The 72,089-nt window shown below is 48.5% G+C and overlaps 2 protein-coding genes and 1 long non-coding RNA gene across 5 annotated transcripts in view; 1 reads left to right on the plus strand and 2 right to left on the minus strand.

Moving 5' to 3' along the window:
* Window positions 1-1,134, minus strand: part of LOC119959413 (E3 ubiquitin-protein ligase CCNB1IP1-like) — a gene marked incomplete at its 3' end in the record, with an annotated part of 12,106 nt that extends 10,972 nt beyond the window's left edge. Inside the window, exon 1 of the mRNA XM_038787697.1 lies at window positions 838-1,134. Coding sequence (XP_038643625.1) covers window positions 838-1,134 — 297 coding nt within the window. The remainder of the gene's footprint in view (window positions 1-837) is intronic.
* Window positions 1,135-22,994: 21,860 nt separating this feature from the next.
* LOC119959414 (leucine-rich repeat and immunoglobulin-like domain-containing nogo receptor-interacting protein 1) lies at window positions 22,995-44,981 on the minus strand. Of its 2 annotated transcripts, XM_038787699.1 has the most exons (5): window positions 44,873-44,981; window positions 42,677-44,069; window positions 40,174-40,322; window positions 27,047-27,267; window positions 22,995-25,524 (listed from the first exon to the last, which is right to left on the minus strand). In XM_038787699.1, exons 4-5 carry the CDS (start codon window positions 27,058-27,060, stop codon window positions 23,592-23,594), a joined length of 1,947 nt encoding a protein of 648 aa, XP_038643627.1. In that variant the 5' UTR covers window positions 27,061-27,267; window positions 40,174-40,322; window positions 42,677-44,069; window positions 44,873-44,981; the 3' UTR covers window positions 22,995-23,591. The 2 variants fall into 2 exon arrangements, with proteins under 2 accessions (XP_038643627.1, XP_038643628.1); XM_038787700.1 differs by lacking the exons at window positions 40,174-40,322; window positions 42,677-44,069; window positions 44,873-44,981 and adding an exon at window positions 29,999-30,651.
* A 19,781-nt stretch (window positions 44,982-64,762) lies between these two features.
* LOC119959415 lies at window positions 64,763-69,999 on the plus strand. Of its 2 annotated transcripts, XR_005459201.1 has the most exons (3): window positions 64,763-64,964; window positions 66,353-66,433; window positions 69,217-69,999. It is a non-coding gene; the product is annotated as an uncharacterized LOC119959415 (long non-coding RNA). The 2 variants fall into 2 exon arrangements; XR_005459200.1 differs by lacking the exon at window positions 64,763-64,964 and having other exon boundaries at window positions 66,119-66,433.
* The last annotated feature ends 2,090 nt before the right edge of the window (window positions 70,000-72,089 follow it).

The raw sequence follows: 72,089 nt of genomic DNA on the forward strand, positions 1-72,089 counted from the left end.
CCCTGCGGTAACGCAAACAGAATCGAATCGCGCTCTCCCCGTTATTGGGTGATCGGGGGCGGGAGCGGAGGGGCTTGGGGAGGAAGGGGTTCAGTAGCCTGGGAGGGGGGCACGAGGGGAGTTGTTGGGTGGGGCGGGAGGTATTGACTCCCAAGGACGGGGAGACGTCAGCACCCTGCGATGGGCAGACGGGGTAGGGGTCCCTGGGGTGTTGGGTGTGGTGCACCCCGGGGTGCTGGGTGGGAGGGGCACCCCGGGGTGCTGATGGGGTGGGGCACCCCGGGGTGCTGACCTGTTAGCCCCAGAAGGCCAGTGCCCGGTTGGCGATCTCCAGCACGGTGTGTGGCCGGAGGCCGGACAGCACCCCGGGGTGCTGGGTGGGGAGCACCCCGGGGTGCTGACCTGGTAGCCCCAGAAGGCCAGTGCCCGGCCAGCGATCTCCAGCATGGTGTGTGGCCGGAGGAAGGACAGCACCCCGGGGTGCTGGGTGGGTGGGGCGGCACCCTGGGGTGCTGGGTGTGGCCACTCCGGGGTGCTGACCTGGTAGCCCCAGAAGGCCAGTGCCCGGCCGGCGATCTCCAGCACGGTGTGTGGCCAGAGGCCGGACAGCACCCCGGGGTGCTGGATGGGTGCTGGGCACCCCAGGGTGCTGGGTGGGGTACCCCGGGGTGCTGGGTGGGTGCTGGGTGCTGACCTGGTATCCCCAGAAGGCCAGTGCCCGGCCGGCGATCTCCAGCACGGTGTGTGGCCGGAGGCCGGACAGCACCCCGGGGTGCTGGATGGGTGCTGGGCACCCCAGGGTGCTGGGTGGGGTACCCCGGGGTGCTGGGTGCTGACCTGGTAGCCCCAGAAGGCCAGTGCCCGGCCGGCGATCTCCAGCACGGTGTGTGGCCGGAGGCCGGACAGCACCATGCCTTTGTAGTCCTCGGGCGGGTCGAGGTCGGTTCGGACAATGTTCCGTTTGCCGGACAGGGCGGTGCCACAGGCCGAGCACAGGGCCGGGGAGCGGCTGAACTGCCCGCTGCCGTGCTGGTCACAGAACACGTGCGAACAGGCGGTGACCCAGGCGAAGCCGGACAGGCGGCAGCGGCAGCCGGGCAGGTTACAGAGGAGGGAGTCCTCGCACAGAGCCATGGCGGGAACCAGGCCCCGCCCCCTGGGCTGGCCCCGCCCACTGATCCCGGCCCCGCCCCCCGGCAGCCGGGCAGGTCACAGAGGAGAGAGTCCTCACAGCGCCATGGCGGGAACCAGGCCCCGCCACAGCGCCACCGCAGCCCCACCCCGCTCGCTGTGACTGGCCCCACCCACTGAGCCCGGCCCCGCCCCCAGTCCCGCTCCCCGGCAGCGGGGCAGGCTGAAGAGAAGGGAGTCCTCTCACAGCGCCATGGCGTGTGCAGGCCCCGCCCCCTGGGGCTGGCGCCGCCCACTGAGCCCGGCCCCGCCCCCTGTAACCTCAGGCCCGCCCCCAGAGCCCGCCCCAGCCCCGCCCATTGAGCCCACGCCCGCCTACTGGGGCTGGCTCCTGCCCCGCCCCTAATACCCCCAGCCCCGCCCCCTGTATCCCCAGCCCCGCCCCTTGTACCCTCAGCCCCGCCTCCTGTAGCCCAGCCACCCTGGCCCCACTCCCCGGCCCCGCCCCTTCTACCCCCAGGCCCCTGTACCCCAGCCCCGCCCCCAATAACCCAAGCCAGGAATCGAGTCTTGTGGCTGAGGTAGCAGTGTTAACCCATTGTATGTGGGACATTCCCCAGGCCTGTCCTGTACTCAAGAAACAGGACAATTATCTCTCTTCCCCTGGACACAGTACACGAGCACGGTGACCATCCACTTCTTGTCCCTGTTAACAAAATAAAGCATAGTATTTATTTTCAATCTAGTTATCGGACGTTTTTCATTTTTTACCTGACACACTTATCTCCATGGTAACACAGATACTGTACTTCCTTCCCTCATTTGTGAATCGCCAATAAAAGATTTGTTCCTCCCAATTCATCCAGATCATCATGTTGAACATCCCAATTAGTCTTCCTATCACGCAGCCGAATTAGTTGGGATACAGGTTCAGGTGCTGATGAACATCCTGGCGTTTCCTCAGCCACCAGTAGTAATTATGAACATATGGGGACAGGAAAGAGAAACACTCCCCAAATCTGATCCCGAAACAAAATTAATTATTTTGCAAGACATTAAGGTGTGATGCAAGTCAAATTAGAACCATTTTGTAATAGAAACCCCCATCATGTAGGATAGGTGAGACCTTACTTGCTGAGGGAAAGCCTTTGCGATGGTGTACCACTGCTTTCCCATACTCACTCCAGAGTCTGGGTCCTGACAAGTTTAAAAATTCAGGTTTAACTGGAGTCTGTCAGACCTGTGCCAACAATTGTGTTTTATATTTTGGGTGGATCCCATGAATCTCCTCTAGAGCAGCTTTCCGGGTGAGTCAGTCATCCTGTTTGTTACAATCACCCTCTTCACTAACTTCACTAATAGGTTTTAGGTGCGAGGGGCAAGGTTTAGAGGAGATGCACGAGGCAAGTTTTTTACACAGAGAGTAGTGGATGCCTGGAACACGCTGCCGGAGGAGATGGCGGAAGCAGGGATGATAGTGACATTCAAGGGGCATCTGGACAAATACATGAATAGGATGGGAATAGAGGGATACGGACCCAGAAAACGTAGAAGATTTTAGATTAGACGGGCAGCATGGTCGGCATGGGCTTGGTGAGCCGAAGGGCCTGTTCCTGTGCTGTTCTTTTCTTTGTTCTTTGTGACCCCTGCTGCTAATGTACATTCGCCTTACAAATAGCAATTCTCTCTTATCAGCAACATCCCAAATTATTCAGAGTTTGGAGTGGAGGGTGAGTGGTTTCCTTTCTGCCATGGATAAGCTGCGTGTTTTCTTTTTTTGCCAGAGATATATGTTTTCAATAAGGGTCTAACAGTGAATGAAGCTTTCAGAATCGTTGGTAATTTTATCAGGAACAATTTCAAGGGCTTTGATTATGATGTACGTCCTGCGATTTATGGGCTAAATATTGTGGTGTGTATTTAATGAGGATACTACAGCTGTTATTGGGAATCAAAGACACAGCAACCAGACTGATACGGACCTTGTTCATAAAACCGAGATTCATTCACAAACTCCAGTACAGTCGAACAGTGATGTGGCTTTAATAAGTCTATTGGACTTGGCCTGTTTCCTCTGACCGGTATGTGGGGCCCTTTCAGACGACAACATTCCAGCCAAGTGGGAATTGTGAAATTGCAGGATAGAATTAGAATTAGAACAGTACAGCACAGAACAGGCCCTTCGGCCCTCGATGTTGTGCCGAGCAATGATCACCCTACTCAAGCCCACATATACCTATACCAGTAACCCAACAACCCCCATTAACCTTATTTTTTTAGGACACTAAGGGCAATTTAGCCTGGCCAATCCACCTAACCCGCACATCTTTGGACTGTGGGTGGAAACCGGAGCACCCAGAGGAAACCCACGCACACACGGGGAGGATGTGCAGACTCCACACAGACAGTGACCCAGCCGGGAATCGAACCTGGGACCCTGGAGCTTTGAAGCATTTATGCTAACCACCATGCTACCGTGCTGCCCTTAAATGCCTTTATTTTGTAACCCCATAATTCATCTACTCTATCACATGAAGATACTGCCTTGACTAGACCCTTAATGAATAATGTCACTGTGGTTTGTGCGGACTGTAAATTGTTGAATTCACTCAATTAGATGCTCTGTGTGCATAACTAACAGCGAGGACCTGATATCTGCTCAACAAATTAGGCAATCAATTTTTCCACAGGGGTGAATGTGACTGAACTATCCAACTGCAAAACCTTTTCAATTAAGCACTGGATTACATCAGCAGATCTACATTGTTCTGACTCTGCCAGCAAGGCTGTGGGATTAATTGGATAGATCTTCCAAAGAGCCAGCACAGATAAGGCCAAACGACTTTTATTTGTGCAGTAATATAGAACATAGAACATAGAACGATACAGCGCAGTACAGGCCCTTCGGCCCACGATGTTGCACCGACATGGGAAGTCAAAAACTAAAGGCCATCTAACCTACACTATGCCATTATCATCCATATGCTTATCCAATAAACTTTTAAATGCCCTCAATGTTGGCGAGTTCACTACTGTTGCAGGTAGGGCATTCCACGGCCTCACCACTCTTTGCGTAAAAAACCTACCTCTGACGTCTGTCCTATATCTATTACCCCTCAATTTAAGGCTATGTCCCCTCGTGCTAGCCACCTCCATCCGCGGGAGAAGGCTCTCACTGTCCACCCTATCTAACCCTCTGATCATTTTGTATGCCTCTATTAAGTCACCTCTTAACCTGCTTCTCTCTAACGAGAACAACCTTAAGTCCATCAGCCTTTCCTCATAAGATTTTCCCTCCATACCAGGCAACATCCTGGTAAATCTCCTCTGCACCCGTTCCAAAGCTTCCACGTCCTTCCTATAATGAGGCGACCAGAACTGTACGCAATACTCCAAATGCGGCCGTACCAGAGTTTTGTACAGCTGCAACATGACCTCATGGCTCCGGAACTCAATCCCTCTACCAATAAAGGCCAACACACCATAGGCCTTCTTCACAACCCTATCAACCTGGGTGGCAAATTTCAGGGATCTATGTACATGGACACCGAGATCCCTCTGCTCATCCACACTGCCAAGAATTTTACCATTAGCCAAATATTCCGCATTCCTGTTTTTCTTTCCAAAGTGAATCACCTCACACTTCTCTACATTAAACTCCATTTGCCACCTCTCAGCCCAGCTCTGCAGCTTATCTATGTCCCGCTGTAACCTGCAGCATCCTTCCACACTGTCTACAACTCCACCGACTTTAGTGTCGTCTGCAAATTTACTCACCCAACCTTCTGTGCCCTCCTCTAGGTCATTTATAAAAATGACAAACAGCAACGGCCCCAGAACAGATCCTTGTGGTACGCCACTCGTAACTGAACTCCATTCTGAACATTTGCCATCAACTACCACCCTCTGTCTTCTTTCAACTAGCCAATTTCTGATCCGTATCTCTAAATCACCCTCAATCCCCAGCCTCCGTATTTTCTGCAATAGCCGACCGTGGGGAACCTTATCAAACGCTTTACTGAAATCCATATACACCACATCAACTGCTCTACCCTCGTCTACCTGTTCAGTCACCTTCTCAAAGAACTCGATAAGGTTTGTGAGGCATGACCTACCCTTCACAAAACCATGCTGACTATGCCTAATCATATTATTCCTATCTAGATGATTATAAATCGTATCTTTTATAATCCTCTCCAAGACTTTACCCACAACAGACGTGAGGCTCACCGGCCTATAGTTACCGGGGTTATCTCTACTCCCCTTCTTGAACAAAGGGACCACATTTGCTACCCTCCAATCTTCTGGCACTATTCCTGTAGCCAATGATGACATAAAAATCAAAGCCAAAGGCTCAGCAATCTCTTCCCTGGCTTCCCAGAGAATCCTAGGATAAATCCCATCAGGCCCCGGGACTTATCTATTTTCACCTTGTCCAGAATTGCCAACACTTCTTCCCTACGCACCTCAATGCCATCTATTCTAATAGCCTGGGTCTCAGCATTCTCCTCCACAACATTATCTTTTTCCTGAGTGAATACTGACGAAAAGTATTCATTTAGTATCTCGCTTATCCCCTCAGCCTCCACACACAACTTCCCACCACTGTCCTTGACTGGCCCTACTCTTACCCTAGTCATTCTTTTATTCCTGACATACCTATAGAAAGCTTTTGGGTTTTCCTTGATCCTACCTGCCAAAGACTTCTCATGTCCCCTCCTTGCTCGTCTTAGCTCTCTCTTTAGATTCTTCCTCGCTTCCTTGTAACTATCAAGCGCCCCAACTGAAACTTCATGCCTCATCTTCACATAGGCCTCCTTCTTCCTCTTAACAAGAGATTCCTCTTCTTTGGTAAACCACGGTTCCCTCGCTCGACCCCTTCCTCCCTGCCTGACTGGTACATACTTATCAAGAACACGCAATAGCTGTTCCTTGAACAAGCTCCACATATCCAGTGTGCCCAACCCTTGCAGCCTACTTCTCCAACCTACACATCCTAAGTCATGTCTAATGGCATCATAATTGCCCTTCCCCCAGCTATAACTCTTGCCCTCTGGGGTATACTTATCCCTTTCCATCACTAACGTAAAGGTCACCGAATTGTGGTCACTGTTTCCAAAGTGCTCACCTACCTCCAGATCTAATACCTGGCCTGGTTCATTACCCAAAACCAAATCCAATGTGGCCTCGCCTCTTGTTGGCCTGTCAACATATTGTGTCAGGAAACCCTCCTGCACACATTGTACAAAGAACGACCCATCTAATGTACTCGAACTATATCTTTTCCAGTCAATATTTGGAAAGTTAAAGTCTCCCATAACAACTACCCTGTTACTTTCGCTCTTTTTCAGAATCATCTTCGCCATCCTTTCCTCTACATCCCTAGAACTATTAGGTGGCCTATAGAAAACTCCCAACAGGGTGACGTCTCCTTTCCTGTTTCTAACCTCAGCCCATACTACCTCGGAAGAAGAGTCTCCATCTAGCATCCTTTCCGCCACCGTAATACTGTCCTTGACTAGCAGCGCCACACCACCCCCTCTTTTGCCCCCTTCTCTGAGCTTACTAAAACACCTAAACCCCGGAACCTGCAACAACCATTCCTGTCTCTGCTCTATCCATGTCTCTGAAATGGCCACAACATCGAAGTCCCAGGTACCAACCCATGCTGCCAGTTCCCCTATCTTATTTCGTATACTCCTGGCATTGAAGTAGACACACTTCAAACCACCTACCTGAACACTGGCACCCTCCTGCGAAGTCAAATCTGTGCTCCTGACCTCTATACGCTCAATCTCCCGTACCCCAAAACTACAATCCAGGTTCCCATGCCCCTGCTGAATTAGTTTAAACCCCCCCAAAGAGCACTAACAAATCTCCCCCCCCAGGATATTGGAGCCCCTCAGGTTCAGATGTAGACCATCCTGTCTATAGAGGTCCCACCTTCCCCAGAAAAAGCCCCAATATTATGTAAAACAGTGAATATTCAGAATTAACGATGGAGAGGGAAGACAGAGGAACCAGTGACTGTGATTGAACCCAGCCAGAGTCAGAAACATCAGAGGAGGGATGAGAGAGGAAAATATAAAAGCTTTAAAAACCTCTGCATGGTCGCACAGGAGAATTTTGAGATATAGAGCATAGCAGATCACCAATTCACAATTTGAGATTTTAAAAATTAATTTATCTCCAATGGTAACAAAGTTATTTTGTATGAACTGATTGAGCTTTCAATGGTGTGGTTTTTACCCAACATTCCGGGCGGCTGTGAATGTGCCCTACTCACACCATAGGAGCTGGTGCGCAGGCGCAGTACTGTATCTGGAGCATGCGCAGTGTCACTTTTCCCGGAGCCTTACGAATGCGGGAGCTGTTTTTTGGGCGGGTGAGTAGGTGGAGCGGAGAGAGGAATGGAGCCGGGAGTCAGGGTGGGGAGGGAGCAGAGACTTTATAAACACCCGGTGAAGGCCACAGAGTCTGAATAAGAGCCTGCAGGTCCCGTGTTTGCAGCTGCGCGGCTTTTATCTGGGATCAGGCCCAATTCCACGGCCGCCATCTTTTGTTCAGCGGGGAGCAGAGCGCATGCGCGGCCATTACCTTTGTGACGTGTGTGTGGGGGCGGGGTCTCTGTGCGGAGGCGGCTTTGGACCGGATGGAGTGGCGCCGCCTGTGGGATTCTGGGAAGGTTTGGCCCCAAGTTTGTGGCATTGGTGCGGCTGTTGTTATGTGGCCCCGGTGGCGAGTGTACAGACAAACGAGATGAGTTCACAGAGTTTTGGTTTGTACAGGGGAACAAGGCAGGGGTATCCGCTGTCACCATATTGTTTGTGCTGCTGATAGAGCCCTTCGCGATGGCCCTTAAGGGGTCAGTACAGTGGCAGGGGATTGGGGGGGGGGGGGAGCAGGGAACACTGGGTGTCGCGATACGCAGACAACCTTCTGCTGTTCGTGTCAGACTCATTGGAGAGTATGGGAATAATTCTGAATATATGAAAGAGGTCAGGGCCTTCTCAGGATACAAGTTGAATGTCGGGAAGAGTGAGGTGTTTCCGGTGAATGCGGCGGGTCGGGGCCAATCTGGGGCGTTGCTATTTAGGGAAGCCAGGGACAGGTTTGGGTATTTGGGAGTTCAGGTGACCGGGGAAGTGGTCAATGATGCACAAATGGAACCTGACAACGTTGGCGGAGGAGGTTAGGGGACTTTAGGAGATGGGATACACCACACCTGACATTGGCGGGAAGGGTCTAGCCGGTTAAAATGTAAATTCTGGCAAGGTTCCTGTTTGTATTCCAGACCCTCCCGGCCTTCATCCCGAAGGCTTTTTTTCAGAATTGACGCAGCAATCTCTGAGTTTATATGGGCGGGGAAGGTACCAAGGGTGAAGAGGGCCCTGTTACAGAGACAGAAAGGGGGGTTGGCACTACCAAGCCTGCTGTATTGCGACTGGGCGGTGAATGAGGAGAAGATGAGGTGGAGGTGGGAAGGAGTGGGGTTAGAGTGGGTTAGGATGGAGGAGGTGGGCAGCACGGTGGCCTAGTAGTTAGCACAACTGCCTCACGGCGCTGAGGTCCCAGGTTCGATCCCGGCTCTGGGTCACTGTCCATGTGGAGTTTGCACATTCTCCCCGTGTCTGCGTGGGTTTCGCCCCCACAACCCAAAAATGTGCAGAGTAGGTGGATTGGCCACGCTAAATTGCCCCTTAATTGGAAAAAATAATTGGGTAATCTAAATTTATAAAATAAATAAAAAGGATGGAGGAGGTGTCCTGTAGAGGGTCCAGCCTGAAGGCCATGGTGACTGCGTCGCTTCTGCAGGCGCCGGGGAGATACGCAGTGAGCCCGGTGGTGGAGTCCACGATTAGGGTGTGAAACCAGTTGAGACAGTTAAGAATGGAGAGGATGTTGGTGCTGACACCGCTGTGTGGGAACTTAAGCTGGGGGAGGCCAACAGCCAGTGGAAGTGGAGGGAGGTGGGGCTGGTGAGGGCCAGCGATCTATATCTGGAGCAGAGGTCTGGTAGAGAGGGTGGAGCCGCCGAAGGGAAGCAAGTTCAGGTATGTGCAAGTGAGGGACTTTGAGCGGTAGGAATGGAGAGGGTTTCCCAGGCTGCCGGAGTATTCCCTGTTGGAGTGGCTGCGGCTCCCGGATGTAGAAGGAGAGGGCAAGATTGAGAATATCTATGGGTGGCTGGTGGAGCACGGGGGAGTGCAGGTGGTGAGGATTAACAATAAATGGGAGGAGGAGCTGGGGGGAAGATAGGATGTGGAGTGAGGCGATGCGCAGAGTAAATTCAACCTCGTGTGCGAGGATGAGTTTGATTCAGTTGAAGATGGTCCACAGGATGCATGTGACTTGGGCGAGGATGAGTCTGTTCTTCCAGGGGGTGGCAGACAAATGTGAGAGTGTGGGTGAGGACTGGCAAATCATGCACATATGTTCTGGGGCTGTGAGAAGTTAGTGAGGGGGCATTCGGGACGCATCCGAAGATTGTGCGGGTAGAGGTCAGGCAGAACCCAATGGTGACTATTTTTCGGGTATCGGAAATGCCGGAGCTGATGAAGGGGAGGACGGCCAATATTGTGGGTCACCTCTCAGATTGCCCAGCGAAGAAATTCTGTTGGATTGGCGATCGGCAACACCATCAGGGGTGGCGGCCTGGCTGGGGTCCTTTACGATTTCCTCCGACTGGAAACAATCAAGTTGGAGTTGACGGGATCAGCGGAGGGCTTTGAGACGCGGTGGGGACTGTTCATGGACAATGTTTGAGGAATTATTTGTTGCGTGGGGTTGGTGGGAGAAGGGGATGAATAGGGGAAAAACTTGCACAAACTGAACTTTGGGGTGTTGACAATGTTTTTTGATTCATGCCTTTGTACTATTGAATAACATACGTTAAATATATATATAAGGCTCAGTTAGATTTTTGATCTTCAAGGGAGTTGAGGGTTATGGGTGACAGGAAGAAAATGAAGTTAAGGTCACAATCAGATCAGCCATGATATTAGCTGGAAGAGCAGGCTTGATGAGCCGAATGGCCTATTCTTATTTCTTAGGATCTTATGATCTCTCGGTTGAGAACTGGAAACGCTGAGTGTTGACCTGTCGATCAGGAGAATAGGGAGGGTGTATATTAGATAATGGAGTGAGATAGGAGAGAGAGTGTGTGTGTTTGTACAGATGCATGAGGTGAAATTTACAGCTTTTGCTGAACGAGAGAGGAAAGCATGTTCCACTAGAATTGTCTTCTGAATTTCTGAGCTGTACCGACAGTGATGATATTTGTAAACCCCTTTGACAGGATATGCAAAGTGGAGGATTTGCAGCAAGAAATCTCAAACCAAACTTCACATCGAGATCTGACAGAATCACTCGATTTGTTAGGACGGGGAAAACCATCGGCTATTTTACCATCAGCGTGACTGGAAAAGCACCGAGTCACGGACACCCATACCATGGGGAATCCGTGGAAATGTGTGGATTGTGGGAAAGGATTCACTTCCCCATCTGAGCTGGAAACTCATCGACGTACTCACACCAGGGAGAGACTGTTCATTTGCTCTCAGTGTGGGAAGGGATTTACTGCTTCATCCAACCTGCTGACACAGCGGCGAGTTCGCACCAGGGAGACGCCATTCACCTGCTCAGTGTGTCGGCAAGGAGTCATAGATTCATCCAACCTGCTGACACACCAGCGAGTTCACACTGAGGAGAAGCTGCTCACCTGCTCAGTGTGTGAGAAGGGATTTACTAATTCATCCAACCTGCTGACACACCAGCGAGTTCACACCGCAGAGAAGCCATTCACCTGCAATGTGTGTGAGAAGGGATTTATTAATTCATCCAACTTGGTAACACACCAGCGAATTCACACTGGGGAGAGACCGTTCACCTGCTCCGTGTGTGAGAAGGGATTTGTTAATTCCTCCAATCTGCTGACACACCAGCGAGTTCACACTGCAATGAGGCCATTCACCTGCAAAGTATGTGGGAAAGGATTCATTAATTCATCCAACTTGGTAACACATCAGCGACTTCACACTGGGGAGAGACCATTCACCTGCTCCGTGTGTGGGAAGGGATTTGTTAATTCATCCAACCTACTGAGACACCAGCGAGTTCACACTAAGGAGAAGCCATTTACCTGCTCCACGTGTGGGAAAGGATTCAGCAGCACATCCTGCCTGCAGAAACACCAGCGAGATCACAAGTAATTAGAGCAGCACGGTAGCATAGTGGTTAGCACAATTGCTTCACCGCTCCAGGGTCCCAGGTTTGATTCCCTGTCTGTGCGGAGTCTGCACGTTCTCCCCGTGTGTGCGTGGGTTTCCTCTGGGTGCTCCGGTTTCCTCCCACAGTCCAAAGATGTGCAGGTTAGGTGGATTGGCTATGCTAAATTGCCCTTAGTGTCCAAAATTGCCCTTTGGGTGGAGTTACTGGGTTATGGGGATAGGGTGGAGGTGTGGGCCTGGATGGGCCTTTCCAGGAGCCGGTGCGCACTCGATGGGCCGAATGGCCTTCTTCTGCACTGTAAATTCTATGAATTACAGGGGTTGGGTTCTGCTGATTTCTGCTGTTCTTGATCACATCCAGGACTGAACCATGTTCATTCTGACAGTGGGTGAAGTTGGGGGTCAGAAGGTTTCTCTGTGGGCTGGCCAGTCTTCCAATGTTCACTCCAGTGGGCTGATACTCTTTTTCAGCGACAGCACATTTCCACTGAAATGGTCCACAGAGGCAGATGTGATACATTAATTTTATTCTGGATAGTGCGCAGGAATATCGGAATTAAGAGCAGAAGTAGGCAATTTGGCCCATCAACTTGCTCTGCTATTCAATCGAACACGGCTGATCTGTTCCTGGTCTCAAATCCACCTCCCCACATGTCCCCATATCCCTTAATCCATTCTTAAAATCAGGAATATATTTTCTTGAAACCATTTAATGACTCCGATTCCACTGCACTATGGGGCAGGAGTTCCACAAATTCACCACCCTCTGCAAGAAGTAGTTCCTCCTCATCTCAGTTCTATATCTACCGCCTCTCGACCTGTATCCCTGATCTCTTATTCTAGATTATCCCACAAGGGGAACATTTGGTCTATGTTTACTTTATCAATCCCATTTAGTATTTTATACACCTCGATCAGTTCCCCTCACATCCTTCTAAACTCCAGCGAGTATAAGTCCAAACTGTTTGATCTCTCCTCGTACGTCAACCCTTTGATTTCTGGAATCAATCTGGTGAACCTCCTCTGAACTGTCTCCAAGGCCACCACATCCTTCCTCAAATCAGGAGAACAAAACTGGATACAATACTCCAGATGTGGTCTCACCAGCACCCTATACAATTGCAACAACACTTCTCTACTTGAAAATGAAATGAAATGAAAATCGCTTATTGTCACGAGTAGGCTTCAATGAAGTTACTGTGAAAAGCCCCTAGTCGCCACATGCCGGCGCTTGTTCGGGGAGGCTTGTACGGGAATCGAACTGTGCTGCTGGCCTGCATGGGCTGCTTTAAAAGCCAGCGATTTAGCCCAGTGAGCTAAACCAGCCCCTACTTTTATACTCCAGTCCTTTTGCAATAAACAGCAAAATTCCATTTGCCTTTTTCATTACATGCTGTACCTGCATACCGACTTTCTGCGATTCATGAACAAAGGCACCCAGATCCCTCTGTCCAACGCATCTTGAATCTGATTTCCATTTAGATAATTTACCTTTCTATTTTTTTCGGCCTAAGTGGATAACCTCACACTTATCTACATTAAACTCCATCTGCCAAATTCTGGCCCAATCTCCTAGACTATCTATATCCGTCTGTAAATCTTTTATCACCTCTTCACTCTCTGCTTTTCCACTTATTCTAGTGTCATCTGCAAATTTTGCTGTGTTACACTCTCTCCCCGCTTGCAGATCATTTATATAGATTGTAAACAGTTGAGGTCTGAGGACTGAACCCTGTGGCACCTCGCTAGTTACAGTTCACCAGCTAGAGAAGGACCCATTTACCCCAACCTCTGCTTTCTGTCAGACAGCCAATCCTCAGTCCAATCAAATACTCTACCCCGAGATAAATAGTCCTTTTCCCACCACAACGGTATCTTGTCTTGTGTTTTATCCATCCTCGATCCGAGTGTTGGTCGCACTCGGGACAATTTTTCTCCACTGATTTCTCCGCTGCTGTTCCTGCCTGTCCCATTGAGAGGTCAGTCCATATTCTGATATTATCCACCATGGCCATCTTGGGCATTCCTTGTACACAGTTTCTAGATGTTTAGCCTGGCATTACCTCTTTTTCCAAACACTCCCTATTCACAACACATGTCCAAAACACGTGAGCTTCCTGATATCACTGCCTCAAACAAATTCCTCTGAACACCAGCTATCTCGAGCATACGTTCATTTGTCCACTTTGCCGTCCGTGACACACGGAATATCCGTCTGAGTCCTTTCATTTCAAACACTTTTATTGGAGCCTCGTCCGGCTTCTTGATGCTGCAGCTTTCACAGCCGCACATTGTCACCGGCCACACAAGGGCTTTCAGAAGATGAACGTTCAATGTAACCGCAGTCACATAGAAAACAGAGAGTTGGAATAAATGGGTCCTTTTCAGAGTGGAAAGATGTAACTGGTGGAGTATCGCAGGGATCAGTTCTTGGTGCAATTGTTCAATATTTCCATTAATGACCTGGACGAAGGAGGTTTCCAAATCTGGACTGCAGTTTAATGTAAAGTGTTAAATTCTTTAATTTAAGATATTCAATTTAATTGGGCTCAAAACCAGGCCCTGTCAGGTTATCACAATGGAAACTGCCTTATCTGATCACAGCGACTGGGTTTCTTCAATAGAAACTAGTCTAGCATCAGTAGTAGAAATTAATAACAGTCTAAGGGTAAAGTTGAGTGACTTTAAAAATCGTTCGCAAAGGCAAAACGGTTATTGTTCAGTTCTATAATTTTAAGAAGGTGGACCAGGTCCTTCACCACTGGGAGCACCGGGAAGGCCTCTCCGTTTGGTTACAGCAGGACCTGAGTGCGGACCTGGCGAAGAAAAGGGCAGCCTTTAACAGGGTGAAATCCGTTTGCTATAAACGTTTCTCCAGTTTGGCTTGATCTATCCAGCCCGCCTCATGTGTGTCCGTCGGGAAAAAGGATCAATTCTTCAACTCTCCTGAAGAGCAAGCTAATTCGTTCAGAATCCCAATTTGAACTCTGTTTGATTCTTCTTCTTATTGGAGTTATTCTGCGTTGCGACGTTCGGGAGTTCTTTCTGTGCTTGTCTGGATATATTAGAGTTAGGGGCTGGTTTAGCACACTGGGCTAAATCACTGGCTTTTAAAGCAGACCAAGGCAGGCCAGCAGCACAGTTCAATTCTCGTACCAGTCTCCCCGAACAGGCGCCGGAATGTGGCGATTAGGGGCTTTTCACAGTAACTTCATTTGATTTTCATTTCATATACTGTGTTTGTCTGTATATATCAGAGTTACTGTGTTTTGAGGTTCAGGAGTTTTGCATTGTATAAAATTTAGGGTATGAAGTTATTGTTGGGTTTTACACGTGTTGTACTTTTTCTTCTTCGCACTCTGGTTGCATTGTAAATTATATCAGTGTAAGAGTTTTTCTTTGAGTCTATGGTTGAGTGGAGGGCCTCCCAGCTCAGGATGAGGTTAGCTGATGGGAGGGACGGCGAGGGGCTGATGGGAGGGACGGCGAGGTGCTGACTGCGAGGTGCTGATGGGAGGGACGGCGAGGTGCTGACTGCGAGGTGCTGATGGGAGGGACGGCGAGGCGCTGATGGGAGGGACGGCGAGGTGCTGACTGCGAGGTGCTGATGGGAGGGACGGCGAGGCGCTGATGGGAGGGAAGGCGAGGCGCTGATGGGAGGGACGGCGAGGTGCTGATGGGAGGGACGGCGAGGCGCTGACGGGAGGGTCGGCGAGGCGCTGACGGGAGGGACGGCGAGGTGCTGACGCCGAGGCACTGATGGGAGGGACGGCGAGGTGCTGATGGGAGGGACGGCGAGGTGCTGATGGGAGGGACGGCGAGGTGCTGATGGGAGGGACGGCGAGGCGCTGAAGGGAGGGACGGCGAGGTGCTGACGGGAGGGACGGCGAGGCGCTGACGGGAGGGACGGCGAGGCGCTGACGGGAGGGACGACGAGGCGCTGACGGGAGGGATGGCGAGGTGCTGATGGGAGGGACGGCGAGGTGCTGATGGTGAGGCGCTGACGGGAGGGACGGCGAGGCGCTGACGGGAGGGACGGCGAGGGGCTGATGGGAGGGACGGCGAGGCGCTGACGGGAGGGATGGCGAGGTGCTGACGGGAGGGACGGCGAGGCGCTGACGGGAGGGATGGCGAGGTGCTGACGGGAGGGACGGCGAGGTGCTGATGGGAGGGACGGCGAGGTGCTGACGGGAGGGACGGCGAGGTGCTGACGGGAGGGATGGCGAGGGGCTGACGGGAGGGATGGCGAGGTGCTGATGGGAGGGACGGCGAGGTGCTGACGGGAGGGACGGCGAGGTGCTGACGGGAGGGACGGCGAGGTGCTGACGGGAGGGACGGCGAGGGGCTGACGGGAGGGACGGCGAGGCGCTGACGGGAGGGACGGCGAGGTGCTGATGGGAGGGACGGCGAGGCGCTGACGGCGAGGGAGGGACGGCGAGGAGCTGATGGGAGGGACGGCGAGGTGCTGCAGCTCCTCGTTCCAAACACCGTGTAAATAGGAGCTCAGAATATTGTTGTGGTCGGATTATGTTATGTAGAGATTTAGAGATAAGGGATTGTTGGGAAATATTACTGATGGGTATTGTTGGGTTAGGGAGGGATGGGGAGGGTGTTAGTTGTTTGATGGTGTCACTACTCTGTCTGTCTGGTCACTGGGCCGGGCTTGGTTAACGTCCTGGATGGATCTCCTCACCTTTGGCTTGTCAAGATCCCTTGCTTGATATTCTTCAGAAGTTGTGGCTGACCCGGGTGTAGGAATTAATGGGAGATCTCCACTTGGCCTTGTAACCTGGAATGTTTGGGGTAAATGGTCCAGTGAAGCAGGCTGGGGTTTCTGCTCATCTCAACGGTCTAAACTCGGGTGTCGTATTCTACAGGAAACCCATCTGTGTGTGAAGGACCAGATAAGGCATCGCAGATATTGGGTGGGACAAGTCTTTCATTCCGTCTATAACGGTCGGGCTGGAAGCACAGCAATACTGATCCATAAATAGGACAATATACCCCCTTTCGGATTATGGACGATCCCAATGGTCGCTATATTATTGTCTGTGGGTCACTGGAAAACACTCCGGTTATTTTCGTAAACATTTCTGCTCCCAACTGGGATGATCCGAATTTTGTAAACTCTTTGGTGAACCTCCTCCCTGACTTATATTCGCATCGGATGATTCTAGGAGGTGACCTGAACTGGGCCTTGGACTCGAAATTGGACCGTTCCATGTCTAAATCTCTGAGCCCATCTGGGATGTCCAGGGCACTGTCCTCATTTATGGGATGGATGGGTGGGGGTTGGGAGGGGTCGGGGCAACCATGGCCTTTTCTGCATCCAAACAGGAAAGAATTTTCCTTCTTTTTCTCATGTTGACCGTGTCTATTCCCGAATTGTTGTTTTGATTGTTAAGTCCCTCCTCCTTGAGTGGTGACAGCCGAATACTCGGCGATTGTCATCTCTGATCATGCCCCTCATTTTGTTGATTTTCGTTTTGATTTTGCTCCTTCCAAACATCCACCTTGGAGACTAGACGCTACTTTGATGTCTGATGATAAATTTTGTGGGCATTTGTCTGCTGCCATAGCAGACTTTATTAACCTCAACAAAACAGAGTCAATATCTCCTTTGACACTCTGGGAAACCCTAAAGGCTGTTATAAGGGGGGAGATTATCTCATATCAGGCTCACATCATGAAAACGGAGAGAGTGGAACGACAAAGGCTGGTGGACTCCATCTTGAAAGTTGACCGTCAATACTCACTTGCCCCAACACCAGATCGACTGATCCACAGACCAAATTTACAGCTCCAATTTGAATTGATATCTACGGATAAGGCCTACATCAGTTACGGCGTTCCAGGGCACCGAGTGTGAACATGGGGAGGAGGCAGGTTGCCTTCCTGCACATCAACTCGAGGCAGACTGCCTCTCAAGAAACCCCTTTGGTTTGGAACAAGGAAGGTAACTTGGTTTCAGCTCCTCTCCAGGTCAATGCGGCTTTCAGCTCGTATTACCATGAGCTGTCTGAGTCAGAGCTTCTCCAAACACTTCAGGTTTGAAGAGTTTTCTAGATGGTCTGCACATCCCGACCATAGACGAAAGCAGGAGTCGGGAATTGGACTCCCCGTTATTCCCAGGAGAAACACTGAAATGTATTGGTGGCTGCAATCTGGCAGAAGGGACCCAGCAGAGTGTGGGTCAAACCGACCCATTTCACTTCTTAACACAGATGTTAACCTGCTGGCTCAGGTCCTGGCTTCCCAAATGGAGCCCAGTGTCCCAGTTGTAGTGTCTGAGGATCGGACAGGCTTTATTAAAGGGTGACGTGTGTCTGCCAATGTCCGACACTTCTCTTAAACATTGTCCTTTTCGCCGCCGCTGCTCTGGAACCTGAAGTCATCGTATCTTTGGATGCAGAGAAAGTATTGGATAGGGTGGAATGGAACTACCTCGGGAATATTTAGTTTTGGCCCTAACTGTACCTCTTGCCCCTAAAGCCAACATCTGTACAAATACGGTATCTTTATAATACTTTCCATGAGGCAGAACAATAGACAGAGCTGTTGCCTTTCCCCGCTGCTCTTTGCATTTGCTATTGAATCTCTGTTGATAGGGTTGAGGTCATCTGGGTATCACTCTATGCCGATGATCTACTTCTGTATATTTCAGTCCCTCTGCAGATAACATAATGAGGATACTTGCAACATTCAGCACCATGCTATCTACTGGGTTTCCTTTTTTTGATAGGATATAATAGATTTTACGGGTGGCCCTAGAACCTGGCCCCCTGGCAGCAATATTTGGAGTCTCGGACTTACCGACTCCATTCGGGGTTGGGGCCGATGTTCTCACCTTTGCTTCTTTGATAGGAGGTGAATATTTCTCAGTTAGAGATCTCCCACTCCACCTAAAGCATCCGCATGGTTGGAGAATATGATATCGTTCTGATATCTGGAGAAGACCAAATATACCATTCGGGGCTCAGAGGGGAGGTTCTACCAGAGGTGGCTGCCATTCATGTCAATCTTTAAAGAACTGGACACGGTTAGGGTAAAATGGGGATAGTTTGATTGTTGTTATAAAGTCCTATGTATATGACTTTTCTGAATCTTTACCTATATATTCTGCATACTTGTCTGTTGATATTGTTGTTATTGTTCATCTTTGGAAATTCAATAAATATATTTTTCAAAAACGAAGTACTTTGCATCTGTGTTCACCAGGGAGAAGGACATGATGGATGTTGAGGTCAGGGATAGGTGTGTGAACTCTCTTGAGAACGTTAATATATCAAAGGAGGAAGTGTTGAGTTTCCTAAATTGCATTAAGGTAGACATCCGGGGCCGGATGGGATCTATCCCAGGTTACTGCGGGAGGCAAGGGGAGAAATAGCTGGGACCTTAACAGATATTTTCACATCCTCTTTGACCACAGGAAAGGTTCCAGAGGACTGGAGAATCGCCACTGTTGTTCCCTTGTTCAAGAAAGGAAGCAGGGATGATCCAGCAAATTATGGGTTGGAGAGCCTGAAATCAGTTGTGGGGAAGCTTTTGGAAAAGATACTCGGGGACAAAATATGTGCACATTTGGAGGAAAATGGACTAATTAGTAACAGGCAGCATGGTTTTGTACGGGGAACATCACGTCTCCCTAATTTGATTAAGTTTATTGAAGAGGTGACGAAGAATATGAATGGAGTGGCTGTGGATGTAGTTTATATGGACTTTAGTAAGGCATTTGACAAGGCTACATGGCAGACTGGTACAAAAACTAAAATCACATGACATTCGGGGTGGGCTGACTGGATGGATACAGAACTGGCTTGGTTATAGAAGACAGAGTCGCAGTGGAAGGGTGTTTTTCAGAATGGAGATCTGTAGCTAGTGGTGTTCCACAGGGATCAGTGCTGGGTCCTCTGTTCTTCGTAGTGTATATAAATGATCTGGAGGAAAATGTGGGTGGTCTGATTAGTAAGTTTGCGGATGGCACAAAGATTGGCGGAGGTGCTGATAGTGCCAAGGATTGTCAGAGGATACAACAGGATATAGATAGATTGGAGACTTGGGCACAGAAATGGCAGATGGAGATTAATCTGGACAAAAGCGAGATGATGAGTTTTGGAGGATCAAATCTAGGTATGAATTATACTGTTCTCTGGCAGAACCCTTAGGAACATTAACATACAGAGGGATCTGGGCGTGCAGGTCCACAGTTCCCTAAAAGTGTCAACACAAGCGGCCAAAGTGATTAAGAAGGCATATGGCATGCTTGCCTCATCAGCCAGGGCATTGAGTACAGGAGTTAGGAAATCATGGTGCAGCTGTATAAAACCTTGGTTAGGCCGCATTTGCAGTATTGCCTGCAGTTCTGGTCACCACATTATCAGAAGGACGTGGAAGCTTTGGAGAGAGTACAAAGATGTTTCACCAGGATGTTGCCTGGTCTCGAGGGTGTTCGCCACGAGGAGAGGTTGAATAAACTAAGATGGTTTTCACTGGAAAGACGGAGGCTGAGGGGTGACCTGATCGAGGTCTACAAAATTATGAGAGGCATAGACGGGGTGGATAGTCAAAGGCTTTTTGCAAGGATGGAAGTGTCAATTACAAGGGGGGCACAGGTTCAAGATGAGAGAGGGAATGTTTAAGGGAGATGTGCGGGATAGGTTTTCACACAAGAGTGGTGGGTGCCTGGAACGCGCTGCCAGAGTATGTGGTGGAAACAGGCACATTAGCAACATTTAAGAGGCATCTGGATGGGTACATGAATGGGGATTAAATCGAGGGATAGGGACTGAATAAGGGCAGAAGGGTTTTGATGCTTTTCCAGTTACGCTGATGTTTTAAATGGTGTCTCACAGGCAGAACACAAACATTTCTCCTTCCGAATCCAAAGACTGATGATATTCGAGCCGTGGGGAACTGAATGACTCTTTCAGATCAGATTATGCTGTGATGTTCCATTTGAGCTTCCTCCCTGTAAATCCACCCATTCTTTCTTTATAGAAATTTAGAGTACCCAATTCTTTTTTTCCAATTAAGGTGCAATTTGGCGTGGCCAATTCGCCTACTTTGCACATCTTTGGGTTGTGCGGTTGAGACCCACATAGACACGAGGAGAAAGTGTCTCCACACGGACAGTGACCCGGGCTAGGATCATAGGGGCTGGTTTAGCACAGGGCTAAATCACTGCCTTTTAAAGCACCAAGGCAGGCCAGCAGCACGGTTCAATTGCCGTACCAGCCTCCCCGAACAGGCACCGGAATGAAAATGAAATGTGGCGACTAGGGGCTTTTCACAGTAACTTCATTGAAGCCTACTCGTGACAATAAGCGATTTTTCATTTCCTTTCCTGTACTTTCCTGTTTGGATATATCTGATTGCGTAAACAATGTCCCAGACTGATCTGTGTTCTGACAGCTCCTGCAGACAGTGTCCATCCACTCAACTCTGGCAGCACCTCATCCACCACTTGCACGGACTCCCAGGGCAGGCTTTTCACCAGGAGAGTTGGTCAGCCCAACAAACCGATTACATTATCTTCATGATTCCTTTCCTTATTCACAATTTCCTCCCTCCCTGCACTCTGACTGGCTTCAGTTCTCAGGCCCCTCTGTGCAGTGTGACAATAACATCAATGAATCAATTATTTTCTCTGCTGGTCACTGGGACCCTGAAGCCCACCCAGTCACTGTCCCTTTACCAAGATGGCCGCACGTGAAGCAAACAAGCTCTGGGAGGTTCTGACCAACCAAGTGACACTGTTGGATCTTAATGTGATATTTGGTTTGTCTTTCCAGTCTGAAAATCCTCTCTTAATGTCCTGTAAAGGAGATTACAAAGGTCACACTATCAGTACAGGATAGATACAGGATAGCAGATGAGGAATATATCAGCTATGATAGAAAGGCGGAGCAGACGCGATGAGCCAAATTGCTTAATTCTGCTCCTGTATCTTATGATCTCATGACTATACACAGAACAATACTCTTCACTGTACCACAGTACATGTGACAAAACAAATACAATACAAACAAGTCTTGTTTACCCATCCCCTGGGCTCACTTTCCTTTTAAGAAGGACCAAAAGGTGAAATTTCCCATTTTCTTTTCCTATAGTTGTGATCCTCCTGATCTCTGCAATCTCCTCCACACACACCCCTTCAAGATCTCAGCACTAAGGGCAGCACAGTGGCGCAGTGGGTTAGCCCTGCTGCCTCACAGCGCCGAGGTCCCAGGTTAGATCCCGGCTCTGGGTCACTGTCCGTGTGGAGTTTGCACATTCTCCCCATGTTTGTGTGGGTTTCACCCCCACAACCCAAAGATGTGCAGGGTAGGTGGATTGGCCACGCTAAATTGCCCCTTAAGTGGAAAAAATTAATTGCATACTCTAAATTTATTAAAAAAAGAAGGTCCCTGCACTCATTTAATTCCGACCATGACACCATTCCTGATTTTATTCGGTCCACCATTACTGACCTTTTATCATTTGATTGGGCCACAAGCTCTTGAATTTCCTCCTTAAAAATCTCTGACTCTCTCACTCACTTTCCTCTATTAAGATTATCCTTAAAATCTAATATCTCCTCTAACTTCATTGAAGCCTACTCGTGACAATAAGCAATTTTCATTTCATTTCATTGTGGCTGTCAATTATTGCCCATTGTGAGGTGTCAGTGTGAGAGGTCAGTGTTGGGGGGAGACCAGGGGGGGAGACACTGACCCAGTGACAATGTCAATGCATTAGTGGAAAAGTCTAATGTAACCCCTCCTGTTCAAAAAGGCAGAAAGTAGGAAACTAGTTAGTTTAAAACCTGTTGTTGGGAGACTGTTGGAATCCATTATTGAGGAAGTAGTAACTGGACATTTGGAAAGTCAAACCGCAATCTATCAGTCAGCGTGGTTTTGTGAAGGGTGGATCGTGTTTGACTCACTTGGAGTTCTTGGAAGATGTAACAAGCCAAATGGATAATGGGGTCCTGTAGATGTATTTGGACTTCCAGAATACATTTGATAAGATGGAATTTAACATGCATAAGTGTGAGTCATTTTGGTCAGAGGAATAAAAAGGCAACTTATTATTTAAATGGAGAGAAACTTCAGAGGATGTTGGTTTGGGTGATGAACAAATATTTCACATCTGTCTCCAGCCAAGAGAATGAGGAGGTAGATATGGAACTCAGGGAGAGAGACTGAAAGGTTCTTGAGTGAATTGACAGAGGGAGTGCCAAGGCATTGGAAGTGTTGGCAGGCTTAAAAGTGGCCAAATCTCCAGGTCTGGATGAATTGTGTCCCAGGATGCTGTGGGATTGCAGGGGCCCTGACCCAATTTTTTAATTCCTCTTTGGCGATGAGGAAGGTGCAAGAGGCCTGGAGAGCAGCTAATATGATCCCACTATTTAAGGAAGATTGTCGAGATAAGCCAGGGAACTGCAAACCAGTGAGTCTCACGTCAGTGGTAGTGGAAACTATCGGAGAAAATTCTGAAGGAGAGAATCTATCTCCACTTGGAGAGGCAAGGTTTGATCAGAAATAGTCAGCATGGCTCAGCGGGAGGTCATGCCTCACACATTTTGATTGATTGATTGACACCAGGTGTGTTGATGATGGTAGTGATGTAGTTTACATAGATTTCAGCAAAGCCTTTGACAAGATCCCACATGGGAGACTTTATAAAGAAGACACATACATGTGATACAGAGTAACATGATAAGGTGGATTCAAAATTGGCTTAGCTGTAGGAGACAGGGTGATGACAGACGGCTGCTTTAGTGTCTGGAAGCCAGTGTCCAGTGGGATACCACAGGGATCTGCGCTGGGTCCCCTGTTGTTTGCCATTTATATAAACGCCATAGATGACTATGTGTGGGGTAGAATCATTACCTTTGTGGATGACACACAGCTTGGCCTGGTGACTAACAGTGAGGTTGAGTGTCTTGGGTTACAGGAAGATATAGACAGGATGATCAAATGGGCAGAAACGGGGCAGATGGAATTTGACCCTGAAAAATGTGAGGTGACGTACTTTGGAAGGAGTAATTTGAAAAGGAAGCATTCAGTGAACGGCCTGACACTGTGACGTCTGAGGAACAAAGGGACCTTGGCCTGTTTGTCCATAGATCTCTAAAGGTGGAAGGGCAGGTTAATAGGATGGTGAAAAAGGCATATTAGGCACTTGTCCTTTAGCAATTGAGGCATAGATGGGGTCGCAGTGACGTCTCAGGAACAGTGACGTCAGCCCTCAGACCATCTTCATGTTGTATTTAGCGTCATCCCCGCTGCTGCCTCCACCACCCCCGCCAGCGTGCGGCACGAAGTCGACATGAATGTTGTGTTTGATGGGCCCGCTGACCCGGCTCCAGATGAAGAGTAAAGTGAAGCAGAGCGACACCACGGTGAAGAAGGAGGTGAAGCCCATGGTGGTGGCCACCAGCAGCGTGTGGGTGTCGAAGGGGTATCCGGGCCGCAGGCCGGCCTTGGCCCGGGAGTCGGAGCGCCCAGCCAGTCCCAGCTCCTGAAGCGAGAGCGGCCGCACCTGTAGCGAGGCTGAGGCCGTGGCGTTGCCGCCGGCGTTGCGGGCCACACAGCGGTAGGTGCCGGAGTCCATGCGACGGACCGAGGTGATCTGCAGGCTGCCGTTCGGCAGGAGGCGGCTGCGGCCCACAGCTGGGCCAGAAAGGAGCGGGGGCGCGGGGGGCAGGCTGGGGTCCGGACGCCCGGGGAGGAGGCCGCGGTCCTCGGGTTTCAGGCCCTGGTCCTCGGCTATTAGACCCAGGCCCCCGGGGAGGCCCATCCCAGCCTCGGGGTGGCCAAGCCGCTGGCGCCGTGGGTTGAGCCACAGGATGAGGGGCAGCGGCTGGCCGTCAGCCGAGCAGTGCAGGGTGACGGTCTGGCCCTCTCGGGCCTGCAGCCGCTGCGGCCTCTTGTCGCGGATGCGGGGCCGGCGGCAGCTGAAGGTGCTGGCAGGGAGGGAGCCGGCGGCCTCGGGCAGGCGGCGGCCGCGGAGGGGCGGCGGGGAGGCACAGGCGGGCGGCTGGGAGCCCAGGAAGCGGAGGCGATGGCGCCGGCGGACGATCCAGAGCAGGCGGCAGTCGCAGGCCAGCGGGTTGAGGCCGAGGCCCAGGCTCTGGAGGGAGGCCAGCGAGCGGAAGGCGTTGGCCGGCAGGCTGGCCAGCTGATTGGCCGTGACGTCCAGCAGCCGGAAGTAGATAAGGCCCCGGAAGGCGGCGTCATGGATGACGCGCAGGCGGCCGCCCACCAATCGCAGCTCCTCCAGGCGGGTCACATGCTGCAGCAGCGCTCCGCGGATGGCAGTGATGGGATTGTGGGAGAGGTTGAGGAAGCGCAGGTAGGCCTGAGTCCTCAGGCTGGCATAGGGAACGTCGCTGAGGTTGCAGCGGGTGACTGAGAGCCAGACCAAATTGAGGCCCAGGAGGCAATCTGGGCCTAGTTGGGCCAGCGAGGCCCAGGAGTCGATTTCCAGCAGGCGGAGACGGGAGAGGCCCTGGAAGGGGCGGCCGGGCAGGGCGGTGCCCTTGGGAAAGGCCAGCAGGCGGAGGGCGGTCAGGTTGAGGAGGGGGGAGAGGACAGGCCCGGGCGGCCAGGCCAGGGCGGCGCCGCGGACGGTGAGTTGGTTGAGGCCGCTGAGGCCGGCCCAGGCCCGCGGGCCGGCCCAGGCCAGCTCGGGGGAGCCCAGGCTGAGGGTGCGCAGGGCGGCCAGGCCGCGGAAGGTGTGATCGCTGAGCAGCAGCAGCGGGTTGCCGGCCAGCTCCAGGCTGCGGAGGGCGGCCAGGCCGCGGAGGGCTCCGGGCTGAAGGTAGCGCAGGAGGTTGTGGCCTAGGCCCAGGCGCCATAGCCGCTCCAGGCCGCCCAGGGCGCCGGCTTCCAGCTCCCGCAGCCGGTTATGGCCCAATTCCAGCTCCTCCAGCCGATGGCTCAGGCCTCGCGCCGGGCCCCAGTCCAGCCGCTCCAGCCGGTTGCCGCTCAGGTCCAGCACCCGTGTGCCAGCCGGGATCCCCCGCGGCAGTGCATCCAGCCCCCGGGACGAGCAGCTCACCGTCCGGTTGGGGCTCCAGCAGAGGCAGTCGGAGGGGCAGCCGAGCCCCGGGCCCAGGAGGAGGAGCAGGGGGAGGAGAGGAGGCCACACCGCCGGCAACAGTGTCCTGCCCCCCGGCCTGCAAAACAAACACAACAGGGGGTCAGTGAGGGGAGCTGGACCCCCAGACACACACCCACACATACACCCACACACAGGGCACCTCTCCCACACACAGGACACCACCCCCAGACACACACCCACACATACACCCACACACAGGGCACCTCTCCCACACACAGGACACTGCCCCCAGACACACAGGACACCACCCCCAGACACACACCCACACACAGGACACCCCCCCCCCCCCTACAAACACACACACACAGCACACCTCCACCAGACACATCTCCCCATACACAGGACACCCCCACCCACAGAACACCTTCCCCCCACACATAGGACACCTCCCCGCAGACACACACCCACACACAGGACACCACACACATACACAGGACACCTCTCTCTTTCCCCCCCCCACCCCCCCCCCCACTCACCCAGCACACACACACACACGCGACCCTCCCCCAGGCGCCCGCTCAACACACCCCACCCCACACACACGCAGCAGCACAAGATCCTCCCACACACACACACACACACGACAGCACAGGACCCTCCCCACACACACACACACACAACAGCACAGGACCCTCCCACACACAACAGCACAGGGCCCCCCCCCCACACACACACACGACAGCACAGGACCCTCCCCACACACACACACACACACACGCGACAGCACAGGAACTCCCCCCCCCCCCCCCCCACACACCACACACCCACACACACACATACGACAGCACAGGACCCCTCCCCTCCCCACACACACACACACACACACACACACCCACACCACACAACAGCACAGGACCCCTCTCTTCTTCCCCCCCACACACGACAGCACAGGACCCCCCCGCCCCACACACCCAGAAACAGGACGCCCCACCTCCCCCCAAACACAAATGCCCGCGCGCACAGGAACCCCTTTCCCCAGACACCCACAGGGTCCCCCTCACACACAGGATCCCCGGTGTCCCGAACACCACCAGCCCCTCTCCTTTGGGCCACGTATTCTACAGTCTCTCCATCCCAGGTTCTCTTCCCCCACCCCCCTCTCCAGAGATGTGCAGGATGGGTGGGTTTACGGGGATAGGAGAGTGGGCCTAGATTCAGGTGCTCTTTCACAGGGTCAGTGCAGAACCGATAGGCTGAATGGCCTCCCTCTGCTCTGTAGGGATTCTGCGGTTTGACTCTCTTCCCCCAGACCCCATCACTGAGGGGGGGATCTCCCCCACTCTTCAGTAACTTCCCCGGGGCCTCTAGAACCCCCCGTCCCCGACTGGATCCTCTCCAGAATCCCCACCCCGTCCCCATGGCACAGCCTTGTCCACCTTCCCTATCGGACCCTCTCCACTACCCTCCACAACATCCCCCCCCCCCCCCCTCCCCCCACATCGTCATCCCCTCTTGTGGCTTCACCTCGCTCCCACAAACACCTTTGTGTCCTTCCCAAATTTCTATGCAAGGGCGGGCTTCGGGGTACAGAGAGAGATGGGAGGGGTTGAATATATTTGACTGAAAATCGTGATTACCTCATAAGCTTCATATTTATGACGAAGAGTTTGAGGGTCTTCTTCGGTCCTGTATCTGCTGACGGTCCGGGAGCAGCTTTCGCTGTACAAGGAGCTACTGCCGCTTGTCAGCTTGTTTTAATCCTGCTGGGATCTGGTTACAGGTTACACACCAGCTGGAGCCTGTGGCTGAGGCTCCGGACGAGGGGCTTGATCGGGTTTCATCATAAACATTGTTCCTCCTGAATATTTAAACATTTGACATGGATAAACACCGGGGCAGAAAGAGAAAACACCGGCTCAAAGTGTGAAAAGCTGGAGTGTGACCCACATTCATCTACACAGAGCAACGTGCTAGACAGGGAGTAAAGCTCCCTCCCTCTACACTCTCCCTATCAAACACTCCCAGGACAGGTATAGCACAGGGTTAGATACAGAGTAAAGCTCACTCGACACTGTCACCATCAAACACTCCCAGGACCGGTACAGCACAGGGTTAGATACAGAGTAAAGCTCCCTCTACAGTATCCCCATCAAACACTCCCAGGACAGGTACAGCACGGGGTTAGATACAGAGTAAAGCTCCTTCTACACTGTCCCCATCAAACACTCCCAGGACAGGTACAGCACGGGGTTAGATACAGAGTAAAGCTCCTTCTACACTGTCCCCATTAAACATTCCCAGGACAGGTACAGCACGAGGTTGGATACAAAGTAAAGCTCCCTCTACACTATCCCCATCAAATACTCCCAGGACAGGTACAGCCCAGTGTTAGGTACAGAGTAAAGCTCACTCTACACTGTCACCATCAAACACTCCCAGGACAGGTACATAGGAAAGGAGCAGGCCATCCAGCCCATTGAGCATGCTCTGTTCTCTAATATGATCATGGCTGATCATCCACTTCCATGGAAAAATAATTCAAAGTAAAAGTGGTTTTCCGAAAATTAACACAAAGTTCACTGTTTAATGAATTCCCGCACTCCGAGCCACTGGTTACTGATTTCCTGCACACAGAGCCACTGGTTAATGAATTCCTGCACACACAGCCACTGGTTAATGATTTGCTGCACACACAGCCACTGGTTAATGATTTGCTGCACACAGAGCCACTGGTTAATGATGTGCCACACACAGAGCCACTGGTTAATGATTTGCTGCACACAGAGCCACTGGTTAATGATGTGCCACACACAGAGCCACTGGTTAATGATTTGCTGCACACAGAGCCACTGGTTAATGATTTGCTGCACACAGAGCCACTGGTTAATGATTTGCTGCACACAGAGCCACTGGTTAATGATGTGCCACACACAGAGCCACTGGTTAATGCTTTGCCACACACAGAGTAACTTGTTAATGATTTCCTGCACACAGAGCCACTGGTTAATGATTTGCCACACACAGCCACTGGTTAATGATTTGCTGCACACACAGCCACTGGTTAATGCTTTGCCACACACAGAGTAACTTGTTAATGATTTCCTGCACACAGAGCCACTGGTTAATGATTTGCTGCACACAGAGCCACTGGTTAATGATTTGCCGCACACAGAGCCACTGGTTAATGATTTGCTGCACACACAGCCACTGGTTAATGCTTTGCCACACACAGAGTAACTTGTTAATGATTTCCTGCACACAGAGCCACTGGTTAATGATTTGCCACACACAGAGTAGCTAAACTGAGTAGACAGAACTAAAATCACGAGTTATATCACAGCTAGAGTACGGAGTACAGTTCTGGTCACCACTTTCCAGTACAATCACATTCTTCCTGCAGAGAGGACGGAAGAGGTTTTTCTGGATGCTTTCAGGATTGGGAAATTTTAACAAGAGGAAAGATTGGATCGACTGGGATTGTTTTCTGTGGAACAGAGGAGGCTGAGTGGACATTTAATTGAGGTGTATAAAATCATGTGGGTCCCAGATATAGTGGATCAGAAGGCAGAAGGACCTATTTCATTAACATGCTGGTCATTAACCTAGGGCCAGAGATTTAAGTATCTGTTGGAAGGATTAGGGGGGAATTGAGGATTTTCTTCACCCAGGGGGGTGGTGGGGATCTGGAACTCTGTCTGAAAGGGTGGTAGAGACAGAAACCCTCATCACATTTAATGACACCCTGATGTGGAGTTTCTGTGACCCGCAGGGCTACAGACCAAGAGGCGGAAAGTGGGCTGGATAAACCGTTTTCAGCCAACACAGACACAATGGGCTGAATGGCCTCTGTGCTGTAAATTTCTAGCATTCTGTGATGACAAGTTATCCTCAGGTTTTTATCCAAGACAGACCTCAGCCCAGTCAGTTAGTCCAAGTGTTGATGTGATGGATCAAGTTAAGAGGTGTCAGGTACCAGGAACAGTGATTCAAATGGAAATGTCAGTAAATACTGATATAGTTTATCTGTATGTGGTTCCATTTTAATAACTTCCCCTGAATGTGACCCTCACCCAGGTTTTAATTTGATTTATTTATAATAGTAATCCTTATTGCCACAAGTAGGCTTACATTAGCACAGCAATGACGTTACTGTGAAAAGCCCCTAATCGCCACATTCTGCCGCCTGTTCAGGAGAATTCAGAATGTCCAGGGTCAGGGTCCCAGGTTCGATTCCTGGCTTGGGTCACTGTTGGAGTCTGCACGTTCTTCCCGTGTCTGTGTTGGTTTCCTCTGGGTGCTCCGGTTTCCTCCCACATGTCCCGAACAGGGGCCGGAATGTGGCAAATAGGAGCTTTTCACACTAACTTCATTGCAGTGTTAATGTAAGCTTACTTGTGACAATAAAGATTATTGTTATTATTAAGACATGACCTTGTTTTTGAGAAGCCATTCGAGAATCTTTAATGGCTCCTTCTCTACCCCAGTAATCAGAAACTGAATCAGTTTGGATCCTTCAAGCATCTTCCCTGTGATTGAGGGGCCTGTCGTTCCCTGACTCCGATTTGGAATGTGGGAACTACGTGAGTTACCTTCCAATCTCAGGAAGCAATGCTTGACTCTTGAACTGTTGATGATGCAGCAAAGACGTAGGCTCCTGTCTCATTTCTTTACACATCCTGGTGTTGATGCTTCAGAATATCTCTTTGGCTTCAAAATATCCTCTCATGGTTAGAACATGGGCTGAATAACCGACTCCACTTCCTGTTTCTGATGCCTTGATTCAATCTGAGGCGACTAATCAAAATTGCAGAAAACCAAATTATTGACGAATATTTTGTTGACAAATGGAGTCTTAGAACCATAGAATTCCTTCAGTACAGAAGGAGGCCAGTCAACCAATCAATTTGTTGCCTTTTCTTCTTTTACTTTTTTACTCCTTTCTGTGGCTCTGTTCCAATTATGGCAATCAGAGAGTTTGCCCTTTCTATGTTATCTATATTCTAGTGCTTCGAGTCGCTAGGTATCAAATGATACCACCACAAGGTTCAATCGGCTATCGATCAAAGAGCCAAACACCAGTTAGTTAGTTCAAGGTCACGGCTACTTTATTTACAAACTATTAGTCATGCAACATAAACACTACTAGTTAACTACACCTATTGACTAAGACAACCTGTACTTAACTTCGGGCACCCGGCTTAGGTCAGAGAAACAGTGGCCGCTGTTCGATTCTGGATCTATCGAGTCCGAAGGAGTAACAGCTGCTCAGCTGGGCTCATCCGTCTGGTAGCGAGCTAATCACTGTGCCACCGGAAGCCTGGCTTCCCTGTTTCAAAATCAATATTACTGTTTATGAAGCTCGATCAAATTTACTTTCCATCTATTCTCTTTAATATGTCTTGTAAATATACAAAATCCCTCTTCACCTCTTTCTCACTTCTCCCAAAGAGGCCAGTTGGGTGTTTATGACAATCCAGCAGTTTTCATGGTCACTTTTTCCCAGTGCCGGCCCCACGAATGACCAGATTCATTCAGCTCAATTTCACAACCTGCCTTTGTGATTTTGTGGGTTCTCTCTCACTCCCTATTTTCTGTTTTAAATCAGTTTCACAGGGTGTTCGAAGGGGAGGCTTCAAAGTCCAGAAACTCGAACCAAGCATCACATCAGGATCTGACAGAGCCCTCAATTTATCATATCCTGAATATCATTGGATTTTGAACATGGAAGGAAAAAGCATCGTTCACAGTGGGGAGAAACCGTACACGTCATCGGGCCCCATGAGACAGAAATGCAGTCACACTGAGGAGAAACTGTGGAAATGTGCGGACTGTGGGAAGGGATTCACTTCCCCATCCCAGCTGGAAACTCATCGACGCAGTCACACTGGGGAGAGACCATTCACCTGCTCCAAGTGTGGAAAGAGATTCACTCAGTCATCCACTCTGTCCACACACCAGCGAATTCACACTGGGCAGAGACCATTCACCTGCTCCATGTGTGGGAAGGGATTCAGTGATACATCCAACCTGCTGAGGCACCAGCGAGTTCACACTGGGGAGAGGCCGTTCACCTGCTCTCAGTGTGGGAAGGGATTCACTCAGTCATCCACTTTGTCCGCACACCAGCAGGTTCACACTGGGGAGAGACCATTCACCTGCTCTGAATGTGGGAAGGGATTCACTCGGTCATCCCACCTGCTAAGACATGAGCGAGTTCACACTGGGGAGAGACCATTCACCTGCTCCAAGTGTGGGAAGGGATTCACTCGGTCATCCCATCTGCTGAGTCACCAGCGAGTTCACACTGGGGAGAGGCCATTCGCTTGTTCAGAGTGTGGGAAGGGATTCACTCTGTCATCCAACCTTCAGAAGCACCAGCGAGTTCACACTGGGGAGAGACCATTCACCTGTTCCAAGTGCGGGAAGGAATTCAGTGATTCATCCTCCCTGCTGAGTCACCAGCGAGTTCACACTGGGGAAAGGCCATTCACCTGCTCCAAGTGTGGGAAGGGATTCACTCAGTCATCCACTCTGTCGGCGCACCAGCGAGTTCACACTGATGAGAGACCGTTTCAATGTCTAGACTGCGGGAATTGCTATAAACATTCTAGGAATCTGATGTACCATCAACGTGTTCACACTGACGAGAGACCATATAGGTGCTCTCACTGCGGGACTGGGTTCAGACGATCATCTCAGCTCATCGTACATCAGCGAATTCATACAGTGGAGAGGCCATTCGCCTGCATCAAGTGTGGGAAGGGATTCACTCAGTCATCCAACCTGCTGAGTCACCAGCGAGTTCACACTGATGAGAGACCATTCACCTGCTCAGAGTGTGGAAAGGGATTCACTCATTCATCCAACCTGCAGAAGCACCAGCGAATTCACACTGGGGAGAGGCCATTCACCTGCTCCCAGTGTGGGAAGCGATTCACACGATCATATGACCTGCAGAGGCACCAGCGAATTCACACTGGGGAGAAACCATTCACCTGCTCAGAGTGTGGGAAGGGATTCACTCAGTCATCCAACCTGCAGCAGCACCAACGGGGCCACCAGTAACCACACTGAATTAATTTTCATGTTCCTCACATTCAGGACTGAACCATGTTCGTTTGGGTCTCTTTCTGCTGATAACAAACTCCAGCCCATTTACAGGGGCTAATATTCTGGCTAAAAGTCAAATAAATTAGATTTGTGTTAAATACGCAGTGTGCTGAAACTTTTTAATATCTCTGACACAAGTTAGTTCCTTTTGAAGTACTCTCGCTCTCCCCTGTCTTTTCCATCCTCACCTCCAACAAGGTGTGAGGAGCGTGTGGAGCTTCTTTGTGACTGAGATTGAGTAAATCCGATCAGCTGCCTCTGCTGCTTCCCTCCCTTCCACGAGCCCACCGGACCAAACTGTCTCTAAATTTCATCCTTTCCCGAGCCCTGAACCCACATCTTTCTCTACTTTATCTCCCATCTCCCCTCATGCCCTCTCAGAGCTCATCTTGTCCATGAGACCCAGCTCCTGCTCCATCGACCCTATTCCCACTGAGCTACTGATCAGCCAACTACCCTATGTCCATGGATATTGTCAACATTTCTCTCTCTTCAGGTACTGTCCGTCTGTCCTTCAAATCTGCCATCATCACCCCCTCCTCAATAAAACAAACCCATGACTCTGCCATCCTTACAAATTACTGCCTCATCTTCAACCTCCCTCTCCTCTCCAAACTATTTCAACATGTTGTCACCTCCCAAATCCTTGCCCATTTCCCCCAGAACTTTCATGTCTGAATCCCTTCCATCAGGTCTCCGCCCTGTCACAGCGGTGAATACAGAGACAAACAGAATCTTACCCAGAGAGAAGACAGACAATCCGGGAGCTTGGATGCAAGGGCAGCACGGTAGCACAGTAGCACTGTTGCTTCACAGCACCAGGGACCCACATTCGATTCCCTGCTTGGGTCACTGTCTGTGCGGAGTCTGCAAGTTCTCCCCGTGTCTGCGTGGGTTTCCTCCGGGTGCTCCGGTTTCTTCCCACACTCCAAAGATGTGCAGGTTAGGTGGATTGACTATGCTAAATTGCCCTTTGTGTTCAAAAAGGTTAGGTGGGGTTACGGGGATAGGGTGGAGGCGTGGGCTTAAGTAGGATGCTCTTTCCTTGGGCTGGTCCAGACTCGATGAGCCGAATACCCTCCTTCTGCACTGTAAATTCTCTGATTCTATGAAAGTGAGATTGTCCTTTTTGAACTCCAGCCAGGTGATGTTAAACACTCAGGCGGGAAAGACAAGAATCTACATCGTGTTTAAAGCAGCTGATTTATTTCACCAATATCCTAGAATGTTAAACTCCAGTCCCTTAGAGGGTATTATCATCAGAAACAAACTCCAACTCTCAGAGTAAAAACCGCAAAGTTCTGGTACAGAGAGAGGCCATTTGGCCCATCGTGTGAGTGCTAGCTGAAGTGGAGCTATTCAGCTTAATCCCATTTTGCAGATCTCAGTCGATTGTCCTGTATGTCCCAGTCCTTCAATTGGATCTCCAAGACATTTATTTTAAAGTGATCCGGATTTCTGCTTCTATGACCCTATCAGACAGCGAGTTCTAGACTCCCACCACTGAAATGATGACCTCTGAGAAGCCATAGCTTTGCCAAAGGAAGTATCCATTCTAAAGTGTAAGGCCCATACTGAAGACAACTCTATAGAAGCACAAGGAAATGCCCTTGCAGACCGAGTAGCAAAGGAAGCTTCCTCCCAGTGGGATTCTTCAGCAGAACCAAGACACATCTACAAATTGGGAGTGACCGATTTATTACAAGATCTACGTGAAATGCAACATGACACTGCACAAGAAAAGAAATGATCATGGTTAGACTCGGGTATCCAGTGGTATGATGATGATATTTGGAGACAAGTTCAGACGGATAAACCAGTTGCACCACAGGCACTGATGCCATTTCTGGCCCAACAGATCCATTCATGGGGACATTTAGCCCCAGGAAAGATGATGGCTCGATTCCAGAAAAGTTGGTGTGGCACGGGATTCAAAAAACATACACCATTGGTAACGAACCACTGTGCAACCTGTCAAAAGAACAACTTAGGACCTATGACATCAATGCCTCAGCTAAAAGCTCCTGCCCCTGCAGGACCATTCCAGAACAAACAGGTCGATTACATCACCCTTCCTACATGTCAAAGATACACTGACATCCTTGTAATAGTGGATAACCTCTCGAAATGGGGAGAGGCTGCTCCAATCAGGAGGGCTACAGCCACCCATACAGCCAAAGTCCTACACAAAGACGATATTCCCAGATGGGGAGTACCACCTATCATTAACCGAGACAATGGAACCCACTTTACAGGTGCTGTTTGCCAGGAGGTGTACAGGTTACTGAACATCGATTGGAATCTACAATGCCCTTGTCATGCAGAAATATCAAGACAAGTGGAACACATGGACCAGATTTTAAAAGAACGATTGTCCAAATACAACCAAGGCAGGAATTGGATTCAAGCCTTGCCACTAGTTTTGTGCAGTTTCAGAGCAACCCCAACCAGAACCACAGGCCTAAGCCCATTTGAGGTCATGACTGGCAGACCCATGTCCCTGCCAGGAACTATTGACTTAAGAAAGGCAGATTGTCATCTGATGAGTGATGCTTTACTCAATTATTGTCAAAACTTAACAAATGCTGTCAGGTGTCGGCGGCGTGGGGCGATCCTCCTGAGGGAGGGGGGTGGGGGTGGGGCCAGGGCACGTCTTGGTGCCGGTCAAATCCGTTTACGTAAAAAAAATTCAGCGCGAACCGTTAGCAGCTAAGTGGGAAGGTCCCTACCAGATATTACTCACAACACAGTCAGTCGTGAAACTCCAAGGAAAGAAATCATGGATTCACGCGTCACATGTGAAGCGCGCGTTCCAAAATCAGAATCTGTAAAAATGTTTGCCGTAATATTGATTTCAGTTCCATGTTTGGCCCAGCAGACCTTACCCAGGAGTTCAATGTTAACACGTTCCTTTACATGTCCTATACCTATGGCAGAGACTTTAACCTCTCTAAGTGCTGGGTGTGTTCTTCTATCCCTACCAATTCCCAAGCAGGTATCCCACTACAGCCTGTTCCTTTTACTTTATCCCAAATGGCAGAAAGGCACATTTTCCAAAATCACGACTATACCCTTCCCCAATGTGGAGACACCAGAACCAAAGAAATGATAAACCATGAGGTTAAGAGATGGCGATCTGCAGGCTGCCCATTAAACACTCAAGGGATGGTTTCAACATGTCTATAATCAGAAACAGAAACCACCCCAAGTAACCTTCCCAACTGGTCATAATCATACTGGGACCATATGTTTAATCAGCTATAATCATAGAGCATGGAATGCGGGATACAGTAAATGTGAATATTATTTGGATGTGAGTGCCAGTAAAATGTGCACTCATGACACAAGAAAGGTTGTGGTCCAGGGACATGAAGAGAATCCCATTGACTTTAAAGGGCTACCTAATCACACCGATGGGACAAATTTTACAGAACGTTGGTCCCAACAAGTGGTTGCCCAATATTCTACGTATAATGGCACCTATTACATCTGCAGTAATAATGCATACCCTTAGCTCCCAGTGAGCTGGAGAGGAGCATTCTATTTACGATTCATTGTCCCCTTCATCCGTCATTCCCTTTCCCTTTCCCATGCTATAAACACAGACCCAAAACATGGACACTCATTCCACAGTTTGAGAAATATTCACCCACCATCATCAAGAGATCTAAACGTGAGATCACAGGGCTGAGAAATTCTTTTCTGCTCTCATCCCTGCCTATGGCATCATCGTACTGACCAGAGAATATATTAAATTGGCCGCAGCCTGAGAGAAAACAGCCAATGACACTGCCTGAGCCCTAAGTAGCATTTCAGCCCAGATGCTGGCCATTCAAACTGTGGCTTTACAGAATCGGATGGCACTTGACTATTTGCTGGCCGAAAAAGGTGGTACCTGTGCCGTGATTGGTGCAGAGTATTTCCCCTACATCCCAGATAATTCAGAAGAAATCAAAAGCTTGTCAGCACATATTCCAGAAGACGTTAGGAAACATTACCAACCCTCTGACACCACTCTGGGGATGGCTCTCTGGATGGGTGGGCGGCACAGGAATTTCCATCATTCAGGGATTTCTCTTATTTTTCATTTTTGGGCTTGCCATTTACGTAGTGATCTTGCCAATCAAATGCATTGGCCAATGTATGGCTACCCATAATGCCCCAACAATCAAAGTGGGTCATAGTGGTCCAACTGCACCACCAGCCCATGACATTGAAGAAGGCTCCTACTATTGAACTGTTATTATTGCATTGTTACCAAATTATTACTGCAATTATATAATCAGCTTCCATTATTACTGAATTGTTCTTGTACTATATAATCACTTTTTTGAATAAAATACCTCTAGAATGCTTGTAACACTTGCAAAGCTTTGCCCGCTCCAGTGCTGAAGGCTGTTCTCAAACAAGTGAACCATGAAAGACAAAGTGAATGAGTTCCTCTCTGCGCTTACTTCTATCCTGTTGCATTTCTTCCTTAATTTATATTTGTTATTTTGATTCATCTTATTATTCTTTAGAAGAATCAAAAGGGGAGACTGATAGAAATTGGCTCTAGTTAGCTATAGATGATAAAGATAAAAGGCTTAAATGAGAACTCATTAAGCATAATGTGAGTGCAACAATAGCTGGAAACCCGTTAAGGGTTAATCCAGATCATACACTTTAATTTTCTTTCATTCAACCGAGATTTTAACATTTGCAAATTGCCTGAGACAAGCAAGGTCAGTGACACCAACTAGCTAAAAGACCCCATTGTCTGCTGCTGCTTTTCCAGCACGGGCAGTCCTATTGCCATGGTAATAGACAGTGAGAGGTCATAATGCCCTGAAGGCTATGTATTTTCTAATTAATGTTGAGATGCAGGTGTCGATAATTTGGAAAATTGGCAAGTAATGGAATGGGAAAATTCCACCAACATATTCAAATACCTATATCTCTTAAATTGATGGACAGACACTTTGGTCGAACTGATAAATTATAAATTAGTTAAAGCCAATCAGCAGTAAAAAGAAGGCTAGACTTTGAGATTACAATTACTTACCGGAATGGAAAATTGCTTCTGTTGCTCTGTTCTGTCTCTCTTCTTGCTCACTCCATCTATATTTCTGAAACCTTTCCTGCTCGCTTTGCTAATCGCAATTACCCAGTTATTTTATCTGGCGTATTATGATTTGAATGAAAATTCAACTTCTGTATTCGCGAAAGACAATTAATCTGACTAGCTTGCTGCAGGGCTAGTTGTTGATTCTAAATTTTGTATTAAAAACAAGTTTCCCAGTTGCACAGCTGACAAATAAAGTTCAACTGGCCTTTGCCAAGAAGCACAGACTTGACCTCTGTTATTTGGGAGCTGAGAAGGGACAACGCATATCCAGGGTTCCGAATAGACACAGAGATCCATTATCCCCCTTCCACTCCCAATCCTCTGCTAATTACTTTAAATCTAAACCCCTTGGTTATTGATCTGTTAATGAAATAGATCCTTCTTATGCATTCTATCCAGGTCCCTCAGAATGTTAAACACCTCAGTTAATCTCTCCTCAGCGTTCTCTGTTCCACAGAAAACCACCTCGGCCTCTCCAATCTTTCCTCATTGTTAAAATTCTCCATTTGTGTCGGCATCCTGGTCAATCTCCTCTGCATCCTATCTGGTAAGAACACATCCTTCCTGTAATGTGGTGACCAGAACTGTACTCACTAACACAGGTGTGGTTTAACTAGTGTTTTGGACAGCTCCAGTATAACCTCCCTGATCTTATAATAAAAACAGAAAATGCTGGAAATACTCAGCAGCTCTGGCAGCATCTGTGGCGAGAGGGGTTTCAGGTCTTTCCTCCAATAGAAATTGCTGGGAATATTCCCTGTTCTAGTGCTCTATGACCCGTGAATAACAAAGTATCCTCTCTGCCTTTACAATCACCACATCTACCTCTCCGGTCACCTTCAGGGATCTGTGGACATGCACTCTAACACCCCTCTGTCCCTCTACACCTCACTATCAAACCATTCATATTCTTTCCCTTTGCCGTGTTTGTCCTCCCCATATGTATTTATTACCCCGTGCTTCTCTGGATTGACCTCAATTTGCTACTTTTCTGGCCAGCTGATCAGTCTATTGATGTCTTCCTGCAGTCATTACAGCCTTGGTTCAAACATGGACAAAAGCGCTGAATGCCAGAGGTGAGGTGAGAGTGTATGCCCTGGACATCAAGGCAGTACTTGACCGAGTATGGCATCAAGGAGCCCCAGCTAATCTGGACTCAATGGGAATCAGGGGGAACACTCTCCGCTGGTTGGAGTCGTACCTGGCACAAAGGAAGATGGTTGTGGTGGTTGGAGGCCAACCATTTCAGCTACAGGACATCACTGCAGGAGTTCCTCAAGGTAGTGTCCCAAGCCCAACCATCTTCAGCTGCTTCATCAATGACCTGCCTTCAGCGTAAGGTCAGAAGTGGGGACGTTTGTGGATGACTGCACAATGTTCAGCACCATTCGCCAACCCTCAGATAATGAAGCAGTCCATGTCTAACTGCAGCAAGACCGGGACAATATCCAGACTTGGGCTGATAAGTGGCAAGTTACATTCGTGCCACACAAGTGTCAGGCAATGGCGGGCGGGGAACAGAGGGAAGTAAATCCTTGGAAAATAGGCAACAGGTTTAGATAAAGGATCTGGATCAGCGCAGGCTGGGAGGGCCGAAGGGCCTGTTCCTGTGCTGTAATTTTCTTTGTTCTTGTTCTTTATCTCCTACAAGAGAGGATCTATCCATCATTTAATGACATTACCATCGCTGAATCCCCCGCTATCAACAATCCTGGGCTGGGAGACGGGTGGGGGGCTGCCATTGATCAGAAACTGAACTGGACTAGCCATATTAATACTGCGGCTACCAGGGCAGGTTAAAGGTTAGGAATCCTACAGTGAGTAACTCATCTCCTGACCCCTCAAAGCCTGTCAACCATCTAAAAGGCACAAGTCAGGAGTGTAATGGAATACTCTTCACCTGCCTGGAGTACAGCTCCAACAACACTCAAGAAGCTTAACACCATCCAACCAAATCAGCCCGCTTGATTGCTCCCTCTTCCACAAACATTCAAACCATCCATCATTGACGAACAGTGGCAGCCGTGTGTACCACCTACAAGGTGCACTGCAGTAACTCACCAATGTTCTTTAGTCAGTAACTTCCAAACCCATGACCATTACCATCTAGAAGGCCAAGAGCAGCAGATCACTGGGAACCCCACCACCTGGAGACTCCCCTCCAAGTCACTCACGACCCTGACTGGGAAATATATCACCGTTTCTTCGCTGTCGCTGGGAGAAAATCCTTGAACTCTCTCCCTAACAGCACAGTGGGTGTACCTACACATGAAGGACTGCAGTGGTTCAAGAAGAAAACTCCCTGCCACGTTCTGAAGGGCATCTAGGGATGGGCAATAAATGCTGGCCCAACCAGTGAAGCCCACATCCCATAAATGAATAATAAAAGTCTGCAGCTTTCTTTCTCACTGTCAAAAAGACCGCAAATTACTTAATCCTGTCCCCATGTTAAAGTCTAAAGCATTGATATAGAACTCAAGAAGCATGGAATCATGTCCTGGGAAATCTAGAATCCCACTGGAAATACTCCACCAATCACAAACATACCTCTCCACCACTGCCCTTTGCTTCCTGCTGCTCCAGCTGATGTCACTTCCTGCACTTGTGATTGTTCTGGACATGAGAAGTATCCTGGTTTTCCCACGTGGAGCAGGACTGGAATCCTCGGCCAGGTCTTTAGTTATTTGATTAGTTGACTTGAGCAAAATAAACTTAAGATTAAAATAAATAAAGATTCATCAGCTTCTCACCAATCAGTTTCTTCCATTGAGCTGAAGTCACCTTTTATCCGGAATTAACGGAAATGTTTTTGATAATTGTTTTTTTAAAATAAATTCAAAGTAAAAATTCTTTTTTTTTTACAATTAAGGAACAATTTAGCATGACCAATTCACCGACCCTGCACATCTTTCACTTGTGGGCGTAAGACACACGCAGACACGGGGAGAATGTGCAAACTCCACACGGACAGTGATCCGGGGCCGGGATCGAAACGAGGTCCTCAGTGCCTTCAGGCAGCAGTGCTAACCAGTGTGCCACCATGCCACCCGTTTTTGTTAATTGTAAATATCTAAACCTCTCAAATGATTAATTGATTGAAAAATTCAGATATCTTCACTCTTACAATGCCAACTTCACCTTTATCTCCTCGATTTGATTAATGGACCACGAACTGTAATTCTCTGAACGATGATCAGATTATTTCAGTTTTGTGATAATTAATGAATCGTCTCACTTTATAATTGATGAATGCAGTGACCAGGATGTGCTCTCCTCAGGACTGGGATGCCCTGTCATTGCCACAGGACTGGGATGGCCCTGTCATTGCCACAGGACTGGGATGGCCCTGTCATTGCCACAGGACTGGGATGCCCTGTCATTGCCACAGGACTGGGATGGCCCTGTCATTGCCACAGGACTGGGATGCCCTGTCATTGCCACAGGACTGGGATGCCCTGTCACTGCCACAGGACTGGGATGGCCCTGTCACTTGCCACAGGACTGGGATGGCCTGTCATTGCCACAGGGACTGGGATGGCCTGTCATTGCCACAGGACTGGGATGGCCCTGTCATTGCCACAGGACTGGGATGCCCTGTCATTGCCACAGGACTGGGATGGCCTGTCATTGCCACAGGACTGGGATGGCCTGTCATTGCCAAGGGACTGGGATGGCCTGTCATTGCCACAGGACTGGGATGGCCCGTCATTGCCTCAGGACTGGGATGCCCTGTCATTGCCACAGGACTGGGATTCCCTGTCATTGCGACAGGACTGGGATGGCCTGTCATTGCCACAGGACTGGGATGCCCTGTCATTGCCACAGGACTGGGATGCCCTGTCATTGCCTTTATTTATTCCATTATTAACTGACTGACGCAACAATAAAGTGGAGGTTAAAATAAATAAAGATTCATCAGCCACTCACCAATCAGCTCGTTTCATTTGCCTGAAGTCACGTTATTTTTAATCAGGAATTAACTGAAATGATTTTCTCCATTCGTATTTCCTAAACAGCTCGGATTTTAACTTACTGAAGAATTCAGACTTTTTCACTGCTACAATCACTTGTCATTCAGCTTCAACTTTACCCTCTCGATTTGATCAACAGAATACTAACTGCAATTATATAAATGATCAAATTGGTTCAGGTTTATACTAATTAATGAATCATGACTTATAGTTCATTAATGCAGTGACCAGAACGCTTCTCGCATAACCTCCTTACTCTTATATTCCAGGCCTCATCCAAGAAAGGATTCTTGGCTGCCTGATCAATCTATCCAGCTACCTGTGGATAGGGACTCCAATGCCTCTCTGTTGCTCTATGTTCTCAGTATCATTCTATTTATAGTTCATTCCCTTGTCTCGTTTTCACTGTGAAATTCATTATCTCTCACTGTTTGCAGCACAGCGGTTAACACTGTTCACAGCGCCAGGGCCCCAGGTTCGATTCCCAGCTTTGGTCACTGGTCTGTGCGGAGTCTACACATTCTCTCCGCAGCTGTCTGGGTTTCCTCCGGGTGCTCCGGTTTCCTCCCTTTCCCACACACGGAGCAGGTGAATGGACATTCTGAACTCTCCATCTGTGTACCTGAACAAGCGCTGGAATGTGGCGACTGGGGGATTTTCACAGTCACTTAATTGCAGTGTTAATGTAAGCCTACTTATGACAATAATAAAGATTATTAAATTGAATTCTGGGGTGGCAGGTTGGCACAGTGGTTAGCACTGCTGTCTCATGGCGCTGAGGTCCCAGGTTTGATGCTGGCCCTGGGTCACTGTCCATGTGGAGTTTGCACATTCTCCCCACGTCTGCGTGGGTCTCACCCCAAGTTAAAAGATGTGTAGGGTAGAGCTAAATTTCCCCTGAATTGGGAAAAAATTGGATACTCTAAAATTAAAAAAAAAAATTGAATTCCATTTGTAATTGTTCTGTCCATGTGACCAGTCCACTGATATCTTCCTGCTGTCCACGGCTTTCTCCCTCAATGTCAACCATACGTACAATTGTTGTGTCAACTGCAAATTTCATAATCATTCATATATACCAGAAAACTGTGAAGCCCCACTGGAAACGGCATCGAGACATCATTCAATCCTGGATGTGATTGACAGCAACAATAACAGCAGAATCCATCACCTGTTGTCGCCTGTGAACTTGCTGGTGTCGCAGCAGGTTGTTTGACTGAGCGAATCCCCTCCCACACACAGAGCAGGTGTGTGGCCTCTCCCCACTGTGAACTCGCTGGTGTTTCAGCAGATTCCATTTACTTTTAAATCCCTTCTCGCAATCAGAGCATTTGAAAGGTCTCTGATCAATATGAGTAAGTTGGTGTGTAGTCAGGTGGGATGACTGAGTGAATTTCTTGTCACACACGGGGCAAGTGTACGGTCTCTGTCCAGAGTGAACCCGCTGGTGTATCAGAAGGTCGGATGAATCAATGAATTGCTGCCCACACACAAAGCAGAAGAATGGTCTCTCCCCAGTGTGAACTCGATGGTGTCTCAGAAGGTGGGCTAATCGGGTGAATCCCTTCCCACAATCGGAACAGGTGAATGGCCTCTCTCCAGTGTGAATGCGTTGGTGTTTCAGAAGATCCCTTTTACTTTTAAATGTTTTCACACATTCAGAACAATTAAAAGGTCTCTGATCAGTGTGAACCAATTGGTGTGTCTGGAGGTTCGATGCACAAGTGAATCTCTTCCCACACACGGAGCAGGTGAACGGCCTCTCCTCAGTGTGAGTGCGTTGATGTATCAATAAATAATTTTTACTTTTAAAGCTCTTCTCACACTCAGAACAATTAAAGGATCTCTGATCAGTGTGAACAAGTTGGTGTGTCCGGAGGCTCGATGACTGAGTGAATCCTTTCCCACACACGGAACAGGTGAATGGCCTTTCCCCAGTGTGAGTGCGTTGGTGTAACAGTAAATTATTTCTGCTTTTAAAGTTCTTTTCACAGTCAGAACATTTAAATGGTCTCTGGTCAGAGTGGACCTGATAGTGAGTCTGGAGGTTTGATAAAGTATTAAATCCCTTCCCACATTCCAGACAGGTGAAAGGCCTCTCACCACTGTGAACATGCTGGTGTGTGATGAGGTGTGATAACTGAGTGAATCCCTTCCCACACACGGAGCAGATGAATGGCCTTTCCCCAGTGTGACTACGTCGATGAGTTTCCAATTCAGACGGGTAATTGAATCCCATCCCACAATTCCCACATTTCCACGGTTTCTCCATGGTTATCGATAGGTTATCAGGTTTAGGTGAGATGCAGATTTGATGTCACTATCAGATTAGCCGTGATGTTATTAAATGGTGGAACAGGCTCACGGGGCTGAATGTCCAATTGTTGCTTCATGATTCCAATTGTGCGAATGTCCTTTTATCTCTTCAGCTTGGATTCAGTTTGTTGTGTGCAAATTCTCCACTTCTGATCCCTAGTAAAAGGAGTTTACAAAAGTCATCAATGTCAGTCCAGGATAGAAATTCTGAAAGAGACAATTCTAGTTTCTCTGGAACATTCTTTCCTCTCTTGTTCCCCCAAAGCTGTAAATCCCCGTCCCACACACCCTCCTCCCTGGTCTGAAATCCAAACCCATCTCACCATCTGCACCATTTCTTTCCTCACTCCCAGTTTTCTCCCTCCCTCTCCTCTGCCTGGGTTCAGTTCTCCAGCTCCTGTCTGCAGACTGACAATAAAACCAATGGGTCTTATTGGGGGTTTGGACCCTCCAGCGGGTGTCTGTGAAACTTCCTTGCCAGAGATCAGAGTCCTCACTGATTTGAGTGCAAAGTGTAAGCTCTTATTTATTATCCCACCCTCTGATGTGAACCACCCTCCAGTGTGTGAAGCAGGATGGTGCCGGTTAACCTGGGCCTGTTCCCGGGAGGGAGGGAGAAGCTCCGCAGCTGCAAACCAGGGAGCTGACAATGATGGTGAAGGGTTTGCTCAGCTCACAATGTTCGGGGACTGATTGACGGCGGCTTCGGACCAATAGGAAGAGGGGGAGCAGCTGGAGGACCGAACAAGAGCAGGTGGTCCTCCAGCCAATCAGAGTGAATGGGAGGCGGAGCAAAGCCTCAGTGGGCGTTTAATCTGGGCCTGTCTGGGATAAAAGCCCGAGCAATTTTCTCCGTCAAATGTCGTATCCGAGGTTCGTATTCGGGGCTTGGGGCCTGCACGGTGTGTTTATGAAGCCGCCCGACCCACCCGCCGGTACATCCTTTACTCCCGGCTTACCCGGCAGTATTTGATTGGCCGATAATTTCCAAACGATCGCCTGAACCGGAGTTACTCTCAATACTGCGCATGCTCCAGCTCACCATGCCCCCGAGGAGTGATTGACAGCAGCTCCGGACCAATAGGAAGAGAGGGCGGGACTGGATGACCGATGGGGAGCAGCTGATCCTCCAGCCAATCAGAGTGAATGATGGGCGGAGCTGAGCCCGGACCTCTCTCGTTGGCTGAAACTCTGCATCATTTTGAAGCTGATTTGTCTCAAACTCCAGGAGAAAACTGGACCTTTCTGTTTGTGGCTTTAAACAGATGAGAGGAAATGAAGGGATCTGGAAAGCAGCAGATTCTTCATGTTCCAGGAAAATGGAGCGTGTGGAATGTTAGGTTTTACACAGCATACGGTCAACCTGTGGTGTCACGCTGGGTAAAGAGTCTACAAACAAGGCAAGGAAATTAATCATCAATGGTAGGACCCGAGGAAGTGCAGAGGATCAGAGGGGCCTTGGTGTGCATGTCCATTGGTGGACAGGTAGATCGGGTGGTTAAAAAAAGAATATGGAATTCTTGATATAAATATTTGAATAAAAATGATATAATACTTGAATAAAAGAGGCCTGGACAATTCCCATCCGCCACCACTCTCCTCCGCCTGCCTGAACTCGTTCAACAACTTCTCCTTTAATTCATCCCACTTTCTTCAAATCAAAGGTAGCAATGGGTACCCTGCATGCGTCCTTGCTATGCTTCCCTTTTTATGGAACATTCCTTGTTCCAGGCCTACCCGGGTCCCCTCCCACAACTCCTTCACCGGTACATAGATTACTATTTTAGTGCTGCTTCACGCTGTCATCCGGACCTAGAAAAATTAATCAACTTCGCTTCCAGTTTCCACCCCTTCATCACTTTCACCTGGTCCATCTCAGACTCCTCCCCTCCCTTCCCTTCCTTGACCTTGCTGGCTCCATTTTTGGCAATAGACTATCTACTGATATCTATTACAATCCCACAGCTATCTTCGCACCCTACACCCTGTAAGGACTCCCTCCCTTTCAGCTCCTCCGCCTCTGTCACATTTGTTCTGATGCCACTTACCAAAGTGGTGCTTCAAATGTGTTCCTTCTTCCTCAACCATGATTTATCACCTACAGTTGTTTTTTGAATAAATGTTTTTATTCTCCATTTTCACATTTTCCTCCAAAATTTACACCCCACCCACAAACAGTGAACAGTAACAAATACAAAATGAATCCCTTTAACAATAACAACGATCCCATCCTCCCACCACCCCAAACAACGGCCCACCTGTCAAGATATGCATCCAATAAAACAAACCCTCCCACAGTGGAAACAAAAAACAAAGGGAAAAAAAGAAAAGGAGTCCGGGACCACCCATGGTCACCATGGAGTCCAATCCCCCCACCCATCCCACCCCCCACACTCAACGCCGTCCAACCTCTGTATGTGATACCCAAGAGTTGTAAACCATCCCCACCCCAACTCCTCCCATCCACTACCTCATGTAAAACTCCTCTCCCAACCTCTGTTCCTTCCCCCCAATTTTCCACCCCGGCTAGACAACCCGGACCCTGTTCTGCCAGGCTCCGATGGCCGCAGCTCCTCCCCCCACCTCACTCCCGTTCACTGGCCGGTTTAAACCAGCCAGCGCGGAGGTCCCCGCCCGGGTCCCTTTCCCCTTGCCCGGCCCTAGGAAAGCCCAAAAAGCCCCTTTTACCACACACACCCCGCATATCCACCTACACCCCAGAGCCCTCACTTCGAGTGCAAGTCCCCCCACTTCCCTAGCCCAAATATATACAACATTGGCTCCTATAGCCCACACACTCACACGCAGTGAGGTTACATTGGCACATGGCTATTTCTCAATTTCTCAGTTCTGCCACAATCCTTCTGTGTTCGCAAATTCCTCCGCTGCTTCTGCTGTTCCAAAATAAAAGTCCTTGAACTTGTAAGTCACCCTCAGCTTCGCTGGATACACAAAGCTGCACTGCACCTTGCTAATGTACAGTGCCCTCTTCACCCGGTTGAAAGCAGCCCGTCTCCTCGCCAGCTCCACCGTAAAGTCCTAATATACACGTATACCAGCACCAGCCCACTGCACCACCCGCTTCTGCTTGGCCCAGGACAGGACCTTCTCCTTCACACTGTACCTATGGAAGCACAGAGTCACTACCCTTGGCTGCTCACTCGCTTTGGTACAGGCTTCCACGACAGATGAGCCCTATCCAGTTCATATGGGGAGGGATCCTCCCCCTCCCCCAATAGTTTTGCCAGCATAGCGGCAAAATACTCAGTCGGCCTCGGCCCTTCAACTCCTTCGGGCAGCCCCACAATCCTCAAATTCTGTCGCCTGGATCTGTTTTCCAGGTCTTCCATTTTCCCTTGTAGATCCTTGTTAATCTCCAGCACCTTCTGCATCTCCTTCCCCATCGAGGTAAGTTGATCACCCTACTGAAACACCGTCTCCTCCACTTCCTTCAGCGCCCGCACCTCCGCCACTGCACCCGCCACCGCCGTCATCACCGGGGAAATCGCCTCCTCCACCAGCACAATCAAAACCTCCCTCATCTCCTTCCCATCGTGTCCAAGTGTTTTGTAAACTGCCTTTCGAATTCTGCAGCCATCACCTTGGTTATCTCTTCAGCCGTAGGCAATGCGGCCTCTCCAGGTGCTCCAGCCTCCTTTTTCCTTGGTGACCTCTCCATTCCCCAACGGGCCCTCAGCTGTCTTTTTAATGGATGTCTTCTTGCTGATCCTGAACATCCTCTTCTGCTGTGCCTTCTGTGTGGCTTCTACGTGCCTTCTGTCTGCTCTTTAGGTGTCCGTGGAGCCTGGGAGCGGGCTTAAAGCCCCGAAAATGCCATTCCCGAGTGGGAGCCCTCCATTGCGCGGTGTTCCGTTCTCACATTTCACCCCACCAGCCTCCATATACAAAGCATAATGCTCTGCTATTTTCGCCAACTCCAGCGTGATGTCACCACCAAACACATCTTCCCATCACTCCCTGTGTCAGCATTCTACAAAGACTGTTCCCTCCGAGATAATCTAGTCCACTCCTCCACCATACCCAGCACCTCTCCCATCACCTATGGCACCTTGCCATGCAATTGCAGAAGGTGCAACGCCTGCCCTTTTATCTCTTTCATACTTAACATCCCAGGCCCAAAACACTGACTCCAGGTTAAGCAGCGTTTCACTTGAACCTCTTTCAATGTGGTCTACTGCATTCACTGCTCCTAATGTGGTCTCCTCTATATCAGAGAGACCAAACGTAGATCTTCGCTCTGTGTGCATTCTGGTCCCTGACCTTTCCGTTGCTTGCCATTTTAACACAAGACCCTGTTCCCATGCCCACATGTCTGTCCTTGGCCTGCTGCAATGTTCCAGTGAAATTCAACGCAAACTGGAGGAACAGCATTTCATCTTCCGGTTAGGCACGATACGCACTTCCCATCTCAACATCGAATTCAACAACTTCAGATGATTAGCTCGAGCCCACTATCTACATCCCATTTCATTTTAACCTTTTATTTCTTTGCCTTCCTTTATATATATCCACCCCCACTCTTTCCCCTATCTGATCCCCCCTTTCCCATTGTTACCAGACTCCTAAACAAGCCTCTTATGGACTGACCTCAGTAACACTACACCCCTGTATGCTTCATCCGATGCCGGTGTTTATGTAGTCACATTGTGTGCCTTGTGTTGCCCTATTATGTTTTTTCTTTTATTTCCTTTTCTTTTAATGTATTTAATGATCTGTTGAGCTGCTCGCAGAAAAATACTTTTCACTGTACCTCGGTACACGTGAGAATAAACAAATCCAATCCAATCCTTCCCCCCTTCATCTCATTTTGCCTCTCTCCCAGTCGTGTCTCCCCTTCCCGCAACATCTTCATCTGTCACAGCTTACTCTCTCATTTTCGTTTCTCTGCTATTTGCCCTTTTATTCTCTCTGGGGTCTGCCATTATCCTAGAATTTGCAGTGCATCAGAAGGCTATTTGGCCTATCGAGTCTGCACCAGCCCTTGGAAAGACCACCCTAATTAAGCCGATGCCTCCAACCTATCCCCATAACCCGACAACCTTTTGGACACAAAGGGGCAATTTAGCATGACCAATCCACCTAACCTGCACATTTTAGCACTCTTTTCCCTTGGTTTCTGTGGTTATGACTCATCTTTCATTCTCTCCCCCTACAGTATAAATATCTCCCACTTTCAACGGCTTTTAGCTTTGACAAAGGGGCATCTGGGCTCTTTTTTCTCCTTACAGATGCTGCCAGATATGCTGAGATTTTCCAACATTTTCTCTTTTAGTTTCAGATTCCAGCATCTGCAGCAATTTGCTTTTGTTTAGAACAGCCATTTAAATCACTTTGGGAAATAGAACATATCACAACACCCATTTACACGAATTTGCGTTTTATTTCAACTAGGTAACAAAATATATCTTCTACTACCTATTCGGAGTTTCAATGATGCTCTTATTACCCAACATTTGTGAATCTGCCCTGATCACTCCACAGGAGCCCAGTACGCAGGCGCAATGCTGTGTCTAGAGCATGCGCAGTGTCACTTTACGCCGAGCCCTGCAAGTGCGGGAGAGGCTTTTTTTGACAGGTGAGGGTCGCTGGGGCGGAGGGAGGAATGGAGTCGGGAGTTCGGTTGGGGAAGGAGCGGGGACTTCATAAACACCTGGTGCAGGCTGCAAGCCCCGACAGAAGCCTGCAGGTCAGATGCTTTGTGCTCCAGGGCTTTTTCCCGGGAACAGGCCCAGGTTAACGGCCGCCATCTTGTTTCTGCGGGCAGCGGGGCGCATGCGCGGTTTCGGCGGGTGGGCGGGGCCTCAGGGTCCCAGTGACCCGGATGGTGACAACATTCCAAACAAAATAGCTGGAGGACATTCCACTGAGCTGACTGGGTGGGAGGAAGTCTGAAGGTTCAAATTAGAGCAAAATACTGCGGATGTTGGAAATCGGAAGTAAAGACATAAAATGTTGATGAATGAGCGGGTCTTTCAGCTTCTGTGGAGAGAAACAATTAATGTTTCGGATCTAAATGATCACTGCCGCAGGGACTGAGCACGGGGAGGGAAGGTTGGGGAAAGTAGGTTGTGAGTGAGCAGGGGTAGTTGGAGTGAGTGGAGAAGGAGGTCTGAAGAGAGGAACCTGTGAGTGAGATGGGGGTGGAGTTGAGTGAAGGGCTTCTGACTGAGTTGGGGAGGAAGTTTAATGAGAGTGACCTGAGTGGGCAATGATGGTGAGGGCAATATGCTTCTGACTGTGAAGGGAGGGGATATTGACATTATATGTTGGGGACCAGCATGGAGTGTCTGGGAGCAGCCTAAGATCCAAGGGAGCTGTGTGAATATTGTTGGTGGGGCGAACAGGCAGAGTGTAAGTCAAATATTTTATATATGGAATGTTACAAGGGCATATTTTTGATTTGATTTATTGTCACATGTACCGAAGTGAAAAGTATTTTTCTGCGGCCAAGGGAACGTACACAGTACATACATAGTAGACAAAAGAATAATCAACAGAGAAGATTGACAAATCGTACATCGACAAACAGTGATTAGTTACAGTGTGGAACAAGGAGGCAAACAAAGCAAATATATGGGCAAGAGCAGCATAGGGCGTCGTGAATAGTGTTCTTACAGGGAACAGATCACTCTGAAGGGTGTCGTTGAGGAGTCTTGTACCTGTGGGGAAGAAGCTGTTCCTATGTCTGGATGTGCGGGTCTTCAGACTTCTGTCTGATGGAAGTATCTGGAAGAAGGCAATGCCTGGGTGGGACGGGTCTCTGATAATGCTGTCTGCCTTCCTGAGGCAGCGGGAGGTGTAGACAGAATCAGTGTGGGGGTGGCAAGCTTGTGTGATGCATTGGGCTGAGTTCATCACACTCTGCAGTTTCTTGTGATTTGGACCGAGCTGTTGCCAGACCAAGTTGTGATGCAGGACAACTCTTGGGCCTCCTCCTCCACCATGTAAATTATGTGCACTTGAAACCCCTGATACTCCCACATGTCTCCAATTTCCACAATCTTCAGTCTCAACAGGTTTTTTCCATTCCCACATCAACTCCTCCCACCCCAATATGTCCCATTTTCTCCAGTGGATTTGGTTACTCCTGGTGTTGGGTGAAGAGGTATTAGTGTGAATACGCCCACAGGCAGCAGATTTTGACATGACCTTGTGTGGAGTTGAATCTGAGAGGCCGGCAAGGGGAACATTGTGTAGTTAAGGTTTGAGGTGACAAAGGAATGAATGAATTTCAATAAGTGTCGAGGGTTATGGGGAACTGGCAGGAAAATGGAGAGAAAGCTGAGATGAGGAGGGATCTTTACTCGAGGATGTGGTGAAGCTTTTGAATTCTGGAACTTCAGTCATCAAATATGTTCAAGACACAGACTGATGGGTTTCTAGATATTGAAGATGTCGAGGGATATGGGGGATAGTGTGGGAAAACGGTGCTGAGGTAGATCGGCCAATGATCCCATTGAATGGTTCCGGATCGATGAGCCGAATGGCCGACTGCAACTTGTATTTATTATGATCTCCTGGACAGGAAGCTGTGAGCATGAATCTGTCAATCAGCCTGAATCAGCACCTTCAGGAGAATAGGGAGGGTGAATATTAGATACAGCAGAGTGAGAATGGGGGGGGGGGGAGATTGTGTGGGACGGAGATTTACAGCTTTCAGGGAATAAGAGAGAAAAAATGTGACATAGAAACTAGAATTGTCTGTTCTAAGTTTCTGCCTTGTACTGACAGTGATGAATTTTGTAAATTGTTTTTACAGGATATTAGATGAGGAGGAATTACAGACAGAAATCTCAAAGGTCTCGTCTCGATCTGACAGTCACTCGATTCCTTGGAACCTGAATATCAATCTAGATGGAGAAATATTTGCCCGAACTGTCACCTAAAGATTTGAAACATCAGTGTGACTGGAAAAGCACCGAGACCCACACAACACACACCCGAGTGAGAGTGTTCATAGACTCCCAGAATTTACAGTGCAGAAGGAGGCCGTTTGGACCATTGAGTCTGCACCATCCCTTGGAAAGATCAGCCTGCCGAAGCCCACACCTCCACCCTATCACCGTAACCCAATAACCCCACCCAACCTATTTCGACACAAAGGGCAATTTAGCATGGTCAATCCTCCTAACCTGCACATCTTTGGACTGTGGGAGGAAACCGGAGCGCCCGGTGGAAACTCACGCAGACACTGGGAGAACGTGCAGACTCTGCACAGACAGTTCCAGTGAACTTACTGTGGAAAGAGTTTTAACCAGTTACACAGCCTGAATAAACATAACATTCACACCAGGGAGAGACGTGTTCTGTCTGTGGAAGAGGCTTCAATTGATCATCCAACTTGGAGAGACACGAGGAGACCCAAAACATGGAGAAACAGTGGAAATGTAGGGACTGTGGGAAGGGATTCAGAGCCCCATCTGAGCTGGAGATTCATCGACGCAGTCACACTGGGGAGAGGCCGTTCCCCTGCTCTCAGTGTGGGAAGAGATTCAGTCAATTATCTAACCTTCAGGCACACCAGCGAGTTCACACTGGGGAGAGGCCATTCACCTGCTCTCAGTGTGGGAAAGGATTCTGTGATTCGTCCCACCTATTGAGACACCAGCGAGTTCACACTGGGGAGAAGCCATTCACCTGCTCTCAGTGTGGGAAGGGATTCACTCAGATATCCCACCTGCGCATTCACCAGCGAGTTCACGCTGGAGTGAGGCCATTCACCTGCTCTCAGTGTGGGAAAGGATTTACTGAGTTATCCACCCTGAAGACACACCAGCGAGTTCACACTGGGGAGAAGCCATTCACCTGCCCCGAGTGTGGGAAGGGATTCACTCAGCCATCCGGCCTGCAGACGCACCAGCGAATTCACAATGGCGAGAGGCCATTCACCTGCTCTCAGTGTGCAAAGGGATTTACTCAGCCATCTGGCCTGCAGACGCACCAGCGAATTCACACTGGGGAGAGGCCATTCACCTGCTCTCAGTGTGGGAAGGGATTCACTCAGTTATCGACCCTGAAGACACACCAGCGAATTCACACTGGGGAAACACGGTTCACCTGCTCTCAGTGTGGGAAGGGACTCACTCGGTTATCTCACCTGTGGAGACACCAGCGAGTCCACACTGGGGAGAGGCCATTCACCTGCTCTCAGTGTGGGAAGGGATTCACTCAGTTATCTCACCTGCAGACACACCAGCGAGTTCACACAGGGGAGAGGCCATTCACCTGCTCTCAGTGTGGGAAGCGATTCACTCAGTTATCCGACCTGCGGAGACACCAGCGAGTTCACACTGGGGCGACGCCGTCCACCCCTCAATGTGAGACGGGATTGCCTGTTTCATCGCACCTGCTGTGACACCAACAATTTCACAATTGATTACAGGGGTTGGATTCTGCTGTTATTGTTTCTGCTCTACACCCAGGACTGCATTTTGTTCATTCTGACAGGTGGTCAGTGGGGATGGTCGGAGGGTTTCTTTCTGCTGGACTGGCTGGTCTCACCACTTTGCCTCCAGTGGGCTGATGCTCTTTGAGCCTTGTTGGCTAATACCTGGCTTCAAATTGCACAAGGATCTCCGAGTGAAAGGGTGTTTGGAAGTTTGAAGAAATTTAGTTCCTAATTCTGTTTGTTACCCCCCCCAAAGCGTGCCACGTTGCCATGGAGATGGGCCCTGGTGGTTACATGGTTCTTTCTTTTGTTTAATTTATCTGGGTGTTCCTCACAGAAGAAAACTATCAGGGTATGAGGGGCAAGTTGTCTGAGGTGGACTGGGAAACTGATTGGTACAGGGAATATCTAATATTTAAGGAATTATTACATATTTATCAGGGGTCGGTTAGCTCAGTTGGCCGGACGGCTGGTTGGTGATGCAGAGCAAGGCCAACAGTGAGGATTCAACTCCCGTACTGGCCGAGTTTATTCATGAAGGCCCGGCCTTCTCAACCAGGCCCCTCGCCTGAGGTGTACTGACCCTCAGCTTAAATCACCTCCAGTCAGCTCTCTCTCTGCCAACCTTAGTACTTCGCTTTACCGCAAGCCCACAGACAATCTCACGATGCTCCACTTCTCCAGCTTTCACCCGAAACACATTAAAGAAGCCATCCCCTATGGACAAGCCCTCCGTATACACAGGATCTGCTCAGACGAGGAGGAGCGTAACAGACACCTACAGATGCTCTCGTACGAACGGGATATGGCGCTCGACTCATCGATCGACAGTTCCAACGCGCCACAGCAAAAAACCGCACCGACCTCCTCAGAAGACAAACACGGGACACCACTGACAGAGTATCCTTCGTCGTCCAGTACTTTCCTGGGGCGGAGAAACTACGACATCTTCTTCACAGCCTTCAACACATCATCAATGAAGATGAACACCTTGCCAAGGTCATCCCCACACCCCCACTACTGGCCTTCAAACAACCGCGCAACCTCAAGCAAACCATTGTTTGCAGCAAATTACCCAGCCTTCAGAACAGCGACCATGACACCAAGCAACTCTGCCAGGGCAATCTCTGCAAGACATGCCAGATCATCGACTTGGATACCACCATTACACGTGGTAACCAGGTACGCGGCACATACTCGTGCGACTCAACCAATGTAGTCTACCTCTTACGCTGCAGGAAAGGATGCCCCGAAGCGTGGTACATTGGCGAGACCATGCAGACACTGCGACAACGAATGAACGGGCATCGTGCGACAATCACCAGGCAGGAATGTTCCCTTCCAGTCAGAGAACACTTCAGCAGTCAAGGGCATTCAGCCCCTGATCTCCGGGTAAGCGTTCTCCAAGGCGGTCTTCAGGACGCACGACAACGCAGAATTGCCGAGCAAAAACTTATAGCTAAGTTCTGCACGCATGAGTGCGGCCTTAACAGGGATCTTGGATTCATGTTGCATTACATCCATCCCCCACCATCTGGCCTGGACTTGCAAAATCCTACCAACTGCTCTGGCTTGAGACAATTCACACGTATTTAACCTGGGATTGTCCCTCTCCCTGGATCTGTAATGATTTGATTATCTACAAATGCTCGCATTCCAAGCATTGTCCAGCATCTCTGACTTTGTCTATATAAATGTTTCTGGAACATACCTCTCCATTCACCAGAGGAAGGAGCAGTGCTCCGAAAGCTCGTGTTTGAAACAAACCTGTTGGACTTTAACCTGGTGTTGTCAGGCTGTTTACTGTGCTCACCCCAGTCCAACGCCGGCATCTCCACATCATGTCAAAGAGGAGAGAAGCCTATGGTCCTCTGGGATTTTTGTGACTTTAATTTCACATATATACAACAAATATAGATTCCTTTAAGGAACAGAAATCCAACAGGAAAAGTAATGTAACCTTGGCTCACAAGAAAAGTTAAAGATTCCACAAGATCCATTGGAATTCAGCAAAGGAGGACCAAGAAACTGATGAGAGCCAACTGGTGAGAAACATAAAAACAGACTGGAAGAGCTTCCACAGGAATGTGAAACGGAAAAGATTAGCAAAGACCAACTTGGGTCCATTCCAGGCAAAGACAGGAGAGTTTATAATGGGGAGTAAGGAAATGGCAGAGAAACTAAACAACGTGAGTCTGTCTTCACAGAGGAAGATACAGAAATTGTCCCCAAAACTCCAGAGAATGAAGGGACTCGCAGAGATTAGTATTGGTGAAAATGACGTAATGGAGATAATAATGGGGCTGAAAGTGAATAAATCCCCAAAAGCTGATGATCTACATCCCAGAGTTGAACGAGGTGGCTATGGAAATCTCTATTCCGCATTCTAAATTCTCCTGACTCTATCTGGAACGGACAAACCTTTGTCTGAGCCAAACGTTTCCTTTTTACGTAGCCACAGAAACTTTAACAGTCCATTTTTATGTATTTTGCTAGTTCACATTCTATTCTATTCTCCCTTTTTTCTTCGGTGTTTTGGTTGAAGAACTGAAGTAAATCAAAGAACAAAGAAAAGTACAGCAAAGGAACAGGCCCTTCGGCCCTCCAAGCCCGTGCTGAACATGCTGCCTGACTAAACTGCAATCTTCTGCACTTCCTGGGTCCGTATCCCTCTATTCCCAACCTATTCATGTATTTGTCAAGATGCCCCGTAAACGTCACTCTCGACCCTGCTTCCACCAACTCCTCCGGCAGCGAGTTCCAGGCACCCACTACCCTCTGTGTAAAAAAACTTGCCTCCTACATCTCCTCTAAACCTTGCCCCTTGCACCTTAGATCTATGCCCCCCAGTAATTGACCCCTCTACCCTGGAGAAAAATGTCTGACTATCCACTCTGTCTATGCCACTAATAACTTTGTAGTCCTCTATCAGGTCGACACTCGACCTCCGTCATTCCAGTGAGAACAAACCAAGTTTATTCAACCGCTCCTCATGGCTAATGCCCTCCATACCAGGCAAAATCCTGGTAAATCTCTTCTGCAACCTCTCTAAAGCCTCCACATCCTTCTGGTAGTGTGGCGACCAGAATTGAACACCATACTCCAAGTGTGGCTGAACTAAGGTTCTATACAGCTGCAACATGACTTGCCAATTCTTATACTCAATGCCCCAGCCAATGAAGGCAATCATGCCGTATGCCTTCTTGACTACCTTCTCCACCTGTGTTGCCCCTTTCAGTGACCTGTGGACCTGTACACCTAGATCTCTCTGACTTTCAATACTCTCGAGGGTTCTACCATTCACTGTATATTCCCTACCTGCATTAGACCTTCCAAAATGCATTACCTCACATTTGTCCGGATTAAACTCCATCTGCCATCTCTCCACCCAAGTCTCCAAATGATCTAAACCCTGCTGTATCCTCTGACAGTCCTCATCGCTATCCGCAATTCCACCAACCTTTGTGTCGTCTGCAAACTTACTAATCAGACCAGTTACATTTTCCTCCAAATCATTTATATATACTACGAACAGCAGTTCTTTCCTCGGGAATGAATCATCACTTTGGACAGGTTCTGAGACAATTAAGTTTCGACTTCCAGGACAGAATAACTATAATCGTCGAGTGTGATTCCAGGTTATTTAAAAGGGCAAAGTTCTAATTTGTAGTTTACTGTGTAGTTTTCCAAGTTAAAGTAGCTTCTAGCTTGTTGCATTAAAAGTCATAAAACTTGAACTCCTGTCGTGTGATCCTTTAATTTGTTGACTGGGAATTTGATATTTTCTAAGAAGTTGCTGACCTTTACGGAGATCCTAATCCACAAGTTTTGTCTTCCCATTTGAGCCTCGGGCACCTTTCTGTCTCTATTGCTCGTGTCACTGACAGCCAGGTGATGGAGCTGAGGGCTGAATTTAGCTGAGAATAACGGGGCCTGTTCCCCAATTGGGAAACTGCCATGGGCGTCGCTAATAGAGACAGGAAGGTGCTGGAGGCCTGACTGAAATGAAATGAAATGAAAATCGCTTATTGTCACAGGTAGACTTCAAATGAAGTTACTGTGAAAAGCCCCGAGTCGCCACATCCCGGCGCCTGTTCGGAGAGGCTGGTACTGGAATTGAACCGTGCTGCTGGACTGCCTTGGTCTGCCTTCAAAGCCAGCGATTTAGTCTTGTGCTAAACTGCGAACTGGACCTCCAACCAATCAGGTTTCGGGGGCGGGGGGTGACAGAGGCTGGCGATGATGTGACCCCCAGGGTTCAGTGCCCCTGTGTCCAAAGCGGGGAGTCACGGGAACAGAGTACAGAGGAGCCAAAGGGAAACCATTTGGGATCCAGAACATTGTGAACATCCTGTCACTCTGGTTGTCTTTGATCCTCAATAAATTTTCTGTTTTTTTAACCATGTTCTGTTTTGTCAACAAATTTTTAACAAGAAAATATTTGAATTTGTTGGACTTTTCCTGATTAAATATGTTAATTTTTGGTAAAGTGGGTGAGAGGGGTTGACAGGCTCTTTAACAGAAAGTGAGTTCATCTGAGGTAATTGGCAGAGGGGTAGAGGAGATTTGATTTTTCTTTTGGCACAGTGATTGAAAATGGGGTTCAGAGAATCAATCATGATTGACTAATTTATCAAGGTTCCTTGAGGAAGTAACAATGGATGTCAATAAAGGGGAACCTGTAGATGTGCTTTATGTAGATTTCCAGAAGGTATTTCCCAAGGTGCCACATCGAAGGTTATTACACAAAATAAGAGCTCTTTTTGTGGGGGGGTAATATATCGAAAATGAAATGAAATGAAAATCGCTTATTGTCACGAGTAGGCTTCAATGAAGTTACTGTGGAAAGCCCCTAGTTGCCACATTCCGGCGCCTGTTCGGGGAGGCTGGTACAGGTATCAGCATGAATAGAGGATTGGTTAGCGAACAGGAAGCAGCCAGTAGGTATGAATGGGTTATTTCTGGGTGGGTAAGATGTGACAAGTGGAATGTCACCAGGATCAGTGCTGGGCTCCCAACCATTTACAATCTGTATGAATGTGTTGGATGACGGGATTGAATGTCTGGCGGCTAAATTTTATGATGACTCAAAGACAGGCAGGAAAGTAATTTGTGAAGTGGATTTAAGGACTGCAAAGGACTACAAACAGGTTAAGTGAGTGGATTTATCTACCTTGATGTGCTTTAAGCTTGATCTAACCCCGTTCCCCCACTCCACTTTGTGCGTAATCTGCGATCCCAAAACCAGATTTTAATAGTCCCAGCTCCCCATACCTTCCATCCTTCTCTCATAGCTTTGGCATCCAGGGATGGTTTTGCTAACCTGCCTGTGTATCTGCACCAGGCAGTGTTTGATTATAAGAGTGTAACTGGAGCTTTACTCTGTATCTAAGCCCGTGCTGTATCTGTCCTGGGAGTGTTTGATTGGGACAATGTACAAAGGGATTTCTTCTGTCTAACCCTGTGCTGTACCTGTCCTGGGAGTGTTTGATGGGGACAGTGCCGAGGAGGATATATGTTGTATCCAAACTTGTACTGTACCTATTGTGGGAGTGTTTGATGAGGACAGCATGGAGGGAGATTTACTCAGTATTTAACACCATTTTGTATCAGCCTTGGGAGTGTTTCATGGGGCAATGTAGAGGGAGCTGTGCTGGAACTGATTGGAGAATGGTTCAAGCTGGCACTTGGTACTCAGATTCCCCAGTACAGACATCCTTCACTTTAAAAATAACATTTCACTCAGAGATAAGAGAAACCATCACCAGTTCTTCCACTGCCCCCCCCCCCCCCCCAACCACACACACCGCACCCTCCCCCCCCCCCCCCCCCCCCCCCGGACCCCGCAGGCCCAGAGGGACAGTGAGAGTCCTGAACATTGTACAGTCTGATTGATATTTCATGTGAACCTTTTTCTGTTCCATCAAATCCCTTCAGTGCAGAACGAGGCGATTTGGCCCATCAAGTCTGCATCGACCCTCCAATACGGCACCCCACTCAGGACCACTCCTCTACCCTATCCCCAGAAACCCACCTAACCTTTGGACACTCAGGGGAAATCTTTTAGAATGGCCAATCCAACTAAGCTGCGCTAACCACAGTATTTGGCCTGTGGGAGGAAACTGAAGCACCCGGAAGGAACCCACGCAGACACGGGGAGGAAGTGCAAACTCGACACAGTCACCCAAGGGTGGAATCAAAACCCCCTCCCTCTGATCTCCAGTCAGCCTCTGTTCGAATGAACAGAATCCCAGTTTCTCTAATCCCTCCTGGTAACTAAAGCCTTTCTTCCCTGGGATCATCTCAGTGAATCTCTTCTACACCCTCTCCATGGCCTTGATATCCTTCCTGGTATAAGATCCCCAAAACCTGATCTAATATTCTAACTGCAGCCTAACCAATGATTTGTCCAGGTTTACATGACCTCTGTCCTTTTGTACTCCACACCCAGAATTATAAAACCTTGGATCCCATGTGTTTTTTAAACACTTTATCAACTTGTCCTCCCACATTTAAATGTTTGTGTATCTGAACTCCTTTTAGGGTTTTGGAGACATTAACATAACATGGCTGAAATATATTGACATCCAATGTCTGATATAATGTGTGTTATGGGAGAGAGAAGTTTAGTCTGAGTTAGAAACTCAAGTAGGCGCTTCAGTGCAGACAGGTCACCGTGGAAACGCTGATAAGACATTCCATTCCACAGAATCAACTTATTGGAAACTCTAATCGGATCGGGGAGAGGACAGAATTTGTCTGTTATTAACCTCAACATAAACTTAAACCAGAATGAATAATGAAACAGATTAAATTCTAATGTGTGATGTTTATAGCTACAGTAATGGAATTATCAGAAATAATAGAATTAACAGGCAGGGTAGTTCGGGGAAAATGAGGAAATTACTGAAGAAACGTAACTGCTGGGAACCAAGAATGTGTCCTTGTAAATCACAGATTAGAGAAATTCCTGCTGTCTTTTCCTCACTTGCTGCATGAACTGTGTTCCGTACTGGCCACCAAACCTCAGGAAAGATACATTGCACTTGGTAACAGTCCAGTACAGATTGACCATGATGAAGTGAGGTTGGTGAACTGAGTGAATCCCTTCCCACACACGGAGAACATTAACGGTCGCTCCTCAGTGTGAACAGGTCGATGAATCTCCAGGTCTGATTAAATCTATTCCACAGTCCCCAGATTTCCAAGGTTTCTTTCAGCATGACTACATATTGTTCGAAAGGTCAGACCATCAGCTAAAACATCATCCACATTCTGAACATATGAACCGTTTCTCCCACATTGAACAGAGTCTTTGAACAAAGAACAATACAGCACAGGAACAGGCCCTTCAGCCCTCTAAGCCTGTCCCGGTCATCATACCGACCTTAGCCAAAACCTTCAGCACTTTCTTGTGGCATATCCCTATACCCATCCTATCCATGTGTCAAGATGCATTCTGAATGTCATTAATGTATTTGCTTCCACAACCTCCCCTGGGAATGCGTTCCAGACACTCACCACCCTCTAGGTAAAAACAATCTGCCTCACACATCTCTTCTAAACTTTGCCCCAGGGACCTTAAACCTATGCCACCTGGTGACTGATCCCTCCACCCTGGGAAAGAGTGCCTGCCCATCCACACTATCTATGCCCCTCATAATCTTGTGGACCTCTTTCAGGTCAACACTCTTGAATAGGATGGGAATAGAGGGATACGGACCTAGAAAATGTAGAAGATTTTAGTTTAAATGGGCAGCATGGTCGACATGGGCATGGAGGGCTGAAGGGTCTGGTCCTGTGCTGTAATTTTCTTGTTCTTTGTATCAACAGCTTCATGAATGACTGAAGAGACTGGATTCAGCTGTTATTGCTGATAGTCTTACAATATTTGGTTTATTTCTGCTGATGTCAACAACCCCGATAACTGGCTGCAGTTTAATATTCTGGATTTGTCACTGATTTTAGGGATGCAGTGTTGCTTTTTAAAAACATCTTTCTTCTTTATTCAAGATCTCTCCCAGGAACACACTTGCAATAGCTTTATTAACTTTTACTTTAATCCGAAAGAGTTTTTGGTGAAAAATCTATAATTCAGTTTCTGAAACATTCTACTGATCACCAAGTGGAAAATGCTGATTAATCCTTGCTGACAATTCTTTCTGACTTACACATTGTGCACTGTGACACCACCATTATGAAATTAAATTATCAACTTGAAATAAAACGGTAAAATATTTCTCAGGCTTAGGAATAGAAACTTAATCAATCAACATTATTATTGATGAAGTTTGGAAGTCACTGAGTTGAATCATTTCTGACACAGCAGCAGCAACATTTGGTAAAGGTGGAACCCACAACAAAGACTGGTTTGAGACCCACTCAACAGAGATTACATCTGTCGTTGAAGCAAAAAGCAAAGCCTATCTGATACCCAACATAAACCCAAGAGCTAGAACAGTGCATCACTTGGGACTTAACATTGCCAAGACCATTGTGTAAAAGATGGAGATGCTGTGCAAATAAACACCGGAGCAGCCTGCGTCATGGAATCTGAAACCAAAGATAGTTTCATATTTATTTTGGTTTCAGATTCCAGAATCTGCAGTAATTTGCTTTTATCAAGGAATCTGAACTGCCTTTGGTAATGGATTATTATTTTTTTTTAAATTTAAGAGTAGCCAATTCATTTTTTTCCAATTAACAGGCAATTTAGCATCGCCAATCCACCTACCTTGCACATTTTTGGGTTGTGGGAGCGAAACCCACGCAAACACGGGAAGAATGTGCAAACACCACACAGACAGTGACCCTGAAGCCGGGATCGAACCAGAGACCTTGCCGCTGTGAGGCAGCAGTGTGAACTACTGTGCCACCGTGCCGCCCTGATTATGGAGTATGGTGAAGTTCTCACCAACAGATGTAAATGTGTCCCGCTGGGTTGAACACGACTGTGAGCTGTACTCCTGTGGGACGGACACCTCCCGGTCTCTGTTCAACTCTCGTCAGCTTCCTGTCATGGTTGAGTTAGACAAGGAATCCTCATCACCTGAATTGGGAAAGGCTGGGATCGTTGAGAAAGCAGAAAGGCACCCGGCAAGCATGGAATTCGAGCTGAACTGCTCAAACACAGAAAGTTCCATTGACTGTCACACCTTCATAACCTGCTCCTCCTCTATTGTTAGGTTGTCAGCTGTTCCTCATTTCAAGGATGACATCTACTCAGTCATGTGTTTCTCTTGTGGTCTATCTGCGATTGGAGAAGGTGTTTCTTAACCCGCAGATCTTGGCAGAGGGACCTCTGCCACTCTCTGCCTCTTCATTAAGGTGTTGGAAATCAAAAGTAATTATAATAATAATCTTGATTATTGTCACAAGTCGGCTTACATTATCACTGCAATGAGGTTACTGTGAATATCCCCGAGTCGCCATACTCCGCGCCTGCTCAGGTGAATTCAGAATGACCAATTTACCTAACAAGCAAGTCTTTTGGGGAGAATGTGTAGACTCTGCACAGACAGTAACTCAAGCAGGCTTTGCGTCCCTAGTAGCCCGGCGGAGGATCTTGTTGCAATGGAAAGATGCGAGACCCCCAAGCGTGGAGACCTGGATCAATGACATGGCGGGATTCATTAAGCTGGAGAAGGTCAAATTCGCCCTGAGGGGGTCGGTACAAGGGTTCTTTAGGCGGTGGCAGCCTTTCCTCGACTTTCTGGCTCAAAGATAGGGAACTAGGTCAGCAGCAGCAACTTGGGGGGAGGGGGGGGAAAAGGGGCGGGGGTTTCAGGGGGGTATTGTTTAGGTTAATTTAATGTATTGTTAATTTATTTTGTTGTTTATTGGGTTTGAGGGGAGTGGGGGTTCGTTATATGCGTTGTTATGGGTGCTGGGGGTGTTTATTATTGTTATTGCTATTATTATTGTTCTGTTGTTATACATTTTTCAAAAATCTCAATAAAAATTATTTTAAAGAAAAACTCAAGCAGGAATCGAACCTGGGACCCTGGCGCTGTGAAGCAACAGCGTTAACCAATGTGCTTCCGTGCCATCCTAATGATGCAGTTTGATTGGCATGCTGTCACGATAGTGACTGATTGGCAGCATACTCTTGCCAGTCATTATAGAACATAGAACAGTACAGCACAGCACAGAACAGGCCCTTCGGCCCTCAATGTTGTGCCGAGCCATGATCACCCTACTCAAACCCACGTATCCACCCTATACCCGTAACCCAACAACCCCCCCCCTTAACCTTACTTTTTATTAGGACACTACGGGCAATTTAGCATGGCCAATCCACCTAACCCGCACATCTTTGGACTGTGGGAGGAAACCGGAGCACCCGGAGGAAACCCACACACACAGGGGGAGGACGTGCAGACTCCACACAGACAGTGACCCAGCCGGGAATCGAACCTGGGACCCTGGAGCTGTGAAGCATTTATGCTAACCACCATGCTACCCTGCTGCCCCTGTTATGGTCAATGCTTATTACATAAGTGGGGAGTGAATAGGAGTGGAGGTAATTCAGAGACAGAGAAGGCAGCACCCAGTTATTAGCCTTGACCATTTCATTTCATTTTCATTTTTCATTGACCAGGACATCAGCTTTTTCAGCATTGTTTCTCCAGAGTTCTTAAAGCTTCGATTGTCTCACAGGAAGGAATCACAGGTTCAGGTGCTGATGGAGATCCTGGTGCATCCTCAGCCACCAACAGTAATTATATATAAAATCGAGGACTTGAAATATGTGAAGATATGATCCATAAGTTTGCAGATGGAAAATCATTGGTGTGGCAACTAGCGAGGACAAAAGCCTTAAATTACGGGATGGTACAGATGGACTGGTCATATGGGCAGTACAGTGGCAAATGGAATTTAACCAGGAAAAGTGGTAGCTCTTGTCCAGAGTCAGTGCAGACATGATGTGCCGAATGACATCCACCTGTACTGGATCATTCTAGAAAACACTGAACATTCAGTATCACGAGCAAAAGAGAAGATGGAGGAATTACTGATTCTGCGATTGAACTCAGCAAGAGTTTGCGTCTTCTAGGGAGGAGAGAGGAAGGACCCATTGGGGTCTGAATTGTTCCACGGGAGAGCAGCATTCAATCATTTTTTTTTTTTTAAATTTAGTGTATCCAATTATTTTTTTTTTTTTTTTTCAATTAAGGGGCAATTTAGAATGGCAAATCCACCTACCCTGCACATCTTTGGGTTGTGGGGGTGAAACCCACGCAAACACGGGGAGAATGTGCAAACTCCACACGGACAGTGACCCAGAGCCGGGATCGAACCTGGGACCTCAGCGCCGTGAGGCAACAGGGCTAACCCACTGTGCCACCGTGTGGCCCAAGCATTCAATCATTTTGAGAAATGGAGATTAGCAGAATACTCATTGACAATCATTTGCTAGATTATTTTGATCCATCGGTAACCAAGTTATTTTGTATTTACTGTTTGCAGTTTCAATGGTGCGGCTATTACCCATCACTCCATGCGGCTGTGAATGTGCCCCAGTCACTCCACAGGAGCCCAGTGCGCAGACGCAATGCTGGGCTGTCTCTGGAGCATGCGCAGTGTCACTTTGCTCGGAGGTCTGCGAGCGCGGGAGCGGCTGTTTGGGGCGGTGAGAGTCGGTGAGGCGGAGGGAGGAATGGAGCCGGGAGCCGGGGTGGGGAGGGAGTGACGGCTTCATAAACACCCCCTGCAGCTCACACGGCCGGTTTAAGACCCTGCAAATCCCGCGTTTGCAGCTGCGGAGCTTTTATCCGGCATCAGGCCCACTTCCATGGCCGGCATCTTTGTTTAGCGGAGCGGCTGAGAGGCCATCTTGATGACGTAACAGAGGCGGTGCTTCAGGATCCCGGTGACCAGGAGAGAAAATCATTGACTCGATGATTGACAGGCCCCTCCAGAGGGGGAGGTGCTACTTCCATGTGTGGCAATCCGAAGAACAGAAGAATAATAACATCAGAATTAGCAGCAGGAGGAGCCATTCAGCTTATTAACCCTGCACTGCCATTCAATAAAGGCTTGGCTGATCTGAATGTGCCCTTAATTACATTTTCCTGCCTTCCCCCAGAAACCTTTGACTCCCCAGTAGATAAAAAAACACGAACTTAGCTTTGAGTTTATTCAGTGACCCAGCATCACTGCTCTCTGGAAAAGAGAATTCCACAAACTCAGCTTTGACAAAGTCATCCTGACTCAAAACGTTAGCTCCCTTTTCTCTCCACAGATACTGTCAGACCTGTTGGGATTGTATTTTCTGTTTTTGTTTCACATTCCAGCGTCTGCAGCAATTTGTTTTTATCCACAGACTGATGACCCTCTGAGGGAAGACATTTCTCCTTATCTCAGTGTCAAATTGGAGAACTCATATCTTTAAACTGTCCCCCTTAGTTCTTGAATCCCCATGTGGGAAAATATTCTTTCATCAAAATCCCTCAGAATCTTAGATGTTTCAAGAAGATCACCTCTCATTCTTCTGAACTGCATCGGGTACAGACTAAACAGGCTCAATCTTCCTCCATAAAACAAACACTCCCATCCCAGGAATCAGACTAGTGAAACTTCACTGAACTGCCTCCAAAGCAAGTAAAACCCGTATTAATAATTAATTCTGGGACATTAGCACTGCTGTCTCACGCACCGAGGTACCAGGTTCGATCCCGGCTCTGGGTCACTGTCAGTGTGGAGTTTGCACATTCTCCCCGTGTTTGCGTGGGTTTCACCCCCACAAGCCAAACGTGCAGGGTAGGTAGATTGGCCAAACTGAATTGCCGCTTAATTGTAAAAAATGAATTGGGTACTTAAAAAGTTATCCTGGGACTGGCAACAAGGGAAGAGAATGTTTGGAACTTCTATCCTCTACTCGTAGAGTGATGGATTTTGGAAACTCCTTTTACCGGGGGTTAGAAGGGGAGGATTTACACCCAGCAAACTCAAACCAAGATAAATGTTTGTCTGATCTTAATTTCTAACCTTGACTAATATTTCTGACCATTGTAATGTCCTTTTACAGGTGCTTCCAAAGCTTCTGATATCTTTCCAACCGAAAGTTGCAGCAGATTGTAATCTTGAAAACACCAAAATTGGGACAGAGGTGAAGATTATTATTATTAATTATAAATTTAGAGTACCCAATTATTTGTTTACAATTAAGGGGCAATTTAGCATGGCCAATCCGAAGCTGGCACTCCCAGTGCAGACTTTGGTGTTGCTGTAGTGGAGAGTGACTGCTGCTGTTGCTGCTCTCTCTCTCTCTCTGTTGCTGCTGCTGTTGCTCAGTTTACTGCCTGTTTCCAGTGCTGGTTGCTGCTGAACTGCCTGGAGGAAGGAGACGTGAGAGAAGGATGGAGAGGGGAGAGGAGGACAAAAACAAGGTGGGAGTAAAGCCCTTTGGACTGCTTGTTTGCAGTCTTCCCAACTGATAACATCTGCCTTCAGCAAGGACAAAACCTTCCTTATTCTATCCAGTGTGCTTGTTCCAGGGCAGGGGGATCAAGTGGACAGTGTGTTTGCTGAGCCCCCTCCCAGACTGAAGACTCCGCACACCAGCAGGGAGGAGCTGGATTCCATTGGGTGGTCGTTCCAGGGTGGGAGCACAGACTGTGTTTTTGCTGAGTCCTACTTGGGCCGAAGACCTCGCGAACCTGTGCCACTTACGTCCTTGTGAACCTGCTCTAGGCCTGGCAAAGTGCGTCATTTATAGCTCCAGGCAGTGGGCGACCGAGAGAGTCATCCGACCAGATTGTTTGCCCCTTTTCCGTGGCTACATTCGCAGCTGGGTGTCCCTAGAAAGGGAGCATGCGGTGTCCATGGGCACCATCAAAGCCTTCCATGCCCAGTGGGCACCGCAGGGGTTGGGGTGCTTTATTGACCCCCTTTAAATACACTCCCATTAGATGTTTTTAAGTTCCAGCTGATCTTTGTTATGTTCGGGCAGTGACATTAACTGGAGCGGCCCTTTTTGCTTTGTCCCTAAGTTTATTTCCTTTGTTCTATTTTTTTGGTGGAGCTCAAGAGTGGCCAATCCACCTACCTGCACATCTTTGGGTTGTGGGGGTGAGACCCACGGAGACACCGGAGAATGTGCAAACTCCACACGGCAGTGACCCGGGGCCGAGATCGAACCTGGGTCCTCAGCACCGTGAGGCAGCAATGCTAACCACTGCCGCCGTGCCATCCTTTCTCATGATGTCTCCATTCCTATTTTATCGCACACCTCCCAGTCACACTCATTGGAACACAGAAACTTCAAAATATCATTGCTACCTTGCATTTATTTTGCCCTCCTATTAGTGTCTAATGATAACAGTGACAGAGTAACACACACCAGAATTGGAATATCAGATAGGTTGTTGTCTAATAATAATAGTGACAGAGTAACGTACACCAGAATTGGAATAACAGGCAGGTTATTGTCTAATCATGACAGAGTTACGAGGGTGGCTCGGTAGTTAGCACTGTTGCCTCAAGCTCCAGGTACCTGGGTTCAATTCCGACGTTGGGTCACTGTCTGTGTGGAGTTTACATATTCTTCCCGTAGCTGCGGAGATTTCCTCCCACAGTCCAAAGATGTGCAGGTTAGGTAGATTGCCTGTGCTAAATTGTCCCTGGGTGGGGTTACGGGGTTAGGGTGGGGGATTGGCCACGGTAGGGTGATCTTTCAGAGGGTCGATGCTGACTCGATGGGCCAAATGGCCTCCTTCAGCACTGTAGGGATTCTGTGATTCTACACTGGATCCAAAGATGTGTTCACTCACACTTCAACCTGATTCTTATTGGAACAGACACTGTGTTTGTTACTCTCAAAGTGAGTGAATCCTTTGCTGTTTCTCCTCTGGGCCCCATCTCCACTATTATTGTCTGATTGTCCCACTGAGACTCTCACTGTTATTATTGGACAATGAGCAAGTCAACCTGAGCCTGTGGCCGCTCTCACCATCTGTCACCGTCACAATGCCCGGGTGATTGACGGCAGCTCCGGACCAATAGGTGGAGGGGCGGCACTGGAGGACCGACGGGGAGCGGCTGGTCTTCCAACCAGTTGGAGTGAATGAGGGGCGGGGCCAGCTGTGATTGAAGCATGCGCAGTGTGGGTAATGGCAAAGAAGAAGTACTGTGTCTTCAGATCAGAAATTGGTAACAGGCGTTTAACAGTATGGAGGGAGCGAGAGATTGCGGGAGTGGGCAGAAACGTTGTGAAAAGCTGTTGTAAGCCGCAATCCTCGGAAAAGAGTTTCCGGGACCCCTTTGTACCGAGCGGAGCTGCAGCTCCTCATTTAGGCTCGAGTTAACGGCCGCCATCTTTATTGGATGTGTATCAGGGCGCATGCGCAGTTGTCATCTTTGTCGGGGCGATGTTTCAATGAGTGGGAGGAGCTTGTTCCCCATTGTTCAGAATGGAGACAACTTGTCCATCAAACTGGATTAGTCTTTGAGTCCCAATCTCTTATTGATGATGCAAAGCGGTGGCAGAGATGGAAAGAAAAGGAAGCCAATCCTGCTCTCCAGATGTCACTGTCTCATTAGACATCCTGTCCCATGTGTCCAAAGCTCTGCGGCTCTGTTCAGTCACATGAAGCCCGAGGGCAGAAACTCGCAACCCTGAGTCAACATCACCCTCAAATCTGGGGACTGCTGATGACAAGAGGGTCAGTGTGCAGCGGGGGGCATGAGTGGTCATCCTGGACCCATAAGCAGGAGGGGAGAATGTTGTGAATTTCTATCCTGGATTGACGATGATTAACTTTGGAATCTCCTTTTACAGGGGATTAGAAGGGGAGGATTTACACACAGCGAATTCAAACCAGGAGAAATATTTATCTTTCCTGAATATTATTTCTGGACTGACAGTGATGCCTTTGTAAACTTCTTTCACAGGGGCTTAGAAAGGGATTCGCAGACAGGAAACTCACAACCAATCCTCACATCAAATTCTGACAGCACCATTCGGGTTATCAGGACCTGGAGATTATCGACCTTTGTGTGTAAGCATTGAGTTCAGATCATTATCACTCACTGTATAAAATGTCTACCTCCTATCTCCCCTGTAGATCTTGTTCACAATCTTAAATCTGTGTCCCGTATTCCTTTTACAATCTACTGATGGGAACAATTTTTGAAAATCTGTTGCTGGGTTTGCCGTTGTTGTTTCTGGTGCCTGGTTCGATGCCGGGTGGTCCGTCTGGTTTCATTCCTTTTTCATGTTTTTGTTGTGGTTGAATCAGCTTGGACCAGTCCATTTAGGGTCCAGAACACAATTGAAGTCTCCTCCAAGAATCAATTGATCTGTATCCAGGTCTGGGATGGATTCCAACAATTGTTTTACAAGTGTTTCTGTGAGATTCCCTCATTAAAAAAATGATAGAGAAGCAGAATTAGGCCATTCAGCCCATCGAGTTTGGTCTGCCATTCGATCATGGCCATTTCTCATCCCCATTCATCTTGTATTGTAGCTCTTGAAATGAATACGAACATTGCATTTGCCTTCCTTACTGCCAAATTTTCTTTATTTGTTCTTGGGATGTGGCTGTCATTTGTTGCCCATCCCTAGTTACCCTAGAACTGAGTGGCTTGCTGGGCCATTTCAGAGGGGTCCAGTTTGTGAGGTTGTAAGGCTGAAGTGATTAAATGACAAAGGGGATAATGGTGCAAGACAAATCTGGGTGACAATGAGATAAGTAAATAAACTAATAGGACAAGAGAAGAAATAAAGGACAGGTCCAGGGGAGGTATAAATGGCAACAGCATGGAAATGATTTACAGTGATGTTCATAAGAACATAAGAAATGGGAGCCGGAGGGAGACCAGATGGCTCCTCGAGTCACTGCATTTCTTGCTGGCTGTAACCGACCCTTTGAGGCACCATTCTGATATACTTTCCCGTATCTTCCCCAGTCCTTCCAGATCCATTTTATGATATGGATACATTAGCTCAACAAGGGCCTCACGGTAGCATGGTGGTTAGCATCAATGCTTCACAGCTCCAGGGTCCCAGGTTCGATTCCTGGCTGGGTCACTGTCTGTGTGGAGTCTGCACGTCCTCCCCGTGTGTGCGTGGGTTTCCTCCGGGTGCTCCGGTTTCCTCCCACAGTCCAAAGATGTGCAGGTTAGGTGGATTGGCCATGCTAAATTGCCCGTAGTGTAAGGTTAATGGGGGGATTGTTGGGTTACGGGTATACGGGTTACGTGGGTTTAAGTTGGGTGATCATTGCTCGGCACAACATCGAGGGCCGAAGGGCCTGTTCTGTGCTGTACTGTTCTATGTTCTGTGTTCTAATCCTGTGAACTAATTTAGTCTGGCCCAGTGTCACCGAGCTGAAATCCAGTCTTTCTCTGACATTATTCTTAATGCCATAACTGACAGGTTACGAGTGAAAAAGTCAACTGTTTAGCAGTAAGGGAAAGAGGCAAGTTTGTAGATCCTCTACAGTGTTACAGACCCGTTGGATCTGCTTCTTCTGTCTCATCTCATATTCAGCTAATGGTGAAATGATTGAAATACTGCAACATACAGGCATTTGGGGGCAACTTTGAGTTTGCTGCTCAGATTAGGTAAAGCCTCCACATCCTAAAATGGATCTAGAAGGACTGGAGAAGATGCCGACAAATATATTTAAATTATGTCTGAACTGGCAGGTTATACCCGGCCAGAAAGGTTGGATGGGGTGTAAACTTTTTCTCTGGAAAAGGGAATGAAGGATGGCCTGTAAGATTATGAAAAGTTTTGACATGATCGACAAGTGGAAGATGATTCCACTGGATAAGAATAAATATAAGTCAGTCATTAATTAATCTAATGTGCGGTTCAGGAGCAGTTCAGAGGGAGATCACTCACACACTTCACATGTGCAAAGGGATTTTCTCAGTTTCCACCGGTTAACACTCCAACTTTAAAAGCTCAAACTATTTGATCCAATTTCAGCACATTGTTATTGGTGAGGGGCAGTTTAACTTTTCGGTCTATGGGGACAAAAATAATTTGTTCACCCTAACCTGTTGAGACACCCAATGAATTCACATCTCACTGTAGTCACTGTTGTCAATCACACACAGGAGAGAACTGTGGTGGAGGGCCCGTACTATTTAGGTGCTGTATTAATTGATTTCATACATGTGTTCCCTTGGCCCAATGTTACTCACCGTAATCAGATGGCAAACATAATTTATATCAAAAATACTCATTTAAATGACGGGTTTATTACCCAACATGCGTTGCAGCTGAGAATATGCTCGTTCCACATGACAGAAGCTCCGCACACATACGCAGAGTCCGGCTGTGACTGGAGCATATGCTTTCGGGCTGTGACTAGCGCATGCGCAGTGCAGTTGTCGCTGACGGTGCGAGGAGCAATAGAAGCTGCGGAGTGAGCCAGGAGGCTTCATAAATACTCCGTGGAGACTTCAACTCCTGAGTAAAATGTTAACAGTCCCGTCTTAAACAGCACCGAACAGAGTGAGAGCTGAGCGGTGACAGGCCCGGGTTACCGGCCGCCATCTTTACAGAGGACAAGGTGCCACAGGGCGCATGCGCTGTGAGCCTGGACCGGATACCAACTCTCCCGGATTGACTGACTGGAGTCTCCAGGAATGTTTTAATCATTTGTCGGAGTCACTGGCTGGGCCAACATTTATTGCCCATCCCTAATTTCCCTCAAACCGAGTGGCTGGCTCGGCCATCTCGGAGGGCATTTAAAGAGTCAACCACATTGCTGTGGTTTGGAATCGTGTCGGCCAGACCAGGTAAGGATGGC

Source organism: Scyliorhinus canicula, unplaced genomic scaffold (genome assembly GCF_902713615.1).
Source record: "Scyliorhinus canicula unplaced genomic scaffold, sScyCan1.1, whole genome shotgun sequence".
NCBI lineage: Eukaryota > Metazoa > Chordata > Chondrichthyes > Carcharhiniformes > Scyliorhinidae > Scyliorhinus > Scyliorhinus canicula.